The following is a 66,235-nucleotide window of genomic DNA, read 5'->3' on the forward strand; positions in this document are numbered from 1 at the left end:
TTGAATGTTATAATACTTGACGTCTGATTTGTGTCCATTTATTCTTTTATGTAGAGACTGTCCAGTTTAGCCAATGTACATGGCAGAGGGGCATTGCTGGCACATGATGGCATATATCACATTGGTAAATGTGCAGGTGAACGAGCCTCTGATAGTGTGGCTGATGTGATTAGGCCCTATGATGATGTCCCCTGAATAGATATGTGGACACAGTTGGCAACGGGCTTTGTTGCAAGGATAGGATCCTGGGTTAGTGGTTCTGTTGTGTGGTGTGTGGTTGCTGGTGAGTATTTGCTTCAGGTTGGGGGGCTGTCTGTACGCAAGGACTGGCCTGTCTCCAAAGATCTGTGAGAGTGATGGGGCGTCCTTCAGGATAGGTTGTAGATCCTTGATGATGCATTGGAGAAGTTTTAGTTGGGGGCTGAAGGTGATGGCTAGTGGCGTTCTGTTATTTCCTTTGTTGGGCCTGTCCTGTAGTAGGTAACTTCTGGGTACTCTTCTGGCTCTGTCAATCTGTTTCTTCACTTCAGCAGGTGTGTACTGTAGTTGTAAGAATGCTTGATAGAGATCTTGTAGATATTTGTCTCTGCCTGAGGGGTTGGAGCAAATGCGGTTGTATGGTAGAGTTTGGCTGTAGACAATGGATCGTGTGGTGTGTCCTGGTTGGAAGCTGGAGCCATGTAGGTAAGTATAGTGGTCAATAGGTTTCCGGTATAGGGTGGTGTTTATGTGACCATCGCTTATTAGCACCGTAGTGTCCAGGAAGTGGATCTCTTGTGTGGACTGGTCCAGGCTGAGGATGACGGTGGGACGCAAATTGTTGAAATCATGGTGGAATTCCTCAAGGGCTTCTTTTCCATGGGTCCAGATGATGAAGGTGTCATCAATGTAGCCCAAGTAGAGTAGGGGCATTAGGGGACGAGAGCTGAGGAAGCGTTATTCTAAGTCAGCCATAAAAATGCGGGCATACTGTGGGGCCATGTGGGTACCCATAGCAATCCGGCCGACTTGAAGGTATACATTGTCCCCAGATGTGAAATAGTTATGGGTGAGGACAAAGTCACAAAGTTCAGCCACCAGGTTTGCCGTGACATTATCGGGGATACTGTTCTTGACGGCTTGTAGTCCATCTTTGTGTGGAATGTTGGTGTAGAGGGCTTCTACATCCATAGTGGCCAGGATGGTGTTTTCAGGAAGATCACCGATGGATTGTAGTTTCCTCAGGAAGTCAGTGGTGTCTGGAAGATAGCTGGGAGTGCTGGTAGCATAGGGCCTGAGGAGGGAGTCTACATAGCCAGACAATCCTGCTGTCAGGGTGCCAATGCCTGAGATGATGGGGCGTCCAGGATTTCCAGGTTTATGGATCTTGGGTAGCAGATAGAATATCCCAGGTTGGGGTTCTAGGGGTGTGTCTGTGCGGATTTGTTCTTGTGCTTTTTCAGGGAGTTTCTTGAGCAGATGGTGTAGTTTCTTTTGGTAACCCGCAGTGGGATCAGAGGGTAATGGCTTGTAGAAAGTGGCGTTGGAGACCTGCCTAGCAGCCTCTTGTTTATATTCTGACCTATTCATGATGACGACAGCACCTCCTTTGTCAGTCTTTTTGATTATGATGTCTGAGCTGTTTCTGAGGCTGTGGATGGCGTTGTGTTCTGCACGGCTGAGGTTATGGGGCAAGTTATGTTGCTTTCCACAATTTCAGCCCGTGCACGTCTGCGGAAGCACTCTCTGTAGAAGTGCAGTCTGTTGTTTCGACCTTCAGGAGGAGTTCACCCAGAATCCTTCTTTTTGTCGTCTTGGTAGGAAGCTCTCTGTGGGTTAGTATGTTGTTCAGAGGTGTGAGAAATATTCCTTGAGTCGGAGACGTCGAAAATAGGATTCTAGGTCACCACAGAACGGTATCATATTCGTGAGGGTGGAGGGGCAGAAGGAGAGGCCCCGAGATAGGACAGATTCTTCTGCTGGGCTAAGAGTAGAGTTGGAGACATTAACAATATTGCTGGGTGGATTGAGGGAACCACTGTTGTGGCCCCTTGTGGCATGTAGTAGTTTAGATAGTTTAGTGTCCTTTTTCTTTTGTAGAGAAGCAAAGTGTGTGTTGTAAATGGCTTGCCTAGTTTTTGTAAAGCTCTCCAACACCACTTTCTACAAACCATTACCCTCTGATCCCACTGAGGGTTACCAAAAGTTAGTGCCTGTCTCACCTCCCGCAACCTGCAAGGTCTCGTGCCAGCAAAGGGAAGGTGCATTCTGCAGATCTGGAGCTGCATTCGCATGTCCTGAGGGCTGTCCTGCACCATGGTCACCACGGGCAGGTAGGTCATCAACCTCCATCTCTGTCCCAGCTGCAGGATGGTCTCTGGTGCCTGCTTCCTCAGGCACCTAGAGATGCTGAAATAGGGGTGGGGTTGGCAGAGAAGGAGAACACCCCATGAGGTTAAGAAATGGCAGTGAGAGCCTTTTCCCTCCCTGGAAGATTACGGTGTCCCTCTGTGGGGACTCCCTTCCTGGCAGGTGCTGTGCTTTCGTTCCTGGACACTGCCAGGAAGCCCAGCTCCCAACCCTAGCAGCTTGGCTGTTCGATCCCCTGCTGTGTACCAAAACTGACTTGAAAGGACTATCCAAGCCCCTCCCAGGCCTGCTCCCATTGCGGGTCTCTCTCCTGGCTGAGCACAGGCTGTTCTTATATCACCCAACAGGCCTGGATCCTAGTTACATGCTGCTCCTTCCCATGTGACCCCTGCACTTATTCCCTTCACCTGGGGATAGGTTCAGTTGAGCTACTACCCCTTTCATGGCCATCTCACCTTGGGACAGCCTGAAACTGGAAACCTGTGCTCGAACAGGAACCGTTTGCTAGGAAAGGTGCTGAAGACACAATGGAAAAGGAAATCCTTTGGACTGGATTGAAATTATTCCAAAGGAAAGTGAATGAGAGAAAACGTCCAGCGTTATCCTCCTAGCGAAAGAAAAAAATGAAGGTTTTTAAGCATTAGAGCCAGCTGGTCAGAAACAATCTTTCTTCTCCAGTGACGTGAAGTTAAAGGACACGGAGAGGAAGAAAACCTCCACTCGGGTTGTTACTGGAGCTGAAGCAGAGAGGCCAGGACAAACACGGCTAGGGCCCAGGACTGACTATCAGCAGATTGGCCATTTTCTATTCCTGGCTTTTTGACCATGAGCGAATCTCTTTGCTTCTGTGTGCCTCAGTTTCCACGACTATAAAATAAAGCTATGCAAGGTTATGTTTTTTTGTCTTCTGTTTTTCAAGGCGGGACACTTCGATACATTTGGGGCCTGTCTATGCTACCGGTCTAGAGTGTCTTTGTAAGCTGATGACCCCCACATGTTGTTCAGAAGCTATGGATGACACAAGCTCCTACATTTGTTCTGTGCTTAGCCCCTAGGGCACAGCTGGGCTGGGCGGCCTTTTCTCACTGTGCTGTGTGGAGCAGGTTATGGGCACGAGGGATATGAAGAGGCTCTCAAGGACTAATTCTTGAAAATAAATATCAATGAACTGCAACCCAAATATAATATCACTGCTGCTAACGTTGGTGGGTGATAAAATAGTAACAGAGTGGTAATTAATGATGAGGAGAGGGCAGTGACACAGAGCAATCGGATCCCTTGATAAAGTGGAGCCATTCAAAGAAAACAAGTTGGAAAAGAACCAAAGGAAGGGTCCTATAGCTAGCGACAAAGCATGCAGGCCACACCTACAGAGTGGGGAAGTGTATCCAGGAAAGCACTGTGAAGAGGATTTCGGGGCCATGCTAGGCAAGCCATTCAACATGAGCACCCAGGGTGATGCTGTGGTGAAGAGGGCTAAAGCCATCATTAGATGGATGAAAAGAGCAGTGAGGAGCATAGGGAGGTGACACACCATGAGGAAGAAAAGGAGTACTTGTGGCACCTTAGAGACTAATCAATTTATTTGAGCATAAGCTTTTGTGAGCTACAGCTCACTTCATCGGATGCATACTGTGGAAAGTGTAGAAGATATTTTTATATACACACAAAGCATGAAAAAATTTGGATTTGTGCTGGAAATGTCCCAACTTGATTATCATACACATTGTAAGGAGTGTGATCACTTTAGATAAGCTATTAGTAGCAGGAGAGTGGGGTGGGAGGAGGTATTTTTTCATGCTTTGTATGTATATAAAAAGATCTTCTACAGTTTCCACAGTATGCAGCCGATGAAGTGAGCTGTAGCTCACGAAAGCTTATGCTCAAATAAATTGGTTAGTCTCTAAGGTGCCACAAGTACTCCTTTTCTTTTTGCAAATACAGACTAACACGGCTGTTACTCTGAAACCATGAGGAAGACTGATCATGGAATCCTGCATGCAGTTTTGGCAGCCACCAATGAAAAAAGATTTGGAAATATTGGAGATGGGGCAGCAAAAAGCAATGAAACGTTTTGAGGGCTGGAGAAAAATGCCTGTGAATAAGCTATTGAAAGAGCTCAACCTGTTTAGATGATAAAAAAAGATCGGGAGGTGACATCATTGAAGTGTTGAAGTGACTTCATGGAGAGAAAATATTAGGTATGAAAGGGCTCATTAATCTAGCAGAGAAAAGAATAACAAGACCCAGTGGCTGGAAACTCAAAAGAGACCAATTCATATTAGAAAGAGGGCACACATATTCAACCGTGAGGATGAATCACCAAAGGAACAAACTAGAAAGGGAAGTGGTGGGAATTCCCCACCTCTTGATGTCTTCTAATGAAGACTAGATGCCTTTCTGGAACGTGTGTAGTCAAAAACTAGCTCCAACGCTCTACAGAAAGCATGTGATATGCAGGGGGTCAGATGACATGCTCTAATTGTCTCTTCTGTCCATAAAATCTGTTCATTTATGAAAAACTGAGTGTAGCATGGGGAGAAGCCTCTGATGTTTTACTTTGTTCGACTTGAGCCCACAATGAACGCTCATTGCGTGGGGTGATCCAGGGGAAGCGGCTGAAACATCCAATGTAGCTGGACAGGGGCAGAACATCAGCACTGCAAGGGAGGGGTGGGTGTGGCAGTGACATCACAAGGGCCTTTGGCAGGACCTCAGCCTATTGGACAAAGGTGGTGGGGAGGCGATGATCTCACAGAGAGATCTTGACATCAGCCAGGCAGGACAGGGGTGCAGGACAGGGGCAAGCTCGGAGATCCCTGTGGCTTTGCTTCAGCACGTCTCCTTCTCGAGGTCTCTCCTGGAGGACTGAGAGAACATTGACTTTCACATTCGTGAGAGCAAGGAGAACCCTCTTCGGAGTTTTCTCCTTTTCTTGTAGTGGTTTTGCTCAAAAACAGATGTTCCTGTATAGAAGGTAAGAGCCTCGGAGAGGTTTGGAACCTGACCAGTCTGATCAATCAGGTGCCGGTGGTGACCCGGGACATCTGGTGAGGACTCTCAGCTTTCTGCTTCTCAGAGTCTCAATGCTGATTGGGGGAGCTTGGGGCTATTGTGAGGGAGGAGACTCAGGTCCTCCTTACTCTCTTTTAAGACCAAGGAAATAGGCCATAACCAAACATGTATTTGATTGCTCTTGCCGCTTTTCTCCATTCATTGTCTTGGAGTAATTCACGATTCTCTCTCTAATGGGCTAGTTCTTCTAAAATACTTACGAAATAATTAGGTTTTAATCAAGCCAAATGCAACCCCATAGCTTCAGTAACAAAGGAGTCAGGTGGCACCCTACAGAATGGGGGACAATCCGCTGGAAAGCAGCGACCCTGAAAAGGATTTCGGGGCCATAGAAGACGAGCTGCTCAGCACGGTCTGTCAATGTGAAACTGTGTTAAAAAAGGTTAAAGCCATTCTTGGCTGGATAGAGTAGTGAGAATGGAAAGGGAAATGAAAGAGCATTGGTGAGTCTGATGCTGGAATGTTGAATCCAGTTCTTGTGTCCACATTTTGAATATTATGTTAAAACAATTGGAGAGGGTACAGAAAAGATTTGTAATTGAGTGATAGGGATGATGCCTTCTAATGAGACATTGAAAAAGCTCAATCTGTTTAGTATACACAAAAGACAAATGAGAGGTGAGTTGCTTGACTTCATGGAGAGAAAATGTTGAGTATAAAAGGGCTCTTTTATGTAGCAGAGAAAGGCATGACAAGACCCCATGGATGGAAGCAGAAATCAGAAAAAGTATAATGACAATAAGACCCAGATTTGTAAGAGGGTGATTCGTCATTGGCACAAAGTGCCAAGAGAAATGATGGATTCTCCATCTCTTGATCTCTTTGAATAAAGACTCGATGCCTTTCTGGAAAACATTTGAGTAAAAGAAAAGCCCAGCTCTTCTGATATACAGGAGGCCTTAGGATATGCAGGGGATGAGATTAAATGCTCGAAAGGTTGCTTCTGGCCATAAAGTCAACTAACTTGTGAAAACCTAATTGCGGCCTGGGGAAGAAGCTCTGTGTTATACTGTGTGGTCGGTGTCATCCCCACAAGGAAGAGTCATTGCGTGGGGTGATCCAGGGGAAGCGGCTGAAACATCCAGTGTGGCTGGACAGGGGCAGGACATCAGCACTGCAGGGGAGGGGTGGGTGTGGCAGTGACATCACAAGGGCCTTTGGCAGGACCTCAGCCTATTGGACAAAGGTGGTGGGGAGGCGATGATCTCACAGAGAGATCTTGACATCAGCCAGGCAGGACAGGGGTGCAGAACAGGGGCAACCTCGGAGATCCCTGTGGCTTTGCTTCAGCACGTCTCCTTCTCAAGGTCTCTCCTGGAGGACTGAGAGAGCATTCACTTTCACATTCGTGAGCGCAAGGAGGACCCTCTTCGGAGTTTTCTCCTTTTCTTGTAGTGGTTTTGATCGAAAACAGACATCCCTGTATAGAAGGTAAGAGCCTCAGAGAGGTTTGGAACCTCTTCAGTCTGATCCATCAGGTGCTGGTTGATTTTTAGGAAAGGAAAACATTAGATTGTGGGGAAAGTATTTTATTTCCGACCTAGGACTTTGTCCCTTAGAATCACTGGGGACGTTGCTTTTTCTCCTTTTTGTTTTCCCTTTTCCTCTGTCCCTCCTACCTTTCTCTTCTTGCTTCCTTTGTCATTTTCCTCTGCTCACCAGGAGCTCTGTGTGTGGAACGGGGGCCGGGGAGGTTGTGGGAGGCCCTCACAGAGAGGTGAGACTGGAATAGGGCTCCGAGAATGATCGCCTCGGTGGTGACCAGGGCCATTCTTTGGGCTATTTAATGAGAACCCTTAGACTCCCACCCCTCAAAGTCTCAACCTTGATTGGCTGAGGAGGGGGCTATTGACAGGGAGAAAACTCTGGATTTTGTTGTTCTCTTTTATGACCAAGCAAATAAGTCACAACCAGCTATATGTGGATGCTGCTCTCCATTCATTGTCTCCGAGCAGTTCAATATCCTCTCGAACAATCCAATTCTTCTCAAATACTTGCTGCATAATTACTATGAACAATTGCTGGTCTGTAGCTCATTTGAGAGCAATTCTGCTACTGACTGGCTGCATCAGCTAAGACAAGTCCCTGCTCCTTTCTCAGCCTTCGTTTCTCCTTCTGTCAAGTACGAATAACAATGCTCTCGCACCTACCTCGCCATGGGTATGGACGCCATGGATATGAACTCACTATATCAGCTGTAGATTTCTATCAACCTATGTCTTTGGTCCTGTGTCCCATGCTGAGATGAGGAATCAAATTCAGTCAGTGCACTACTGAAGACCTCGTTAAGTGATCCTGTGAGGGTTAGGTGTAAGGTAAGTACTTCTCTGCACAGGATGATTTTCACCCTAAGGCGTACGGAATTTGCCCACTGGCTCTGAACTGGAACAAGTCACAATTTCTGTATTCTAGCCACAAACACATGTGCTCTCATCTTTGCAGCTCATTTACATTTAGGAGCTCTGACCTATCATTTAGAATGGGGTGTCCATGTTGCCAAGCCTAGCGATGTTATCATGAATCTCTCACGGAGTTGAGGGCCATAAAGTCACAGATCCTGATTCTCTTCTCACATGTATTGCACTATTATGGGGAGTAGCTTCTGCTTTAGGGGCCAGTCCTGCCTCAATTAAGTCCATGCCAAAGTGGACTGGTATTTTCAAATGTGCCTAAAGGAATTTAGGTGCCCAAATCTCATTAATTTAAATTGGAGTTGGAAACCTAACTCCCTTAGTCGCCTTTGAAAATCCCAGCCTAAATCTCTGGAAGGGGAAGGGAGATCAGGTGCATAATTTCAGCGATTATTTTACTCCTGACTTAAATTTTATTCAGTCCTGAGCCCAGCAAATTCCCATTGTATTTACCGGGATGATGCCTGATATTGCTCAGTAATTTTCACACCCATGTGGATGGCAAATGCTCTGAGCAGTTCAGGATTTCATGAGCACAATGACAACCCGGTGGAACTGGACAGCTAAGCACTAGGGCTGAGCTCCTCAAAGGTATAAAGGTGCTAAAGAGACAAACAGGTGCCTAGCAGGATCTTCAAAAGCACTTTGGTGTCTAACTTCCATTGAAGTCCCTAGAATTCAAACTATATTACATTCAAGCACACTAGGGAGCCTTAGGGTAAAATTTCCTAAAGCACCTAGGTGACTTAGGAGCTTAGGTCTCATTGGCTCTTTAGTCAATTAGCTGCTCTTGAAAATTTAACTGTCCATCCTATTTTCAAAAGTGACTTAGCACCAGATTAGTTGAGGTATTGTCAAGGTTCCTTACCCAATCTGAACGCTAGGGTACTGATGTGGGGACCTGCATGAAAACCTCTTAAGCTTCTCTTTACCAGCTTAGGTCAAAAACTTCCCCAAGGTACAAAATATTCCACCCTTTGTCCTTGGATTGGCTGCTACCACCACCAAACAAATACTGGTTAGTGGGGAAAAGCTGTTTGGAAACATCTTTCCCCCCAAATACTTCCCAAAACCTTGCACCCCACTTCCCGGACAAGGTTTGGTAAAAAGCCTCACCAATTTGCCTAGGTGACTACAGACCCAGACCCTTGGATCTTAAGAACCATGAACAATCCTCCCAACACTTGCACCCCCACCTTTCCTGGGAAATGTTGGATAAAAAGCCTCACCAATTTGCATAGGTGACCACAGACCCAAACCCTTGGATCTGAGAACAATGAAAAAACATTCAGTTTTCTTCCAAGAAGACTTTTAATAGAAATAGGAGTAAATAGAAGTAAAGAAATCCCCTCTGTAAAATCAGGATGGTAGATACCTTACAGGGTAATTAGATTCAAAACATAGAGAATCCCTCTAGGCAAAACCTTAAGTTACAAAAAAGATACACAGACAGAAATAGTTATTCTATTCAGGACAATTCTTTTCTCAGCCATTTAAAGAAATCATAATCTAACACATACTTAGCTAGATTACTTACTAAAAGTTCTAAGACTCCATTCCTGGTCTATCCCCAGCAAAAACAGCATATAGACAGACACACAGACCCTTTGTTTCTCTCCCTCCTCCCAACTTTTGAAAGTATCTTGTCTCCTCATTGGTCATTTTGGTCAGGTGCCAGCGAGGTTACCTTTAGCTTCTTAACCCTTTACAGGTGAGAGGAGTTTTCCTCTGGCCAGGAGGGATTTTAAAGGGGTTTACCCTTCCCTTTATATTTATGACAGGTATTTAGGCACCTTGGTATCTAAAACATTGATTTCAATGGATGTTAGGCAACTAGAAGGTTTGAAAATTCCACTAGGTGCCTAAATACTTTTAAAAATCTGGCCCTAGGGCTTGTCTATACAGAGAAGACACAGCAACTTAACTTCAATATGTTTATTTAGGCCACTGCCACTTTTGTGCCTTTGTGGACTCTTAGGTTGAAAACTGGTTATATCAGTTCAATTTGCACCTGAAAATTGGTATACATGAGGTTTAAACCAATATAATATCCACACACAAAGTTGCACTCTTTTAGCTAAATTGGTATAAAATCACACCTTTCATTATGTCAGTACAACTTTTTGTGTAGACTAGAGGCAAATATTTTAAAAGCACCAAAGTGTCTTAGAACCAGATTTTCAAAGGTTATTAGGTGTCTAGTGGGATTTTCAAAGGCCTAGGCACCTAAACCCCATTGAATTCAATTGGAGTTATGTGCTTAACCTGCGTAGGTACTTCTGAAATTCCCACTAGGTGCCTATCTGCCTATCTTAAGACGTCTGAATGTCTTCAGCCTATGGTGCTTTATACTTCTGTATCTTAGATCACCTATTAGGTTGTCTAAATGTGGACGTAGTTGCCTAACTTTGGGCAGCCACTTAGGGCCAGATTTTAAAAAGTATTTAGTCACCTAGTGAGATTATTAAAAGGACATAAGCACCTAACATCCACAGAAATCAATGAGTTGTAGGTTCCAAGGTGCTTCTGGAAATTTCAATAGGCATCTAAATACCTTGAGAAATCTGGCCTTTTGTCTTTTACAAACGGAGAAACTGAGGAACAAAGAACTTAAACAATTTCACAGTGGTCCATCAGCAAGTCAATGGAGACACAGAACCAAGGTCTCCTGACTTCCAGTGCTCTTCTTTAAACAAGTACACCGTCCTTACTAAGCCAGGGGTTTGGCACATTCTTGAGAAGACAGTGAAATTCTGTTGAGACCAAATCCCAAGAGCACTTCTGAGGAACATAAATTCGTCTTCTTTCTTGGACCTGTTGAGTTGCCATACATAAACGAAGCAGGTAAGGGAAAAAGACAGCAGGGTGATGACAAAATGGTAATGCAATGAGATTCTAATCAATATAGAAATTTATGCAATAAGTAGGAGGATTTTGTGTATGAAACCTTTAAATGTTTGATTTATAGCTGGAGGAAAAAATATGGCTCGCAATGCATTTTTTTCCTCAGAATCCAAGAACGTCTCATTCTAAGGAGAGAATATAATGTGTGAAGGGAGTCTGTTCTGGCTAGTTCTGTCAGCAAAAGCTAATAAGTTAGGTCCACTAGAGAGAGAGAGAGAGAGAGGGAGAGGATCCCAGAAATATACTTTAAACCACTTGTATTAAGACCTATTTTTTGTATACTTGGTAATGTGACCTAGTGGGCCATATCTGGTTGGAAGGAATAGGTTTCCCAGTGAGTAATTGGTTCATCTGTAACATACTTCCTTCTCTCTCACTTACTTTCTCACTTTCTAAATTTCACTCATCTTTTTCAACTCTTGAATGCAGAAGAGAAAATAACTATATGATAGATCTGTGGAACTCACTGCTGCTGTAATTTATTGAGTCGCATAGATAAGAATGTAAAAATGGATTGGATATTTCTCTTAGAGGTAGACTTTAGGTTTTCATAGCTACAAATGCCACATGGATGCCCACTCCTCATTAATTTTCACGGGTATTTCTTTGTTTAAAAACCAGATTTTTAAAGGTTTTTAGGCACCTAATGAGATTTTTAGAAGCATCCCGGCACCTAAAAATCCTTGATTGCAATGGGTATTAGACACCTAGCTGCTTTGAAAAATCCCACTACGCACCTAAAAGCCTTTAAGAATTTGCCCCATAATCCCTTAGGCAGCTTTTGAACTCTCAGCTGTAGCCTGGTCTGGTAGATGGGAAATAAGGAGTTGGAGTTTGTCCCAGCTCTGTCACTCATTTACTGTGTGAAAGTCAGATTAACTGTCTGTGCCTCAGTTTCCCCATCTGTAAATAAATGAAATAATACTACTCACCCACCTTGGTAAAATGGTTTGAAATCTACAGGTGAAAAAGCACCATGAATTTCTTCCCAAGTCTACTAGAGTGAATGAATAGAATAACTTTGACTTCCTCTGTCATTGGATCAGGACCTCTGTAACTATGAAGTTTAGGATATTAGAAGTCAGGAGATCCTGGTCTCTGTTCCGGGCTTTTCCCCTGACTTCCAATGCATCCCTAAGCAAGATCCTTTACCCCTCTGCCCCAATTTCTCCTCAGATGGCAGAGGATTGATAATGCTTAATTATTTACTACAGAGGGGCATTGGGCCCATTCCAAACAACACTGAAGTTATGGCTACAAAGGCAGTTCTTTTCAACCTGTTCTAGAATAAAATAGCTTATGACTGGACAGTGATTTGAAGATGTAAAGATGTTTATAAGTACAAGGTATTATTATCTTTGCCAGACTAGCTCAGATTAGCATAAGGAGGATAATCATTATGGGTGCGATTTTTAAAAGAGTCTGTGGGAATCAGGCATTTACATTCCACTGAATCACAATGAGATTTGAATTTTTAATTGTTTTGAACTCCTTTGAAAATCCCATTGCACAGTAATAATCAACCGTTTATCCTTCAGGGCAAAGTCTTATTTCCATCTCAGCTGAGCATGGAATGTGCCTCTAAGGTCCAGCACTGCAAAATCAGATACATTTATTTTGGTTTATAATTTCTTCTTTTGTAAAATGGGGACAATGACCCTGACTCCGGTTGTAAAATGTGTTGAGATCTACTGATGAAAAGCATTGCACAAAAGCTAGGGATTATACTTAATGAGCATTGTCAATTAAGCACTGTCTGGTACATAATTCTGTATGAAATTCTTGTTCTGTTCTCACTTGTATGTTAATATGTCATGGATAGGCTTGGCAGCATTTTATTTTTATTATTTATAATTTTGATGGGTACTGTCACTGTTTATTTTTAAGCATTTTCTCCACTTTTTATTTATTTCAGTGTTCATAGTTGTACAAAATTATGGGGGTGGGGCGTGGGAGACTGTCAGACAAATGATAGTTAACACTGAGATTCAAAAAGTGAAAGTTCTATAAACCATTAAAACACAAATTGTCAACATCACGTGTTAAACTATAGAAAGTAAATATCCTTAATTCAACAGATAATACCTGTTTTCACTATTCATTCACTAATCCATTTGTAAGTCAAAATCAGAAGTCTAAATCACTGGATTTTGACTCTAATAAGTTCTCCCGCAGTATTTTTCTTACTTTGCCTATCTGTACATTTTGAGTATTATCGATGAAAATACATTTTCATCAGTTTGCGTGTGTGTGTGTGTGGTGAAATTGACATTTACCAACGTTCACCAATACAAATCTAATCTTTCCAAGCCTAGTCATGATGTCTGTTCCTTGGTTGTTAGAATTTGATCCTGGGCAAAATGTACAATCAGTTTTAATGTTCAATACAAAGGGGGAGATTGTCAAAGGATTTTCAATGGGAGTTGGGCCACAGAATTGCCCACTTTGCCTCTGAAAATCTTCACCAAAGACAAAAATCATGGTCCTGGACACATAAATAACCCCAATGTTCCAAAGGTGTGTATTGGGAAGGGTAGCTGAGTTCTGAAATGAGCTGGAGAATGGAAAATGAGGGAGGATCTAGGAGAAAAGATTAGGAGTTCAAGTTTGGCAATGTTGTGCTGGAACTAGAGATTAGGATTCTCTGCCTTGGAATATACCAATGTAAAATGTTCATCGTAGAGCCTTTGAGGAACAAAGACAAGTCCTGCCTGCCGCAGAGCACAGCAGAGATTCATGAAGGAGAAAATAGTAGAGGACAAGACTGACCCATTTACCTTAATATTAGAAGAAAGGAAATTTTCAGGGAAACTGGGATATTTTTCTTCCTCTTCTTCTTCATGCTAAATTCCGTAGATCTGTTAAAATGGGATTTGCATATCAGTGATTCTCCAGAGTGCAAGTCAAGATCATCCCTTAAATATGGACATCCAGAATCAAGGGAAATTCTACATGCCGTGTGTCCATAACCTAATGGAGTTCAATGGGTATTGGGTACCAAACTCTCTTAAGCCCCTTTGAAAATCCCAGCTAAGAGCATGGAGGGACTTTTGACAAGGAATAGCACTGGCTGAAGATTGAATGAACAATTAGTAGATCAAAAGTGCCATCAACATTTCCAATGTCAATGGGAAAAATGATGAAATGATCAGGATCCCCTTCCTTTCCCTTGCCCTGTTTCTTGACAAACTCTAGTTGCAAGTAGTAGCTGATTGAGGCTTCGGGAGATAGGGGAGGTGGTAATAATTGTTCAGGCATTAGGATCCTGACTTGAACATTCAAGGAACATCCAGTAATGTATTTTAACTGTTTAACTCCATGGGTATCTCTTGTGACCTACAGAAATCAAGACTGGGGTACAGATGGAGAACTGATTCAGTGCGTTGGTTTTCACCCTCTGAGTCAGCAAGGTATGCAGGGACCCTGCCTATGGACAGAACACTGAGGTTTTTCTATGCCATGTGCTGGGCAGCTTGTCTTGAGGACAAAGAAAGCGGAGGCCAAATGACAAGAGACTATAAAAAGCTGCTGCAGCTCCTCCATCTGGTCTTCAATTCTGCTTCTTACGTCTGGAGGAACTTTACTGCACACTGAAGCTCTGAACCAAGGACTGAAAGACCCATCCCAGCTGTGGATGTCCTCCAGAGACTTGATTTGAACCTGCAGTTTATTCTCTCACTGCTGCAAGCCTGAACCAAGAACTTTGCCATCACTGTATGTCATTGATTCCATTGAACCAATTGTAGCTTTCATCTATATCGTTTTCCTTTTATGAATAAACCTTTAGATTTTAGATCTAAAGGATTGGCAACAGCGTGATTTGTGGGTCAGATCTGATTTGTATATTGACCTGGGTCTGGGCCTTGGTCCTTTGGGATGGAGAGAACCTTTTTCCCTTTACTGGGGTCTTGGTTTTCATCACCATTTGTCCTCATAACATGTGGCACTGGTGGTGATACTGGGAAACTGGGGTGTCTAAGGGAATTGCTTGTGTGACTTGTGGTTAGCCAAAGTCTTCTCTGTCTGGCTGGTTTGGTTTCCTTGGTGTGCACAGAAACCCCAGCCTTGGGCTGTAACTGCCCTGCTTGAAGCAATTTGTCCTGAATGGGCACTCTCCGTTGGGTCCCGCCAGAACCAGCATCGTTACACTGATAAGGGACTCAATTAATAAAGAAATAAAGTAATATAATTAATGTCATTTAACGTGGGTTTATGGTAAATAGATCCTGTCAAACTAACTTGGTATCATTTTTGATGACATTACAATTGTGATTGATAAAGGCAATAGTGCTGATATAATAGACTTCTCTATGGCATTTGACTTGGTACTGCATGACATTTTGACTAAACAACTAGAAGGATACAAAAATAACATGGCACACAATACATGGACTAAAAGCTGGCTCACGGTTAGGTCTCAAAATGTAATTGTTAAAGGGAATTGTCTTGGAACAGGTATGTTTCCAGTGGGGTCCAAGAGGGTTCTGTTCATATCCTAACTCTATTTAACATTTTTTCATGACATGGAAGATGACATAAACTCATCACTGATAAAGTTTGCAAATGACACAAAAATGAGGAAGTAGTTAATAATGAAGAGGACAGGGTTACAGAGCAATCTGGATCGCTTGGTAAGCTGGGCGCAAGCAAACAATATGATTTTACTATGGCTAAATGTGAATGTCTACATCCAGGAACAAAGCATGTAGGACATACTTGCAGGATGTGGAACTCTATTGTGGGTAACAGTGATTCTGAAAAAGATTTGGTGGTCATGGTGGATAATCAGCTGAACATGAGCTCCCAGTGTGATGCTGTGCCAAAAGGACTAATGCAATTCTTGGATGCATAAACAGGAAAAAGACTATGTCCAGTTCTCGTGTCAACAATTCAAAAAGGATGTTGATCAATTGGAGAGGGTTCAGAGAAGAGCCATGAGAATGATTAAAAGTTTAGGAAGCACGCCTTATAGTGACAGACCCAAGGAGCTCAATCTATTTAGCTTAACAAAAAGAAGGTTAATGGATGAATAAACCAGTCTATAAATTCCTTCATGGTCTCTTCAGTCTAGCATAGAAAGGGATAACACCATACAATGGCTGGAACTTTAAGCTAGGAAAAATCAGACTGGAAATAAGGCGTACAGTGAGAGTAATTAACTTTTGGAGTAATTTACTAACAGTCATGGTGGATTCTCCATCACTGAGAATTTTTCAATCAAGATTGGATGTTTCTCTAAAAGATCTGCTCTACGAATTATTTTGGAGAAGATCTATGTCCTGTGTTATACAGAAAGTCAGACTAGATGATCACAATGGTCCCTTCTGGCTTTGGAATCTATGAATCAATGAACTCAATCAGTTTAGGTGCCTTGATGTTTTTGAAAATCCCACTACATGCCTAAATACCATTTAAAATCTGGCCCTGGGTGACTTGAGAGACTACATCCAATTTTCAAAAGAGCTTTAATCTTTCAGAGCCAGATTTTCAAAAGTATGAAGATGTCTAAAGCTTCAGATAGATGCTGAGTGGGATTTTCAAAAACCCCTAACCAGATTAGGTGCCTAACCTGCTTAAGCATTTTTGTCAGTCAGCACCATTGACATCTAAACACTTTTGAAACTCTAGCTCTCAGGCTCCTAAGCAACTTACATGATTTTGTAATGGGATTTAGGCTTCTATATCATGTAGGCACTATCATAAATATAAAGGGAAGGGTAACCACCTTTCTGTATACAGTGCTATAAAATCCCTCTTGGACAGAGGCAAAACCCTTTCACCTGTAAAGGGCTAAGAAGTTAAGATAACCTCGCTGGCACCTGACCAAAATGACCAATGAGGAGATAAGATACTTTCAAAGCTGGAGGGGGAGGAACAAAGGGTCTGTCTGTCTGTCTGTGTGATGCTTTTGCTGGGAACAGATCAGGAATGCAGCTCAGAACTCCTGTAAAAAGTTAGTCAGTACTCTAGCTAGAAATGCATCAGATTTCCTTTTGTTTAATGGCTGGTAAAATAGGCTGTGCTGGATGTAATGTATATTCCTGGTTTTGTGTCTTTTTGTAACTTAAGGTTTTCCCTAGAGGGATTCTCTATGTTTTGAATCTGATTACCCTGTAAGGTATTTACCATCCTGCTTTTACAGAGGTGATTCTTTTACCTTTTCTTTCATTAAAATTCTTCTTTTAAGAACCTGATTGCTTTTTCATTGTTCTTAAGTTCCAAGGGTTTGGCTCTGTGTTCACCTGTACAAATTAATGAGGATTTTTATCAAGCCTTCCCCAGGAAAGGGCGTGTAGGGCTTGGGGAGATATTTTGGGGGAAGACGTCTCCAGGTGGGCTCTTTCTCTGTTCTTTGTGTAACACGCTTGGTGGTGGCAGCATAGGGTTCAAGGACAAGGCAAAGTTTGCATGTTGTGGAAGTTTTTAACCTAAGCTGGTAAGAATAAGCTTAGGGGTCTTTCATGCAGGTCCCCACAGCTGTACCCTGGAGTTCAGAGTGAAGAAGGAATCTTGACAGGCACCAATGAAAACTGTACTTGTGATGTCTAACAATCCATGTAACAAAGCTTCTCCTGAATTATGGTCTCTTGTGTCTTGACAGATGGAGCCTGTGACTGGAATAGAGAAGGAAAACCAGTCCAAGATATAAGAATTTATCCTTCTGGGCTTCCCCGGTTGTCAATATTTGCAGATCTCTCTTTTTGTGGTGTTTGCCATGATGTATGTCCTGACAGTTGCAGAAAATGTTGCCATCCTAGTCCTAGTGAGGGCCAGCTATCAACTCCGCACCCGCATGTACTTCTTCCTTTCCCACCTCTCCTTGCTGGAGATATGATACAGCACAGCCTGTGTTCCCAAGATCACTGCGATTTTCCTGGGGAAAAGCAGAACCGTCCCCTTTAGTAGCTGCATCCTGCAGATGGACTTCATTTTCTCCCTGGGCTGCACAGAATATTTCCTCTTCTCTGCCATGGCCTATGACTGCTATCTGGCTATTTGCTACCCATTGCACTATAGCACCATCATGAACAGCACCTTGTCTGCTCAGCTGGCCCTTGGCTCCTGGGTGTGTAGTTTCCTGGCTATTTCTATCCCAGAATCTCTGAGAGTTAGGTTGTCCTTCTGTGGCACTAATGTCGTTACTTGTTTCTTCTGCAGCATAGATTCCTTCATCATTCTCTCCTGCCCAGACACCTACGTGATTGAGATGGCAGCTTTTATCATCTCGATCATCGTCATCCTGGGATTATGTTCAATAACTCTGGTCTCCTACATTTACACCCTCTCCACCATACTGAGAATCCCGTCAGCCCAAGGCTGGCAAATGGCCTTTTCCACTTGCTCTTCCCCTCCCACTCTTGTGATTATATGGTACAGCTCCACCATCTTCCTGTATGTCAGGCCTTCCAGACAGAACGCCTTGGACATGAACAAGACTGTCAACACTTTGAATACTATTGTAACTCCACTGTTCAACCTCTTCTTTGACAGTCTGAGAAACAAAGAGATGAAGGAGGCTTTATGGAAGCTATTCAGTGGGACATGAAGTTGTTTTTGAATGGCTTAGATGTTACTGGGTCTGATTCTCAGCCTGTGCTCATGTTCCCTTTGGTAGTAACTGTCCTTGTTGTTGTTCTTTTAATCCTGGTTCCAGTTTTACATTTACACCTTTTTATTTGGGTAAAATTTTCAGAAGTGCCTAAGGGCCAGATTTGCAAAGGAATTTAGGCACCTAAAGATTCAGATAGGCCCCTAAACACCATGAAAGATGTGGTTTCTAGGAGCCTAATTTTTATTGAAAATCTACTGGACGTGAGCTCCTAAGGGGCATATTTTCAAAGATATTTAGGTGTCTAAAGATGCAGATAGTTGTTTAGTGGGCTTTTCCAAAGCACTTCAGCAGATGAGGCACCAAAATCCCATTGATTTCAGTGGTAGCTACAAATACTTTTGAAAATCTGTCCCTTAAAATCTCTCGAGAGGTCTCATCAACAGCCCATTGGCATCAATGAACATCTTTCAACTGAATTAAATGGCCTTTTGATCGGGCCCTATGTGGACATTACTTTTAGCAATTCACATTTCGGCCCCCATCCTGAGATCCTTACTCAAGTGCTAAATTATATTATTTTGAGTCGTCCAGTTGACTCTAATGGGACTACTCACACTAGGAAAGAAAGCTTGTGCATAAAGCATGTGCAGGATCAAGACCTTAGTGACTCAGAAGTTTGTCCTAAGTTTAAATTTGTAGCAACTCCAGAGTTTTCATTACCTGTGATGTATGACTGGTTGGCCAACTCACACGACATTGTGTCTGTTCCCTGATTCAATAGCTGAAAAATTATTAAACAGCAGACTAAAGAACAACATGCAGGAAATAAAGAATGATGAACAACCACGGTGGATTTTTTTTTTTAATTAGTGAAGAATTTCAAAAAATCAAACTTATTTCCCTTTTTAAGGGTTTTAAGTTTGGGGGTCCTACATGTTGGTGAATGGAAACAATTCAATCATGTTTTTTATAAAGTTTTCCATTTAAATGTTGTCAAAAATTGAAATGAAAAATTTAATTAAAAAAAGAAAAAATTCACTAAATCAACAGTTCTTTACAAAAATTTTCATTTTTGAAAATGGTCATTTTTCAACAAAAAGGAATTACAAGGGACAAGTTCAATTAATGTTGATCAATATGTTTTCACAGAATGTTTTTTATCAGATGAACTTGATTTAACTGTGACATTTCTGATTGATAAAGGCAATGGTGTTTATGTAATAGACTTGCATTTTTCTAAAGGTTTGATTCAGGGTAACATCACACTATTTAAAAAAATAACACAACACAAAAACAATAGTAAATTGATTAAAAACTGGCTAACTGATAGTTCTCAAAACATAACTGTTGATGGGGACTGTTGATTTTAATGGGTGATAGACACCTAGATGCTTTTGACAATGCCACTAGGTTCCTAAATACCTTTACATATCTTGCCCTTGATGCCGGACTTATTTGTATTTTTGTATATTTCTATCTAGACCAGTCTTATCATCAGAGTGTAAATAAACTTTAACTTTTACCTTTGTATCCCCCTACCTTTTGGAAAGTGTTTTACTTATTAAGGCCAGGGATTTCAAAGGAGGTAAAGACATAGGCTGGGTTTACCAAAGGAACCTGAGAGAGTTTCAATAGAATTTTTGCACCTATGTCCCTTTGGCATCTTTGGAAGTCCCAGCCCTAATTAGAGCTGGTTGGAATTTTCATTGTAGAGGAAATTCCAATATTTTGAAATTGGTTTTTATCCCAAATCTGGATGAAAATTTAAAACGTGCTGATACAGACTAATACGGCTACCACTCTGAAACTTGTATTTAGCTGTGACATTCTGAACACCTTCCCCAGACCCGAAGAAGAGCTCTGTGTAAGCTTGGAAATTTGTCTCTCCCAACAACAGAAATTGGGCCAATACAAGATGTTGCTTCACCCATTGCTCGGAAAACCCCGTCAAGGAGATGAGATACGGGCACGCCCAACAAAGGGGAAAACACTGACCACACTGTCTATCCAAACACTCAGCATCTCCCCAGGCAGGGGCACCAGAATGGAGATGGGGGTGGGGGGGAAGGGGGCCATGGCCCCATCACTTTTAAAAGTGGGAGGGCTATGTTCTCCCACTTTTTACTGGCCTTAAAGGTGAGCGATGGGGAGTGGGGAGGGGGCAGAGAGGAGCAAGCATGGTGAAGGGCCTTGGGGGGGAGAGGTGGCACGAGGGTGGGGCCTCGGAGGAAGAGGCCGTGTTGGGGTGAGGCCTTGGTTCAGGTGTCGGTGGCCCCCCCACTTCTAGGGAGCTTCCAGTGCTCCTGTACCCAGGCACTCCCACCTCATAAAGAAACAAATCAATCCACCAGTAAAAAAAAAACGAAAAAAAAACCCCTAAAATAAAATTTAAAAAATCTGAGAAAGAAGCAAGAACCAAACAACTGCACTGATACCACAATCATATTTTTTACCCTGAGGGGAAGAACAAAAAAAGGAATGGAGTCTCTGGCTCCTCACGGTCTACTAGGGGCTTTGCTATGGCTCCTGATTTTATGTGGAAGGTGCTCAGATATCATGGTAATGGGTACAGTGTGGAATCCTACGATAGACAGATAGATTAGATTAGATTAGATTAGATAGAACGAACTCCTGCAAGTCCTTCTTACATGGGATTATGGTTGGCACCTGACACAGGGTAGGATTCTGCACTTAAATAGTTCCCCTGTCTCTTTGTCATGTGCTAAAATTAAGACTTCCAGACCCACCAGCCATGTCCCCCGCCCCTCCCTCCGGCGCATCACTTGCAGACTCCCTATACAGCAAAAGACTTGTTCCATGCTGCAGGGCCTGTAGGTGAAAGGCAACAAAAGTCAGTCTTGATTTCTCTGAGTGATAGTCCTTCAGCAACGTAACAGGCACCTTTCTCAGGTAGGAGAGCTGCCATGAACAAAGAGCGATAGACAGCTATTGAGCAAGCCCAGACTTCTGCAGTCACCATGTCAACATCTACCCAGATAGCAAAACACAGAGTTCATGATCTGATGCTGCCATGTCCCACTCTATCACACCAGCAAACAGAAACCCAAAAGCCATCATACCCCAAGCAAAGTTTTGACCCCAAAAAAGGAGAAGAACCAGAGACTCCATGAAGTCCACTGGGTACTTTCTAATAGCTACTGATTTTATGTGGAAGGTACTCAGATAACATGGTGAGGGGTGGCAGTCTAAAAGCATGAGATAGACAGATTTTCATCTTACTTATACTGGTATAAACCTGGAAGAACTCCACTGACTTAAAAAGAAAAGGAGTACTTGTGGCACCTTAGAGACTAACCAATTTATTTGAGCATAAGCTTTCGTGAGCTACAGCTCACTTCATCGGATGCATACTATGGAAAGTGTAGAAGATCTTTTTATACACACAAAGCATGAAAAAACGGGTGTTTACCACTACAAAAGGTTTTCTCTCCTCCCACCCCACTCTGCTGCTCGTAATAGCTTATCTAAAGTGATCACTCTCCTTACAATGTGTATGATAATCAAGGTGAGCCATTTCCAGCACAAATCCAGGGTTTAACAAGAAGTCTGGGGGGGGGTGTAGGAAAAAACAAGGGGAAATAGTTTACCTTGCATAATGACTTAGCCACTCCCAGTCTCTATTCAAGCCTAAGTTAATTGTATCCAATTTGCAAATGAATTCCAAATCAACAGTTTCTCGTTGGAGTCTGGTTTTGAAGTTTTTTTGCTGTAATATCGCAACTTTCATGTCTGTAATCGCGTGACCAGAGAGATTGAAGTGTTCTCCGACTGGTTTATGAATGTTATAATTCATGACATCTGATTTGTGTCCATTTATTCTTTTATGTAGAGACTGTCCAGTTTGACCAATGTACATGGCAGAGGGTCATTGCTGGCACATGATGGCATATATCACATTGGTGGATGTGCAGGTGAATGAGCCTCTGATAGTGTGGCTGATGTTATTAGGACCTATGGTGGTGTACCCTGAATAGATATGTGGACACAGTTGGCAACGGGCTTTGTTGCAAGGATAGGTTCCTGGGTTAATGGTTCTGTTGTGTGGTATGTGGTTGCTGGTGAGTATTTGCTTCAGGTTGGGGGGCTGTCTGTAGGCAAGGACTGGCCTGTCTCCCAAGATTTGTGAGAGTGTTGAGTCATCCTTCAGGATAGGTTGTAGATCCTTAATAATGCGTTGGAGGGGTTTTAGTTGGGGGCTGAAGGTGATGGCTAGTGGCGTTCTGTTATTTTCTTTGTTAGGCCTGTCCTGTAATAGGTGACTTCTGGGAACTCTTCTGGCTTAGTGGAGTTAGTGTGGATTTACCACTATACATACAGCATTTTGCATAAATAAATCACACACCATATTACGGGGACAGTAATGTCATCAGTTGATTGTATTTGCTAAAACAACACAGATAAAATCACATTCATCAGAGAAACGCAGACATTTTATTCTTGTTGAATAACCTCCACCCAGTCAGTTTCCTCAGGGAAGCTTTGATTTCCTTGTTCTTTATGCTGTAGATGATCGGATTCATCACTGGCGGCAGCACGGAATAGAGAACAGCCACCACGAGATCCAGAGCTGACGGAGAGCTGGAGATGGGTTTCATGTAGGCAAAGACAACAGTGGAAAAAAACATGGAAATTACAATGAGATGAGGAAGGCATGTGGAGAAGGTTTTATGTCGGCCCTGCTCAGAGGGGATTCTCAATACCATGGTCAAGATCTGAACATATGTCACAATTATAAAAACAAAGCAACTTATGGTTAAACACACACCAAATTCAATAACCCCAACTTCACTGATGTACGAGTTAGAGCAGGCGAGTTTGAGTAGCTGGGGGATTTCACAGAAGAACTGATCCACCATGTTGCCTCCACAGAAGGTTATCGAAAACGTGTTCCCGGTATGCAATGAAGCAGAGAGAATTACACTGATCCAGGCACTGGCTGCCATTTGGACACAAGCTTTCCTGTTCATTATAGTCTCATAGTGCAGTGGTTTGCAGATGGCAACGTATCGATCGTACGCCATGATGGTGAGTAAGGCGAAGTCGGCTACAGCAAAGAAGATGAGGAAAAAGACTTGGGCGACACATCCAGCATAGGAAATGGACCTGGTATTCATAAGGGAATTGGCCATAGATTTGGGGATGGTGACAGAGATGGAGCTGAGGTCTAGGATGGACAAACTCATCAGGAAGAAGTACATGGGGGTGTGAAGGTGGTGGTCAAGAGCTATGGCTATGATGCTGAGAAGATTCCCTGTCAGGGCTGCCAGGTAAAGCACTAGAAACACCATGAAGTGCAAAATCTGCAGCTCTCGAACATCAGAGAATCCCAGGAGAAGGAACTCGGTCACGGTGGTTTGGTTGGACATTTTCTTTCTTAGTTCATCGTGTGATGGCTGTGGAGGGAAGGAGAAGAGCAATGGTCAGGGTTATAGTGAGAGAGGGAATGACTCTGATTCCCCTCTCCATGATATCTCATGGTGTGAATGTCAAAGGTGCACAGCACTTGTCACGTCCATTGACTGGAGTAGTGAGGGCTCCTCACCGCTCACAACCAGAGCACTACTCTGGTGCGTTATGACAGGAGTGTAAATTGGCATTGCTCCCTTAAAGTCACTGGAGCTGGGTCAGTTTACACCATCTGAGGATCTGGCCCAAGATGTGGCTTGATCAAATGCAGGATGAAAGATGGAACAAAGTACAACCCAAATCCAACAATCTGAGCCAAAATTATGCCCCTATTGCTATAGACAGCAGGCTCACAACTTGGCCAACTAAAATACTAAAATGCCAGCACAGTCTGATTCCCACTTAACTGAGAAACACAGCACAGAATCACCCAGCTTCCCGCATGGCAGCTTTTCTGTGATGATTCCACCCCAACATCCCACATACCGCCTGATTCCTTACTTATACAATGATTTATGGCACCAGATCCCAGCTGCACTCCCATTGCTGGGTGATGATGGGCTGGTCGCATCGCTCAGTTGCTGCTAGGTTGTGTGGTTCCCCGCTGTGACTTTATTTCTGTGCTGTGTGAGTCAGGAGACTTCGGTTCTAGTCTTTCCTCTGTCACTTTGTGACCATGGAGCAGTCACTGCTGCCTCTCTTTCCTCCCCTTCCCTTTGTCTGTCTTGTGTACTTTGAATGTGAACTCTTTTGGGGATGGATTGTGTCTTCCTATGTACATGTTCTGTGCACATGTTGACAGTATTTTTGTTTAGCAGGCAGCAGTGTGGGACAGAGGCTATGATGGTAGAAGTGGAGATTTGGGTTCTAGTTCCATCAACCTCCTGCCTGTCCTTGGGTAGGATAAAGAGAGACAGGCTTTGTCTGGGAGCTTCGACTCTCAGGGCTTTAGTTTAGAGAGGTTAGTATGTTTAAAACACATTCTCTGGGCGACCAACTTTGCTACTTACTCAGTTTTACCATCCTGCAGCTACCCCTTTGAAACAGACAAACACGGTTGCAATAGAGGGAATGGGGTTGTAAATTATGGTGTTATTGGACAATATTCATGTTCCCCACCCTGGTGAAAAGCTAAGTTTCCAGGTAGGAGTAGTCAGACAATTTCTACTTTATTTCAAAGGAAAATTCAGTTTTCAGTTAATATATTTTCATGGAAAGTTTCTGAAATCCATAAAAATGAAAACATTTTTTGGTTATGCCTAAAAATTTTCAGGTTCCAACAGTTTTCGGCTGAAACTGTTTGGTTCTCACAACCTCAATGAAAAGTCAATTTTTTCTGGTGGAAAAAAAAATCTGATCATCTCTATATATCTGCATAATTTGATAGTAAATGTCTTAAAGAGTTCTAATTGCAATTCATATTTCTGATATTAAATTTGCCCCATATATGAATACTCTAACATATTTAATTGAAATAGAAAACTTACTTTGTTGGTCTTTATTCCAATTTGTGATGCATTTGATCCGACTGTGTTAGAAATCATTGGTCATTATCTATCTATCTATCTGTTCACCCGCTGCCAGGATTCTTTGGTTCTCTCTCTCTCTCTCATGCCCCCATCACTGTAGTATCCACCAGCTGTGTCGCATCCCTTTGTTGGATGTCCTAGTTGTGGGGGTCTCTCTGCAGTTCCTAGCACAGATGGGCGCTCCCTGCTTCCCTCCTAGGGCAGGCTTGGGTGAAAGGTGATGGACTAAATGGGATCAGGGACTGAAAGACAATCCCAGCTCTCGAGCTGATCCTGGTTTGTGCCGGCTTCAAACAAGGTCACAGCCCAAGATATCCCTGCTCTGGGGCTAAATAGCTGAATCTGGTCTCCAGGGCTGTGAGCCCAGCTCTGCTCTCACCTCAGGAGCAAACCATCCTGACAACCTGCCCTAGTTGACCCTAACCCCCCAGAGGGGGAACAGCACCTGCCCTGCATCTCACATGATGACAGCGCCTCTTGAAGGACCTTTAGCTAAAAACAAGGCAGGGCTGGATCACAAAGGGGGTCCCCACAGGATGGCAAAATAAAACATATATTTGTAGCACAGACATGGGCTCTACAATAGCTAAGAGCCTCTTGGCACCAGAGTCTCAGTTGGCCTGGAATAGCCTGTTCCTTCATTAACTCCACATAGTCACCTCTAGGGGAGCAGAGATGTTTTTCTCCTGCATTGCACCAGCAGCTCTTGGGGTGCAGCCACCAGAGGAACCCACAGCTCAGGCTGCCCTGGCTGCTTCAAGTTCCTCACTAAGAGACAAACACTAAAAACTAAGGACCAGGTCCTGAGCTGGTGTAAATTGATACACTTCCATTGACTTCAGAGTAGCGCGGGCTATTTACACCACTTGGGGATCTTACTCATTGACTTCCAGGGAGCTACATCCATTTACACCAGCTGGGGATCTGGCCCATGACGCAGTTTCCAACCCATATCCTTTGCCTGTGAAACTGAACCAAAGAAGAGTCAAACATTCGTAACCAGTCTCCTCTTTCCTAGCTCTTTGTCCACTGGGATGAATTACAAGTGTAACTTGTAAGGGTGACAGAGCGATTCATTCCCACTTGGGACAGAACTGGGGACAGTGTTGTGGAGATTTTCTGCATCTGATCTTCAACTTTTATTGGGATGAATAGCCCAGGTCTTTTCCTTTCTTTCTTTCTTTCTTTCTTTCTTTCTTTCTTTCTTTCTCAGTCGTAACATTGTTTTCCTTCCGGCAGACAACATTAAAATAAAAGGCTCCTTTGGCTGCAGATGCACTGTTTAAAAATGTGTAATTTACACGAGACATTCATGTCAGAGAAACTGATGAAATACAAAGAGCCAAAGAGTAGAAATCAGCCCGAGACCTGTTGGAATCAATGGTTCCGATCCTCAGCAAGTTCAAATCAGGGTAGCTCCACTGAAGTGGATGGGTCAGTGTCCCAGTTTCTGTAAATCACCTCTAGCTGCCTTGGACTCAAAGAGTCCAGATCCCCAAACAGCTGTTGTGTAAATCAGCCCTAGCCCCACTGAAGTCAATTAGACCAGTTCCTCAGCGAATGTAAATTGGCAGAGTGCTATGGAACTCGGCCAGGTTACATGAGCTAAATATCAGTGCCGTGATGTCGAGTTTTTTTGCTTGTTCCTGTCTCTGAGATTCTCGTTGCTGAACATCACAATCCCATCTCAATGCTCCTGGAATATTCCAATAGCAGGGTTCATAGAAACGTGCAAGATGGATACCCAACCAGTGAATGAACTGGTGAATATTATTACCATCACAGCAACGCCCTTCTAGTTAAGGTTGCATCATGACTTCTGTTTAAAGGTCCTCCTTTCTTAAAAAAAAAAAGAAAAGGAAAAAACAGAAGACATGCTTAGTCAGATTCTTTTGAAATTTAATGTGCCTTAGGAGGGTGCAGGGTAGGATTAGTGACCTAAATGTGGGGTCATCTGAGAGAGGGTTGTGGAGATATGAGCCCAGTTACAAGTTTCTAGGTTTTGTTTATTTTGCTCAAAGCTAGAGATCGAACTATTGATATGAGGCAGGTCAAAATGGTCTCAATCTGTCTCATTTTACCCAAGGTAGTGCACGGCCCCCACTAAATCTTGGGGGACCCGAAATGAGAATGGAATTTAAGAAAGTCTGCGTGTTGGATTGTGCGCTTGTGCCAATGCAGAAGGAGGGCTAGCGGATTTCCATTCCCACCATTTTGTATGGTTTAAAGCTCAGTTTCTGAAAGTGCACTAGAAGCTGAATGGTTACTCGGAAAGCTTTGAAATTTGGGTACCTCAGGCAGGCCCGGGGTAGATTCGCGTTCCAAATTTGTTGTCATTTGACCAAGGGCTTCCGGAGTTATAAGCCCCTCCATAACTTCCAGTTTCCTTCTGCTGCCTTGTATTGTTAAACTGCGAGGTACGAATGATGGGATCAATCACAGACCTCATTGAGATTGATGGCTGTGAATTCATCCTTCAATTAACATAACTAACAATAAGTTAACCAAAAGCCCCCACCTTAAGCTTTGTCTACACTACCAATTTTGTTGGTCGGGATGTGAAAAAACCACCCCGACCAACAAAAGTTTGACCATCACAAGCGGTAAAGGTAGTAAGGTCCGAAGGGTAGACAAGGCGGTAAAGGTAAAAGCTGTAAGGTCCATAGTGTCGACATGGCCTAACTCTGTTGAGTTACTCACTGGGTGAGTAAGAGGAGAAACAGCTCCATTTACTCGACTAGAGTTACTCTTTATTTACACCAGGCTGAGGGAGAGAAGAATGAGTCTCACTGATCAGGACTAGGCCTTCCCTGCTATGTAAGAGCTGAGGGTTGTGTGGCTGACAGAAGAAGACTATTTCCATCAGGAAATTGCAAATTAATTTGAGATGGGCCCAGCTCAGACACTGGGCTCTTTCTTGGGATCCTCACTTCCCCAAAGCTCAGGTGAGGGGGCTTAGGATCTGAGGTTCTGGTTCCACACTAAAGCCCATCCCTGCAGAACCCACCTTTACTTTGACTGGCAACAATTGGCTCCTTTGATGGCTATCGCAATTTCCATGGAGCGACCATGTAGTGAAGGGGACTGGGAGCCCGATCTACCCTCTCCCATTTTGAGATGATCTCTTCAGGTCCGGGCTGGTCCGTGGTCTCTGCTGAGGCTGCTCACAGGGGATTAACGCGTTCTAGTTTGGATGGATGAGATGTTTGGTGGGTGCTTTCATGTCGTGTCCAAGGAGATGAGGCACAAAACCAATTTTTCACAGCACTCGGAAGGGGAGGACACTGGGGCACTGCTCACTGGGGCTGGGTTGAATAGGTGACCTAGACATGAAAGCAGCTGCTTCATCTGTTATCTCCCAAGCCAGCATTTCCCATCCTGCGCCGAGATGGCTATAGCATTCATGTGGACATGGGGTGTGAACGGAGACCTCCTCTCCTTTCATGTGTCCAGTGCTGGAAGCGAAGACCAGGGACTGTCCTGCTCTCTAAAGATGGCTTTTCCGGGAACAGAGAGACAAGGTGGGCGAGGTAATATCTAGTGAGTAGAAAACAGCTCAACAGAATGGTCACCATGTATCCTGGGTACTAATTGCTGATTTCCATGGAGAGGCCCCAGGAATGGGCTTGGCCCTCTGGGGGGACCTGTAACCAACTCTGCAGCATCCTGCACAATTAGAGCAGAAGCAAGGGGGTGTGGGTACTGCAGAATCTGGAACAATACATGGACACTTGCTCCAGGATGTGAGCTATGACAGGGATTTTCAGAGTGGTTTCAGGGAAACAGGTGCCCAATGCCCATTGTCTGCACAATGGGAGTTAGATGCTTAACTCTCTTAGGGTATGTCTACACTACGAAATAAGGTCGATTTTATAGAAGTCCATTTTTAGAAACTGATTTTATTCAGTCGATCGCGTATATCCCCACTAAGCGCATTAAGTCGGCGGAGTGTGTCGTCAATATCGTGGCTTGCATTGATTTACAGAGCAGTGCACTGTGAGTAGCTATCCCACAGTTCCTGCAGTCTCCGCTGCCCATTGGAATTCTGGGTTAAGCTCCCAATGTCTGATGGGGCACAAACATTGTCGCACATGATTCTGGGTACATGTCGTTAGGACCACCCCCCCTTCCCTCCTTCTGTGATAGCAACGGCAGAGAATCGTTTTGCGCCTTTTTTCCTGGGTTATCCATGCAGACGCCATACCACGGCAAGCCTGGAGCCCGCTCAGCTCACCGTATGTCTCCTGGGTGCTGCTGGCAGACGCGGTACTGCATTGCTACACAGCAGCAGCTCCTTGCCTTCACGGCAGACGGTGCAGTAGGATTGGTAGCCGGCGTACATCTCCTGGGTGCTCCTGGCAGACCTCGGTGAGATCGATTGGGGCGCCTGGACAGACATGGCGCTTCTCCTCTTAGAGCACCGAATGGGAGCCAGAGACTCCAGGTCATTCTCTTCTTTAGGTTTTGTCTCATGGAGATTCAGTCCTGCCTGGAATATCATGCGAGCTGGAGGCTTCTGCCTCAGGCAGCTCTCCCAGCCCGCAGCACCGCACGGTCACATCTACCCAGCTATAATGATTTAGACCAACTGAGAACCTCTCCCTTCACTTTTAAGAAACCTGTGTAACCCTTCTGCCAGTTGGAGTCGGCAGCAACAAGGGCCGGGTTCAATATCTTGGGGGTCTTTTTCAACAATGCAACATAACACCGACTTGAGCTCCCAACTAGTAACTTGGCACAATTACACATCCCCCGTTGGGCACCTCTAGAGATAACACTTCCCCTCTCACAAGCACAGAGTCCGAGTGTAGAAAAGAAACTTTTAATAAAAAGGGGGAAAGTAAGCTGGTATTAACTTGGGAAAACACTGCAAGCAGGATTCATAACATAAACCATGAGCAAAACACCCACCCCAGAGTATGTTGGGCTTTGTCCTTTTGCCTCAGGTTCTTAAGTCCAGCAACCAAAAGTTCCTGTAACGTGCCCTTCCCTTCACCGCACCACACTCACAGCTGTTGTCCTTGGTCAGCGAAGACCCAGAGTTCAGAGGTGCATCTGTGGCATTCACAGCCCACCCTGGTGGACGGAGAGAAAGGCACCTTGCTCTCTCCACTGTCCAGACATTTGCTCTGGCCTCTACCAGCCATCCTGCACACATCCACCCACCCACCTCCACTGGCCTTTGGCACCCATGTCCCCTGCTTAGCAAGTGCAGTTTACTTGACGGTGAGTTCCTCAGTCAGGGCATGTCAAGCACAGTTCTGCTGCCCTTGATTCACACAAGAAGGATACACAAACCCTTTATTACCCCTGCCCCAATAACAAAGTGTCTTGTGATCCAACACCAGCCAAAAGTCATCATTTGGGCAAAGCATTCCCATCATGCTATGTGCCTAGGCAGAGTGGGAGTGTGTGATGGTGTTCCCCGGGCTGCAACCTGGGACTGTGGGATGGCTGTGGCTCCTGAATTCACTAGCCTGGTGTGTCTCTCACAATGCTCTGCTAGCGACTAACAGCAAACCCCTCCAGGTGCTATCACTCAGTCCAGAAGCATGTGAAGCCCCACACCCAGCTAGATTGCATGAATGCTCCCAGATCCACTCGTGAATCACACAAAGAAAGGCACCAGCCAGATGCCTCCAGCTCCCAGCCTTGTACCTCAGAAATATACCATCTTGCATTGCTCAAGGCATTTAGGCACCTACCAATGGAGACAGGCACCTAGGGAGATTAATCAAAGCTCCTAAGTAAGCCAGGTGGCTAGATCCCATGGACGTTCAATGGGAGTTAGGCACCTAACCTGCTTAGGTGCTCTTGTAAATCCCACTGGGCACCTATTAGAATAGGTAGGTGCCTAAACCCCTTTATAATCTGTGCCCTGTATCTATCTTCTCAAGTTCTAAGGCCTGGGCTTCACCTGAACTTCAGAAACATTACACCTATCATTTGCAAAAGAGCCTATTGGAGCAAACCTTGGGTTTCTACAACTGATACACCACCATCTGCATCCCTCTGCAATAGCAACCACAGTGGACTTTATCCAGGGACATGTAGGTGCTTACAGGGTTAGGCAGCAGCTGAGCAGAGCTTTTGAGGGTGTAAATTTTGGACTTAGGCACCTAAATGCTTTTGCGGATTTAGCCCTTGGCTCCTGCTCAGTGGGGCTGGGTTTGGACAGGTGACTTAGAGGTGAAAGCAGCAACTTCATCTCTTATCTCCCAAGCCAGCCTGTCCCATCCTGCTCGACAATGTTTGTAGCTTCCACATGGAAATGGGGTGTGAACTGAGACCTCAGCTCCTCTCAAATGTTCAGGGGCCGAATGCTCTCTATAGTTGCCTTATTGGGGCACAATCTATTCCCAGGCCCTGCCGCAGCGTGGTGCACCAAGCATGGTGTGCCAGGGACATAACATCAGCCCAGGGATTCAGTTACTGAGAGCAACCAAAGCAATCAGACCAAGTGGGGCATCCCTAGGAAACCCCTGTGAGGAGCACAGAGCTGTGATTATCCCCAGGGGGCACTAGCAGGGGAGAGAGTAGAAAACAGCTCAGCAGAAGGGACCCAATGTATCCTGGGTGCAAAATCACCGATTTCCCTGGAGAGACCCCTGGAGGAATGGGCTTGGCCCTCTGGAGGAACCAGTGACTGACTCTCCAGCATCCTGTGCAATTAGAGCAGACACAAGGGGCTGTGGGTGCTGCAGAATCTGGAACCGTACAGTGAACTTTCACTGAGGGCCATGAGCTGTGACAGGGCTTTTCAGAGTGGCTTCAGGGAATTACGTGCCCAGCTCCCATTGACTGCACAATGGGAGTTAGGCAACTAATGTCCTTAGACCCCTTTGAATATCCCAGACTTAATATACAGAGATTTCTGTCTTGTCCCTTTGTATCCTAATTTTCTTTGCACCACACTAACCCTCAGTGGCCAGATGATTAGCCAAGGTTCTGAAGTCTGACATTTTTCAGTAGTACGTATAGAAGCCCAGGTGGCAGCTGTGCGATCTTCCCTCGCTCCCCATTCCCCGGACGTGTGCTTCTCCCCTGCCGTGGAGGGACCCTTGCTATATAGGACAGAGGATTCCTTTCTGCATACTTCTGGACCTCTCTATAGTAATGGAGCACAAGGATGCAAATCTATTTCCAGTAATGATGATGTTTGTGTGTTGGGGACACGTCTTCTAGGAACCGCACAAAGACCCCCAGTCCATTTCTTAAGGCCACCATGAAGCCATCACAAGGCACAAACTTTGATGCTTATGCCAATATAGTCACTCGCGGCCTAGCGGGGGAATGGTCCCTGTGCACCCCTAGGAAGTGATGAAGGCAAGGCTGGATGTTGAACACTGCAAAGCTCAGGGATGGATGTTTCTGTTTGGCCAATGATGAAGAGAGGGGCCATTTGTAAAATCTGACAATAGATCATTTTCCACTTGACAAAGCCCTCAGCTGGCATTTTCAAAGAGGCCTCATTTTCAAAGCTACCCAGCTACCACTGACTGTCAGCTATCCAATGAATATCAGCCTTTCTCGTGTACCCTGCTGGGACCAGATTGTTCTGCATGATCTAGAGGTGCGGTGGTCCCTATCTCAGCTGAGATGGGAGCAGCCTTATATTTTAAAACCTCAAACTCATGAGTCTTTGGTCCTGGGGTCTGTGTCTGGCTCATTTTAAAGGGACAGGGCCATTTGTAGAACCCATGTCTGGATATGGCTGCAGTTTACAAAGCCCTTCAGTGTTAGGAAGGGCTCAAAAATATGGTTTTTGGATCTGTCTTCAGTCTTCTGGGATGATATTGTTAAAGCCTCTTCGGGGATATCAGACACTCAGGGCTAGATTCACAGAAGGAATTAGGGCCTGATTTTTTAAGGTATTTAAGCATCTAGTAGGACTTTCAAAACACCCTTTGATTTCAATTGGATTTAGGTACCTAAATGCTTTTGAAAATCCCACCAGGCACCTAAATACCTTTAAAAATCTTACCTTTAGGTATTCTAACGATGAGCATTGCAGCACCTAACATTTAGGCACTTAGAAAATCCCCATGATTCCTAAAGCTTGTGTTCGGAGCCCAGGCTCCCTGTTCAATGACAGGAGAGGTAAACACCTAAATGGGATCCACAGTTGCCAGCAGGCAGTGGGGAGGTGCCTAACCTGACCACTGGGAGATGATGACTAGACGCGGGTGTGCCAAGCTCCACCCCCTCACAGAGATAGTTGCCTATGTCGAACTGTTGGGTGGCGCCTATCCCTGCTTGTGATGCATACCTAGGAACCCTCTCCTTGGGTCAGGCACCTCTGGTGTTTTGTGTGAGAAGGAGAAGGCCCTCCTGTTTAACTTTTAGCCCAGTGGTTAGGGTACTTACCTGGCCATGGGGAAACCCCCAGTTCAAGTCCCCCCTCTGCCTGAGGAGGAGAAGGGATTTGAAGGGGGATCTGCCACCTTTTGGGTGAGTGTCCTAATCACTGGGCTGTGGGATATTCCGATGTGGGGCTCCCTCAACCTCTCCTGTTCAAGCTGTTCCACTTTGGATTAAATCATTAAAGAATCATTGGGTCAGAGAGGGAGAGAGAGCACATGAGAATTACCCTGTAGCCTGGTGGCCAAAGCACTCACCTGGGAGACCCCGTGTCCACACCCCCTGCTCCAATAACTCTTTAATTATTTTTCCAGACTGGAACAGCTTCAACTGGAGTGACTGTGGGAGCCTCACATCAGAATACCCCTAACACTGATGACATGGACAGTGGCACAGCATCCTTTCTCTGTGCAAGTCCTTGTCAATGTTGATCTCTCTCTCTCTACTCCATTCATCGGTGTGGTGCCGAAAGTCACTGACACGTCAGGTCCCAGAATCCTAATTTTTGAAAGAAGCCAGACGGGGAGAGTAATTCCAATGCACCAATTGCAGGGCTTTATTTGACTGGGAAAGGAGAGAAATGGAAAGAGTGTCAGGGTCTGACATCAGTTTGGGGTTATCCTTGAGCCCTATCCATATCCCTAACCCATATTTAACGGGGACTTAAACATGAGTTTACCTTTAAACCTTCAATGGGGCCACTCATATGGTTAAAGTTAAGAACGTGCTGAAGTGGCTGCGGAATCAGGACCATTGTACAGAATATTCAAAGGAAATGAGTTTTAAATTCATAATCATGAGTGTTTGGACCAGATCCTCAGCTGGTGTAAATTCTCAGAGATCTATTGACTTCAATAGAGCTATGCCAATTTAAATCAGCTGAGCATTGGCCTGAGGCCCGGCATGACTAAGCCTTGTCTGGGATGATTTAGTTGGTGTTGATCCTGCTTTGAGCAGGGGATTGGACTAGATGGCCTCCTGAGGTCTCTTCCAACCCGTCTGTGATACTTCCAAGCAAACCAGAGTATGTTAAAAATATATCCAGTCAAAACAGCTCAAAGTTCAAACACTAAGTGCATTAGGATGAGCTGTTTGTAAATGAGCGATGGAGTAAGATATAGTCATACAAAATCTTTGCGAAATAATGTGTAATAAGGAGTACTTATAAGAAAATCATGATCTGGACATAGACAATCATTAACAGGAAAAGAAGCACAATAATTTGCACAAAAATTTCCATAGATTATTCATTATCTAGTGTGACAGGGTCGAGCCAGATGGCTACAGGAGAGTAGTAGAAGGCAGATATATTAGCCCCAGGTTAAGTAGGTCCCTTTCCCCTGGGTAAGGTAACAGGGAAGGGTTTTTTTTTTTTTTTTTTTTTTGAAACAGAAAAGAAGTTTATTGGTAACACTTACAAAATTACCAAAGGAAACAAAACAACTATGCAACAAAACAACGCAAACAGAAGGTATAACACAGCAGCTTTCAGGAGGGAGAAGTGTTCAGGCTAGCCTGGGCCCAGAGCAGGAGGGCTTCCTCGACACTTGTGGTCTTCCACCCCCTCGAGTTACCTAGTGCCGCGCCCAGTGTCACCGATCCTCCCTCTTCTGAGAGTGCCCGGTAAGATGGGCACGGCTGCGGGGTGGGTGGTTTAGGGATAGGGGTGGGGTAGACACCCATGTATTAGTGGACCCCTCCTAGATGACAGGAATGATGGTATCCACAGTGGCAACGGCTGGGGCTGGCATCTCTCGCTCTTCCCCTCAATCAAAGGGTCAGACGGAGGGAACCGGATGGGGTCACCGAGCAGAGAACCCCGGACAGCGTCCACCGCTCCTCGAAAGCATCAAGGGAGTCGGTGGACGCCGCCCAGAGGAACTCCGCCCGGATACGTGAATGTACTGAGGATCGGAAGAAGGTCCCACAATCGCAGGACGTTTCATGGGCCAACCTCCTCTCTCTGGTTTTATAAATGGCTGTTTTAGCCAAGGCTAGGAGGAGGTTGACCAGAAGATCCCGCGACTTTGTGGGGCCATGGATGGGAAGTGTATAGATAAAAAGGTGAGGGGAGAAATGAAGCCAGAAGCGTAATAAAATATTTGTGAGGAGCCGGAAAAGGGGCTGCAATCTGGCACACTCTAAATATACGTGCGCCAGGGTTTCCCTCACATTACAGAAAGGACAAGTGTCCGGGATGGGGGTAAACCGTGTCAGAAACACGCCCGTACTCACAGCTCCATGAAGGAGCCGCCAACTGATGTCCCCGATGGGCCTCGGGACCAAGGTGGAATACAGGCTGGCCCACCGAGGTTGCTCACCCTCCAAAGGTGGCAGGAGGTCCCGCCACTTTGTATCGGGGTGGGACACCAGGGTGTGGGAGTGAAGGGTGTGAAGCGTAAGTGTATATAAATATTTCCGTGGTGCAATTTGAAAACTAACCGGCTGCAGTTCGTGCAGCCGGCTTGCAGTGAAAGGGTGAGGGGTTTGTTGGGATCTACGAGGTAGGGGCCCGATGGAAAGGTCCGGCGGGCCTGGGGTAAAAGATGGGCGGGGTATGCCCTCGCACAAGGCTCGGCTAACATAAGCCGGGGGTCAAGGCAGCCTTCACCTCCTGAAGTACGCGCCGGGGGGTACGGGGGCTGGAGAGCCCCATGCGCCGAGCGAGCGTCAGGGGATCCGGCCAGTCTCTCCGGTCGTAGTCCAGGAGGTCTCCGACCCTCGTGACTTCAGCCAGGACCAAGCTCTGGCGCACCGAGCGGGACTCCGCCACCTGCACACGGAGCTGGGGGTTGTGTAGCAGGGGCTCCGTGAGGAGATCTGCTCCCACGGTGGCCGCCACGGACCTGGTCGTTAGAAACAGTTTCCAGGTCCGGAGGAGGTCCTGGTAGAAGACCGGCAGCCCGGAGAGGTCTCGCGGAAAACCCCTCGGAGAAAGGTAAAAGAGCTGCCGGTCGTAGCGAAGCCCTTGAAAACGGCGCAGGAAGGCGTGCGCCAGTGTGCTCCACGCCGAACTACGTGCACTATAAAGGAGCCTCTGCAGGGCCTGGAGGCGGAAAACGCGGACCTGAGTGTGCAGACACTTCAGGCCCTGCCCTCCTTCCTTCAGGGGTAGATGAAGAACCCCCACAGGGGCCCAGTGCATTCCTGACCAGAAGAACTCTAGAATCAATCTCCGGAGGTGGGTCAGGGAACCCGGGGCCGGGGCCAGGGTGTTGAGCCGGTACCAGAGCGTGGACAGGACTAGTTGGTTAAGCATCAGTGCTCTCCCTCGGAGGGAGAGACATCGGAGTAGCCCCGTCCATTTCCGGATCCGCTTTATCACCCCGCCCTCTAAATTTTGCCAGTTCTCCGGCGGGGAAGGGTGCATGGCGGAAAGGTAAACGCCGAGATAGAGCAGTGGACCCGCACTCCACCGGATGGTCTGAAGTGCGGATGGGAGGGAGCCCACCTGCCGCCAGTCCCCCACCGCCAAGCCAGAGCTCTTGACCCAGTTGACTCGGGCGGAGGAGGCTGCCGAATAGATGGCTTGGCATGCCTCCACTCGCGCCAAGTCGCCCGGGTCCTGGACCACGAGGAGTACGTCATCGGCGTACGCCGACAGGACCAGCCGCAGCTCCGGCTCCCGCAGCACCAACCCTGTCATCCTCCTGCGGAGGAGACAGAGGAAAGGCTCGATCGCCAGAGCGTACAACTGGCCCGAGAGGGGGCACCCCTGCCGCACTCCTCGCCCGAAGCTGACCAGTTCAGTCAGGGTCCAGTTGAGCCTAACCAAACACTCCGCGGAGGCATACAGCACCTGGAGAAAACTCACAAACTGAGGTCCAAATCCAAACGCCTGCAGAGTGCTCAGGAGGTACCCATGGTCTACTCTATCGAACTCTTTCTCCTGGTCAAGAGACAGGAGGGCGAACGACAGACCATCTCTCCGCCCGAGTTCCAAAAGGTCTCGGACTAGAAAGAGGTTGTCAAAAATGCTGCGACCCGGGACAGTATAGGTCTTGTCTGGGTGGATCACATCCGCCATCACGGACCCTAGCCGCAGCGAGATTGCTTTCGCTACGATTTTGTAATCCGTGCTAAGGAGTGAGACGGGACGCCAGTTTCGTAGATTGAGGAGGTTCCCCCTCTTCGGCAGCAAGGAGAGCACTGCTCGCCTGCACGACAGAGGGAGGACCTTGCTCTGCAAGGACTCAGCCCAGACGGTGACTAGGTCTGGGCCAAGAATGTCCCAGAACGCGCGGTAAAACTCCACGGTCAGCCCGTCCATGCCCGGAGATTTATTGGTGGGCATGCGACGGAGGGCTTCCGAGAACTCGGCCAGGGTGAGAGGTAGCTCTAGTCGGTCTCGGTCGCCCACGCAGACCGTGGGGAGTTCCTCCCAGAGCACCCCGCAAGCGCCAGGATCGGTCAGGTCCGGGGAGAAAAGGCTTGTGTAGAAGTCAAGGGCCCTCCCACACATCTCCTCCGGATCCGTGAGGGGGGTGCCGTCTTCCTCAAGAAGGCAGGTGACGTGTTTCTTGGCCCCCCTCATTTTCTCCAAGGCATAGAAGAAGCGGGAGCCGCGGTCCATCTCCCGAAGGAGGCGGATGCGGGACCGAATGAAGGCACCTCGGGCCCAGTGGTCCTCGAGGGCCCGGAGCTCCTCCCGCTTCTCCCAGCACGCTCCGCAGAGGGACAGGTCCTCGGGATTGGCGGCCAGGCGCCTCTCCATCTCTAAGACCTCCCGTTCCAACTGCTCTATCGCCGCATTTCTCCATCGGCTGGTGCCCCGAGTGTAGTCACGGCAGAAGAGCTTGGCGCGCACCTTCCCGAGATCCCACCATCGCCGCACCGAGGGAAAGGCACGCCACTGCTCTCGCCAGGCCAGCCAAAACTCCCGGAAGGACATCACGAAGCTCTCATCCTCCAACAGGCTGTTATTAAACTGCCAATAGGCCGGCCCCGGTCTCTCTGCACGGAGGGAGATCATTACGGTGACTAAATGATGATCGGAAAATGGGGCCGGCCGAATGGCGGAGGAGTGGGCCTGTGAAAGATGGAAACGGGATAAGTAAATACGGTCCAACCGAGAGTGGTGTGACCGATGGGCCTCCACCTGGACAAAGGTGAACGTGGAGGTGTCATCTGGGTGATGGTCACGCCAGACGTCCACTAGGGAGTGATGTTCAACTATCCCTTGGAGAATATTCGCGGCGGCCGGGCTCGGTTCGGCCCCTGAGTGGTCCCGTTCCTCAAGGGTGGTGTTAAAGTCCCCTCCCAGGACCAGGCACTCGTGCGAATCCAGGGTGCCGAGAAAGTCGGACACCCGCTGATAAAATTGTGGCCGCCTGGAGCTCGTTTGCGGGGCATAGATGTTAACAAGATTGACCACGAGCCCCTCCATACAGACTTGAAGGTGCAGCAGGTGGCCCGGCACGGCCTCATTGACCCCTAGCACCTCAGGCCGTAGGTTGGGGGAGAACAGGGTCGCCACTCCAGCTTGCCAGGTCGCGAAGTGGCTAAAGTATACCCCGTCCCCCCACTCCAGCCGCCACCTGTCCTCGGCGGCCGGGTCCGTATGGGTCTCCTGCAGGAAAACTACAGAGTACCCCCCTTCCCGAAGGTAAGAGAGCACCTGGGACCTGCAGAGAGCCATCCTACAGCCCCTGGTATTCAGGGTCGCAATAATAAGAGGCGTCATGCGGAGGGCTGGGGGGGTGGGGGTTTCGTGTTGGCGGGGGTGTTCAGGGCCCCTGGTGGGTTGCGCAGCAACCCGTGACCCATCCCGTGGGTGAGTAGATCACGTCGGAAGCTGCGGGCTCACTCGTAGGCCGCAGCACCGCGCCTTCCTTGCCCCCTGCCCTCCTTTATAAGGGCCCTTGTGGCCTGGAGGATTTGATCAAAGTCCCCCCATAGCTGAAGAGCCAGCTGTGCCCTATCGCGGGCACCACGGGTGTGCTCTAGGAACTTCCATAGTGCATGCCGCAGCTCATGGGGGGGTGGGGTTACAATTCCCGAGGTGTTCCTTGGTGGGACTCTTAATACAGCCTCGTGGTCAGCTAAGACGGGTAAACAGGGTGCGGACCACCGACGGGGCGTCTGACAGGCTGGGGTTATTAAATTCATTTCACGCCTTGGGGTGGAGGGGGATGGCAGGGGAAAAATTACCACTCCTAATGGGTCGCGGCTAGAAAGTGCAAAGACTGCTCCCTGGGGGGAATCTGCGAAAGGCGGAAAGGAAATAACCCCAGGGCGGCATTAGCATTGCAGGAGGAGGGGACTTGGGCAGGGACAGGGGTGGGGGCAAGGGCAGGGGTAAGGCTCTGGGGTTCAGGAGGCAAGCAGCTAAAGGAAAGTGCCTCCTGAGCAGAGTCAAGGGTTAAGGGGTAAGGGAGGGGGCTCCCAATAATGCTAGGCACTGGCTCCATGGTGGTCTTAGTGGCCATGGCATCAGGTGGTGGACCACCTTCTGCAGGGTGCTCACCCGGGAAGGCAATTAGGGGGAGGGAGCATGGGGAAAGGGAGGCTGGGGTAAGGTTGCCCAGCTCGAGGCCAGCCAGCAGCAGATCATCCCCTCCCTGGGTGACCGGGGTCAAATCTAGGGCCTCAATCTCCGCATACACGGGGGAGAGGCCAGCTCCTGCCACCCCGGGGGCCTCTCCTCCAGGGCCCGCCTCAACGGTCGCCTCGGGGTCCGCGGGGGGTTCAGGTGGTATCCAGGCGGAAGGGGCATCCTCAGAAGTCTCGGAGGGGAGAGTCTCCCGTGGAGGGGGGATTCTGCCCTCCAATGCCAGTCCGTCTTCCCCTCTCGACACCAGCGGATGGATCTCACTCGTGGCCGTGGCGGGAGGCTCGATGTCAGTGCCTCCTTTCCTGGTCTTCCGGAGGGCTTCCGCGTCGAATGGATGCAGCGGAGCTCGAGCCTTCCGCTTGCCTCGCTTCCCCTGGACTAGGGTCCAGCCCTCCATAGCGTCATCTGGGGGCTGGTTAGCAGGGGTCGTGTCGGGGGGCGGAGGTGATGGTTCAGGGGTTCGGGGGGGTAGCGGTGAGGCAGCATGAGGGGCAGGGGTTTCTCCTTGGGGCGGGCCCTCTCCTATACCCGATAATATCCTTGCCACACCCTCCTCCATAGGCTTTGCTGGATTGGTACTAGCAAGGGTGGAACTCCCTTGCTCGCCCGGGCGTTGTAGGAAAGGTATCTCTTGGGCCCGGACGGGAGCAGCGATGGGTCAAGTAGGAGGAGGGTTGGTTTCAGGTGCCGGGCAGCCAGGGGCGTCGGCAGCAACGGGGCCGATGTCCTGCCGGGTCTCGGTGGTTTCGGGTGCCCCTCCCCCCCGGGCCAAAGGGCAGTCTCTGCGGACATGCCCCACTGAGCGGCAGAGGTAGCACCGGGCCTCTCTGGTAGAGTAAAAGACCCGATAGCGGGCTCCCTGGTAGGGGACTAGAAAAGATCCCTCGAGCGCCTCTTCGTCACGCACTCCTGCCGGCGGTAGAAGCTGCACTTGCCGGCGGAACGAAAAAATGTGACGGAGGGTGGGGTCCTTGCAGCCCAACGGGAGAGGGCTGATGACAGAGACAAGTTTCCCCAGAGTGGAGAGAGCAGGTAACAGGGCAGCATTGGGTAAGAAGGGAGGAACGGAGGTGAGGACGAGGCGAACGCCCAGGTCTTCTAACGGTTCTAGGGGGACAAACACCCCCCCACCGTCAGGCCCCTCTCCACTGCCTCCTGGGCGGCATCCTCCGAAGCTAAGAAAAAAACGAACTTCCCATACATCTTGGAGGCCGTCACAATAGCCGTGAGTCCTACCACCTTCGCCAACGCCTGCACGTATGTCTCCACGTGGGGCGAGGCGGGCACCGGGAGGCAATGGACACCGTGCCTCCTGGTCACGGTGGGGAAAGGGCCCCGGCCGCTGGTGATGGTGGCGGAGGCGGGGAGGGGCGAGATGACGAGGCGGCAGGCAGGGGGGAGCACGTTGCCGCCCGGGCATATGTCCTGGGGGCCGGGGAGGGACAATCGCAGAGCTGGTGGAGGGAAACAAGGGAGGGGCACCACGGTTGATGACGAGGCCACAGCGGTGGGGGCAGCCTCTGCCATGGAGGGCTTAGTGGTTTTAGCGGGGCCCTTTCCTTTCATCCCGCCCTGGCCCTTCCGGCCAACCCAGGGGGGTTTCCTAGAATCTGGGTGGGCGGTGGGTGCAGCAGCAGCAGCAATCATCCTGGTGCCTCCTGCTACCGGTGCCCCAGCAGGGGGGGTGGCAAGTATCTTGACAATAGTGGGGGGGGGACCTTGGGGGTCGGGCAGGGGTGGTGGTGGGGGAGGGACAACTAATTTTGTTGAAGCAGTCTCGCCCCTCTCGTTCCCCACCATTGTGAGCAGGGAGAGACAGGAAGAGACCGGAAGGAGGAGGGGGGAGGGGAAAAAGCGAAGTAGCCCCTCCTTCCGCTAGGCTGCGGGCAGGGAGGGGGGGAATGCCGAGGGGGTTAGACTGGGAGGGGGGGGAAACAAAATCGGGGTCCAGTAATAGGGGCAAGCTGTGGGATAAGCAATCCGGGGCGGGGGGGTGCAGAACCCACACACGTTTGTCCAAAGAGTCTCGGTTGGTCGGCTGTTATGTTCGGTCCGGAAGGCAAAGTTCAAAGCGAACAGCTGGATCAGAAGGGAGATGGCAGGTTGCCAGCAGGGACAGACGGCGGGGGGGCCGTGACAGTTGTAATAACGATGGGGGGTAGGGGCACCGATGGGTCGGGGGTGGGGGTCTCCACGCCACACCCCCTGTGCCGCCACAAACGCAAGTAACCACAGTCAAACTCCCCCCCACGAGAGTATAATTCAGAAAATTACTCAGTCTTACGGCCCCCTTCACAATGATTTATAGCTCTCCTGGATTATTTCTCCTGTCTGCTGAAACCTTCTTCTCCGGCTGTATTGGCTGTGTTCCAAGGCTTCCGGCATGCTAAGAATGTTGTAAAGTCCGATCTGCTGGCAAAACGGCTGGGTCTGGGGGTTTCCACTCCCCCCTCCGGACAGCAAAATCAGCAATCTTCCCCCCCCTCCTCCGGGGGCTCAGCTGAGGCAAATAGCTGCGCCCGAAAGCAGGCGTGGAGGGGGGGCGGGTGCTGGCAAACTAAGGGCTGAAGCACGTAGACGGAAAAAAACCAAAAAATCAAAAGAAAACAAAAAAAAGCGTCTGGCCCATTTGGGGGGGACTAAGGCAGGTGCAAAAAGTAAGAAAAATCCAGGCCAGGGGGCTTTAGGAAAGAATAGAAAGCAGATAGCTGAGGAGCAAGCAAAGGACGTTCCGTTTCCTAACAGGAAAGGTTCAGAACAATCAGGAACCTTCTGGAGACAATTAAGACAGACAGGCTGATCTAATCAAGAAGCTGCTAGAATCAATTAAGGCAGGCTAATCAGAGCACCTGGGTTTAAAAAGGAGCTCACTTCAGTTTGTGGTGCACGTGTAAGGAGCTGAGAGCAAGAGGCGCTAAGAGTGAGAATGTGGACTGTGGGAGGACTGAGGAATAGAAGCATTATCAGACACCAGGAGGAAGGTCCTGTGGTGAGGATAAAGAAGGTGTTGGGAGGAGGCCATGGGGAAGTAGCCCAGGGAGTTGTAGCTGTCGCACAGCTGTTCCAGGAGGCACTCTAGACAGCTGCATTCCGCAGGGCCCTGGAGTCGAGGACGAGCCCGGGTTCCCCCCAAACCTCCCAACTCCTGGTCAGACACAGGAGGAGTTGACCTGGACTGTGGGTTCACGAAAACGGCCAAACTGAGGGCTGCCGTGAAGCTCAAAGGCGAACAAATCTGCCAATAAGCGCAAGACCCACCAAGGTAGAGGAGAAACTTTGTCACACTAGCTAGCTAGCTCATGTAATTCACAATCAAATAGAAATCTATCATTATCACTAAATGAGGTTGTGGGTTAGGACAAGGAATGGTCCTGTCTGTCTGTCTCTCTAGCTAATCACATACTCTGCTTTTGTCTGTCATATATGAAGTGTACACAACCATGCACAAAGATGATATTCTAATACTACTAACAGGCCAACTTCTGAGATCCTTTCTCAGCTTGGGTGTGAGTACATCTACATGGGAAGGCGTATGGAACACCAGATCAGTGCACATGATGGCACTTGTCCACTTACACCAGGGCTAGAACAAAATGACCCCAGACAAGAAGACAAGAAGACCCGAGACACTAGTGTTCATGTCACTTACTTTACAATAGTCTTTCCACCATAGCAAGAATGACACTGTTTTTACATCCCCACAACAGAACAGATGTGGACAAATTGGAGAGAGTCCAGTGGAGAGCAACGAAAATGATTAGTGGGCTGGGGCACATGACTTATGAGGAGAGACTGAGGCAACTGGGGTTATTTAGTCTGCAGAAGAGAAGAGAGAGGGGGGATTTGATAGCAGCCTTCAACGACCTGAAGGGGGGTTCCAAAGAGAATGGAGCTAGGCTGTTCTCAGGGGTGGCAGATGACAGAACAAGGAGCAGTGGTCTCAAGTTACAGTGGGGGAGGTCTAGGTGGGATATTAGGAAACACTATTTCACTAGGAGGGTTACCTAGGGAGGTGGTGGAATCTCCATCCTCAGAGGTTTTTAAGGCCTGGCTTGACAAAGCCTTGACTGGGGTGATATAGTCGGCGTTGGTCCTGCTTTGAGCAGGGGATTGGACTAGATGACCTCCTGAGGTCTCTTCCAACCCTAATATTCTATGATGCTATACTCATTTAGGTTAAAATAATAAAAAGATGCCTTACATATTGTCAAGGTTCCTTCCCCACTCTGAACTCTAGGGTACAGATGTGGGGACCTGCATGAAAGACCCCCTAAGCTTATTCTTACCAGCTTAGGTTAAAAACTTCCTCATGGTACAAACTTTGCCTTGTCCTTGAACCCTATGCTGCCACCACCAAGTGTGTTACACAAAGAACAGGGAAAGAGCCCACTTGGAGACATCTTCCCCCAAAACATCCCCCCAAGACCTACACCCCCTTTCCTGGGAAAGGCTTGATCAAAATCCTCACCAATTTGTACAGGTGAACACAGACCCAAACCCTTGGATCTTAAGAACAAAGAAAAAGAAATCAGGTTCTTAAAAGAAGAATTTTAATGAAAGAAAAGGTAAAAGAATGACCTCTCTAAAAATCAGGATGGTAAATACCTTACAGGGTAATCAGATTCAAAACATAGAGCATCCCTCTAGGCAAAACCTTAAGTTACAAAAAGACACAAAACCAGGAATATACATTCCATTCAGCACAGCTATTTTTTACCAGCCATTAAACAAAAGAAATCTAATGCATTTCTAGCTAGATTACTTACTAACTTTTTACAGGAGTTCTGAGCTGCATTCCTGATCTCTTCCTGGCAAAAGCATCACACAGACAGACATACCCTTTGTTCCCCCCACCCTCCAGCTTTGAAAGTATCTTGTCTCCTCATTGGTCATTTTGATCAGGTGCCAGCGAGGTTATCTTAGCTTCTTAACCCTTTACAGGTGAAAGGGTTTTGCCTCTGGCCAAGAGGGATTCTATAGCACTGTGCAGAGAAAGGTGGTTACCCTTCCCTTTATATTTATGACACATATCTTTAATAATACAATAATATCCCAACAATCTACACATAATCATGTCAGTAGGAACTAAGCCATGCATAATCCTCTTTTGCACTCTTTTGTCATTGTGGGGAGCAAACCTTCAGTTCGCTCAGAAAACCCATCAAAGAGATGACATATGGATACTCCCAAGAAGGGACAAACATTGAAAATCCCATCTCATCAAACACTCACCATCTTCTCAGGCCTTTCCACCTCCGAAACCTCCTAAAACAAACAAACAAACCAAACCACCAATCAACCAGTTAAGCAAAAATAAGCTAAAAATCTGACAAACAAACAAACAAACAAAAAACACAAAGAACAAATGCATCGATACCTCCATCTGAGTTTTTATCCCAAAATATAAGAAGAGCCAAAGACCTCACCAGGGACTCTGCTATGGCTACTGATTTTATAGGCAAGGGTCTCAGGTAGTATGGTGATCGGTAGCAGTATATGATATATTCCAATCTTATTTACATTGGTGTAAACCTATAGAAACTCCTTTTTTTCCTGAGTCATGTTTGTCTCTATCTTTACTAGTGCAAATACCCAATTCCGCATAAACAGAGTGCACAGTATTTTCTCATGGAGGCAATAATGTCATCAGATTTTATTTATAAAGAAATACAGAATGAAATTGCTACCAAAGGAGACATATGGACATTTTGTTCTTAGTGAATAACCTCCAACCTATCTGTTTACTCAGTGCACCTTTGATCTCTTTGTTTCTCATGCTGTAGATGATCGGATTCATCATTGGTGGCAACACAGAATAGAGAACAGCCACTATGAGATTCAGACCTGAGGTTGAGCTGGAGGTGGGTTTCAGGTAGGCAAAGGCAGCAGTACTAAAAAACAAAGACACCACGGTGAGGTGAGGGAGGCAGGTGGAGAAGACTTTATGCTCACCCTGCTTAGAGGGGATTCTCAGGACTGCTTTGAAGATCTGAACATATGACACAATGATGAAAAGAAAGCAGCTTAAGCCTAAGAATGAACTAAAGATGAGAAACCCAACTTCAATGAGGTACAAGTCAGAGCAGGCGAGATTGAGGAGCTGGGCGATTTCACAGAAGAACTGATCCACCACGTTGCCTCCACAGAAGGAGATTTCAAAGGTGATCCCAGTGTGCAGTGCAGAGTAGAGAATTCCAGTGATCCAGGCACTGGCTGCCATTTGGACACAAGCTCTCCTGTTCATTATAGTCTCATAGTGCAGTGGTTTGCAGATGGCGACGTATCAATCGTATGCCATGATGGTGAGTAAGACAAAGTCGGTTTCAGCAAAGAAGATGAAGAAAAGGACTTGGGTGACACATCCAGAATAAGAAATCGATCTGGTGTTCGTGAGGGAACTGGCCATGGATTTGGGGATGGTGACAGAGATGGAGCCGAGGTCTAGGATGGACAGATTCATCAGGAAGAAGTACATGGGGGTGTAAAGGTGGCGGTCAAGGGCTATGGCTGTGAGGATGAGAAGGTTCCCCAGCAGGGATATCAGGTAAAGCAGTAGAAACACCACAAAGTGTAAAATCTGCAGCTCCTGAATGTCAGAGAATCCCAGGAGAAGGAACTCGGTCACGACAGTTTGGCTGGACATTTTCTTCCGCAGTACACTGTGCGATGTCTGTGGAGGGAACGAGAAAGACAATGGTCAGGATTAGAGCGACAAAGGGAATGGCTCTGATTCCCCTTTCCCTAATATCTCATTCTATGAATGTCAAAGGTGCACAGAACTCATCACTTACAATGAGTAGGTGTTGTTAGTGTTCCTCGCCTCTGACAATCAAGGAGTCACGTTACCACACTAGTGTAAATTAGGTCAGCTCCTTTAAAGTCAATGGAGCTTCGTCACTTTATCTCATCTGAGGATTTGGCCCAAGGTGTGGCTTGATAAAATGCAATATGAAGGATGGAACAAAGCACACTCCAAACCCAACAATTCTCACAACTTGGATATGAAACTGATCAACTAAAATTCTAACACAGCCTGATTCTCACTTTGCAGGGCAATATGATGTTGACTCACCCAGCAACGTAAATAGCAGCTCATCTGTCATTTTTCCACCCCAAACTCTGTGCATAGAGGCTGGTTGGAAATTTTCAGCTGTGTTCTTTTTAATGGAGATTGGTTTTTAAGATAAATAACAACACATCTCACAATCTGTCTGCTTTTCTCAAACATTTTGGGATTGTTTTGTAAAAAAAATGAAAACTTAAAAAAACAAACTATATTGGTTTTGGAATAAAAAAAATCAGTTTTCAGCAGAAAGTTTTCATTTGCCAAAAACTGGGGGGGGGAGGGGGGAGCGGGGAATGGATTTAGGGTGTTCAGTGAAAAGTAAACATTTTCCTGATGGGAGGAAAAATTCCAGTCAGCAGTAGGTATTTGATTAAACTGATGGGAAAGGTCTTAACCAGTTCATATTGTAATTCATATTTATCATCTTAATTCTTCCCTGTATGTTGATCCCCCAACACATTTAATTGAAACAGCAAACTTCCTGTGCTAACCTTTGTGCCTTTTTCCCAACGGAAGACACATTCAGTCATCCAGCACTAGGATTTTTTGGTCACTATCTATATAGCAGAATCTAGAAGCTAAGGGCACAGGTATCTGAGAATCCTTTCAGCCTCATTCAGCGATTGAACTAGACTCAAACCGATTTCTCTCTGCAGACGAGCTGTGAGTAGCTGGCATTGAGCTGCACTGACATTAAAGGACTGATGCTGCGGGAAGGTGATTTATCCACGTCTATTTCCTGAGGGCTAGCAAGACTCACGCCCTGGAGCCCTGCAGAGCTCAGAAGCAGAGATTCAGAGGCAAGGGCACAGAAACAAAGGTGATAACACCAAAAGGGCCATTCAGACCCTGTAGTCTGACCCCAGCATAACACAGGGAGTACAATCGCCACCGGGGTTCCCTGATTCCAGCCAAGCTTCTGTGTTATCTGTGGGCCACGATTAAAAGATAAAAAGAAAAGGAGTACTTGTGGCACCTTAGAGACTAACCAATTTATTTGAGCATAAGCTTTTGTGAGCTACAGCTCACTTCATCGGATCTGTAGCTCACGAAAGCTCATGCTCAAATAAATTGGTTAGTCTCTAAGGTGCCACAAGTCCTCCTTTTCTTTTTGCGAATACAGACTAACACGGCTGTTACTATGAAACCTGTGATTAAAAGATAGCACCTAACCTGCTCAGATGCTATTGTAAATCCCCAAAGGCACCTTTCTCCTTCTTTAGGTGCTTAAACCCTTTGAAATCCTGGGCCTGTGTCTATCTTGTTAACTTCCAAGGAAATCCTGGAAATATGGGTTCTAGTCCCATTTACCTCCTGTATGTCCTTTGGAAACATTGAGATAGACTGGCTTTAACTGGTGGTTCAACTCTGAGTCTAAAGATGCTAGTGTGCATAACATATCAACTGTGGCTATCAGCTCTGCTGCTTATTCAATTTTGACCTTCCAGTAATTATCCCTTTGACACAGAAACAAACCCAGTTTCAAGAGAAAAAATGGTTTTGAAATTATGCTATTATTGAACAGTATTAGTGTTCCCCTCCCTTGTTTAAAGCTCCATTCCAAATTAGAGATGTTTGGAAATTTAGATTTTTTTTGTAGTAGTAGGAAAATGAGGTTTTTTTGTAGGAAAACGAGTTTTTGAACTAAACAAAAATGTTCAGGGAAAGTATCTCCTATACTCAGATATTTGGTTTCGTTTTTTTTGAAATCTGCAAATCCCAATATTCTTTGGTTTGCAATGTGCAATTTCCAGTTTACAGTAGTTTTTAGCTGAAAAGAAATTAGTTGTTGCTTGCTAAACCCTGCAAACATTTCTGATTTCTGTTGCAAAGTCATTGTCCCCCTTCTTTTTCTCTGACTGGATCTAGATGTCTGACTAGACTGAGAGTTAATTCCTTAAAGAGTTCAAATTCTAACTTAAATTTCAGTTCTTACATTCTGCTGAAAAGAAATCTGACAGGCTCTAGCTGTTTGATAATAAAAGTCTTTAAAAGTTCCAATTACAATTCATATCTCTATTATTAAATTTGTCTGTATATTAATACCTTCACGTGTAGAATTGAAAGCAAAAATGTAGTCTGTTGGTCTTTGTGGATTTTTTCCCAACATGCGATGCTTTTGATCCTCCAGCACCAGGATTCTTTGGTCATCTCTCTCTCATGCCCCCATCACTGTATTATTCAGCAGCAGTTTTCATGTCCCTTCACTGGATTTCCTGAGTCTCTCTGCAGTTCCTGGTAGACAGGGATCCACTCCACAGAGGGGCGCTCCCTGCTCCCCTCCTTGGACAGGCTTGGCTGGGAGACGAAGGACTAAATGGGATCAGAGACTGAAAACTCCTCCCAGCTCTGGAGCTGATCCTGTCTTGTGCAGGGTTCAGATATTGCCACAGCCCAGGATGTCCCTACTCTGGGGCTAAACAGTTGAATCCGGTCTCCAAGGCTTTACGCCCAGCTCTGATCTCACCTCTGGAGCAAACCACCCTGACAACCTGCCCAACACTAACCCCACAGAGGGAGAACAGTACCTGCCCTTTATCTCACTTGATGGCAGCATCCCTGGAAGGACCCTTGGCTAAAAACAAGGCAGGGCAGAGGCCCAAAGCATGTCCCAAGTTGTTTGTAGAATGAATCATAGAATGAATGAATCATAGAATCTCAGGGTTGGAAGGGACTAAAACAGCGATTTCTAACAGAGACACATGATCCACAATAGCGAAGAGCCTTGTCGCACCAGAATCTCAGCTGGCCTGGAATAGCCTGTTCCTTCATTAACATCACGTAATCACTTCTGGGGGAGCAGAGACTTTTTTTTCCTCCTGCATTGTATCAGCAGCTCTTGGGATGCCTCTGCTACAGGAACCCACAGCTCAGGCTGCCTTGTCTGACTGAAGTCATTCACCAAGAGGTACCCAAAGGTGAAGACTAAAAACTAAGGACCAGGTCATGGGCTTGTGTAAATTGTTACACTTCCATTGAGTTCATGGTAGTTTGGCCTATTTACGCCAACTGGGAATCTGGGCCTTGGATTTCCGTCGAGCAATGTCAATTTACATCAGCTGGGGATCTAGCCCATTACACAGTTATAAATCCATATTTTTTGCCTGCCAATGTGATCCGAAGCTGATTTGAAAGTTCTGAACCTGTCTGCACTTTCTTAGCTCTTTGCCCCATGGGTTTAATTACAAATGTAACTTTTATTGGTGGCGGAGAATGGTTCAGTCCCTCTAGGGATAGAACTTTGGAGAAATTCAGTGTTGCACAGTTTTCAAGTATCTCATCTTCAACTTCTGTTGGGATGAATGGCCCAAATCTTTCTTTCTTTCTTTCTTTCTTTCTTTCTTTCTTTCTTTCTTTCTTTCTTTCTTTCTCAGCCATTACATTAATTTTTCTCTTGCTACAGACAGCACTAAACTAAAAAGCTCAATGGGCTACAGATGCAACGCTGCAAGCGTTTTAAAAAATATTGAATTCACATTGGTCGCCCAGCAGGTGTAAATTGGCTGTAGCTCCTTTGGAGCCAATGGGCCCTGCTGCCTATTCTGCAGAGTGTTAATCGCCCACTTCATGTTAATTGCCCACTTCATTTTAAGTGGTCTCCTACAATATGTGTGATCCCCTTATGCATAACAATCTGTCCCACCTTGTACTGATCATGGACACTATGCTTCTCTTCTCCAGACCAGAGGAAGAGCTCTGTGAAGCACAAAAGCTTGTCCCATCCACCAACAGAAGTTGGTCCAATAAAAAATGATACCTCACCTTCTTTGTCTCTCTCAAAATCTTGAAAGGTCTTGCAGGATGGGAAACCCATTTCCCACCCAGCTGCATTCTTCAGGTATTCTTCCCTGCTCTGTGCCTGGTTACCCTGTAGATCTAGATAACAATACAACTTAGCTGTAGATCTCAAAGTGATTTATCAAGCCGGGTCAGGATCATCATCCTCATTTTACAGAGTGTACAGAGAGGGGAAGTGACTGGCTAGAGGTCACACAGCAGCTCTGAGGAATATAACCCGGGTGTCATGAGTCCCAGTCCCTTCAGGTATGTCTACACGGGGATAAAAGCCCTGTGGCATGGCTTCGGCAGGCCTGGGTCATCTGACTCAGGGTTGCAGAGCTTAGACTGTGGGGCTAAAAATTGCTGTGTAGGATCCTAGAGCTCGGGCTCCAGCCTGGGTCCGAATGTCTACACAGCAATATATCAGCCCCGGAGCCCAAGCCCCATGAGCTCGAGTCGGCAGATCCAGGCCAGCCATGGGTTTATTAATCCCTGTGAAGGCATACCTGAGTAATGTCGCTCCCTCTGGTCACGTAGCAATTGTGACACTGACAGGACAGCTCAGGTCAGAGCAATAGGCCGATTCACTTGTGTGTTGTTAGGGCTTCCCCTACCCTCCCTTGGTTCTTGTCATGCAGACAGAAAGCAGGTAGCCAGTGTCCAAACTGCCGGCAATGCATAACCCCAGCTCTTTACACCAACAGAGCTTCCTCTCCCTCCTCCTTTGTAGTGGGCTTAGTTATACCTGAGGTGTACGCCCCGGTACCCTGAACCCTGGTACCACCCTTGCAATTTATGGTCATATTCCGTTTTGGAGGGTCTTGAGTCTGGGGGCTTCGGTACCACCTCTTTTGTACCCTGTGGGAGGGGTAGGGAGTGAAGTTATGCACTGGTCAGGGTTACCTTTTTCATTGTTTTTTAGTGTTCCTTATAGCTTCCCCCATCTCCCTGGCCCCCCCAAACTGGTTACTTGACCTTGTCTTGGGAGAGGAGTCAGGCAGCCATCAATTATACACTGTATATCAAACTCCCGCCATATCCGGCAACACTGGAACCCTATTTCTTATCTTTTCTCTTTGTATTGAAAAACCCCCATCTGTAGGCAGAAGCAACACACAGTGGTGTCCCCCCCCACCCCTTGTTCACATATGTTAATAAGGGTATAAGACACAAACAATTCTATTTTAAAAACCTCAAAATTCAAGTGGGCAAACAAAACCCAAAATTCTATCTCAGGCAAATAAACAGGACTACATACTATATTACCATCACTAACGTATGACTATCAAAGAAATGTTAAGTGTACTAATTCACTCAAGTGTTTAGTTCAAAGGAAATGGGAATGATATTGCCTTCACTTATCTGTAACCTGTTGAATGCTATCCCTTTACATTATGTATATCCCTCTACTTAATTAACCCTAGATCAAAAGTGTGAATTTACTTGATGTGTGAACTTCATGAAAACTAAGGAAGGATTGTTGTCTGCTGTTACATTGTAATTTACATCGCATGTATCCCGGTAATTACGTTTGCTCATCAAATGCGATTGGAGCCTTGGAAATGTAAATGAAGAACATGCTACCTTCAAAGCACGGGTCATTGTGTTGCACAAATGGAAATCCACAGACCCAGTCTGCGTTTAGTCATCAGAGGAAAAACCCATGCTGTGATGGAAACACTTGCCAGATTGCTTTCCGGGGAATACAGCTGTGAGAATGGATCCAGGGAATGGTTCTGTCTCTCTGAGATGTTTGGACACTTTCAGGGAACATTCCAGATGCAAGCAATATGCCAGCAATGCCCCTCTGCCATGTACATTGGTCAATCTGGACAGTCTCTACGTAAAAGAATAAATGGACACTAATCAGATGTCAAGAATTATAACATTCATAAACCAGTTGGAGAACACTTCAATCTCTCTGGTCATGCGATTACAGACATGAAAGTCGCTATATTACAACAAAAAAACTTCAAAAACAGACTCCAACGAGAGACTGCCGAATTGGAATTAATTTGCAAACTGGATACAATTAATTTAGGCTTGAATAGAGACTTAGAATGGATGGGTCATTACACAAAGTAAAACTATTTCCCCATGTTTGTTTATTTCTTCCCTCCCCCCCACCACCCCACACTGTTCCTCAGTTGTTCCTGTTAACTGCTTGAAATGGCCCACCTAGATTATCACTACAAAAAGTTTCCCCCTCCTTCCCCCCACCCCGCTCTCCTGCTGGTAATAGCTCATCTTAATTGATCACTCTCCTTACAGGTTTGGTTTTTTGGTTTGTTTTTTTTCTCATGTTCTCTGTGTGTATATATATGTCCTCACTGTGTTTTCCACTAAATGCATCCGATGAAGTGAGCTGTAGCTCACGAAAGTTTATTCAAATAAACTGGTTAGTCTCTAAGGTGCCACCAGTACTCCTCTTCTTTTTGTGAATACAGACTAACACGGCTGCTACTCTGAAACCTGAAAAGATGCAAGACAGAGATCCCCAAAGTTATCTTGCGTAACCCTGAGAGACTTATGGAAAACTAGCAGATACCACATCTCTGCTGTCACTTTGGACTGACAAACTTGGACTGTTCAAACCTGTTAATGTATTTTACCTGCTTTAAACTCTCAATAACTTTCATTTCTTTTCTTAGCTAATAAAACTTTAGTTAGTTTACTAGAGAAATTTGCTGCCAGCATTGCCTTTGATGTGAGATCAAGAGTATCCATTGACCTGGGATAAGTGACTGACCCACTGGGGTTGAGAGTAACCCAATATAATGTGATTCTTTGTTTTAATAACCTTTTATCACAAAGTCCAGTTTATCTGGTTGGTAAAAGTGGCTCGAGATCCTAGGGGACTGTCTGTGACTCCATGGTAATACTAATATAGTGATCCAGGAGTTCACATTTATTACTGGCTTGGTGAAATCTAATTACCAAATATACCACCAGTTTGGGGTGTCTGCCCTGTGTTCTGACCGTCTGACCTGCGATTGGCACTCATGGTTGTGAGCCGTTCCAGACAGCGTGACAGCAATGACTGAGGAAGAATGGTCCAGGTGGTCTGGACGCTAACATGGAACCTGAGAGACCCAGCTCAGCTACCTGCTTTGCCATGGGTTTCCTGTGTGATCTTGGGCACGTCATTCTGTCTGGACAACAGTTCCCATCTATAACATGGATATAATAGTACTGCCCTGCCTTGTAGGGTTGCGGGGAGGATAAATATATTAAAGAGTTAGTGGTTAAAACAGAGGTGGTTGGAAACTTTGTTTCCTCATGAATATTTTGTGGGTTTTTTTTGTTAAAGAAAATCCCCAACATTTCTCAAAACTGAACTTTTTTGTCTGAAAACTGTCAAAAAACATTAAATTAAACTAAATTAAATTAAATTAAATGAAAAATACAATTTTCAGGCAAAACTATTTGTTTTTCCAGTTTTCATTTCTTTAAATGAAAAACAAAAAATGTTCAAGGAAAGTGAAGACTTTCTGTGAAAATTTTGTTTGGTGAAACCTGCAATTTATACATTGGAAAACATCATGATGGAATGCAGTCATGGCAGCCATATAGACACTTTAGATAGACAGAGCAGTGAATAATGGGACTTTTTTTCCTGATCATTGTCAAAGTCAGATTCAAGACTCAGAAGGTTTGTCAGACTACTCTGTTTATTAGCAAAGCGCTTTGCCAATGCACCCAGATATGTGTGCCTCTTGCAAAAGCTCAAGCTAACTTGTTTAAACAGATAAGCAAAGCCAATTTAACATAAGAGACAAAAGGAAGCAGAAACTGACAAATATACATACCTATCTTATTTGCATACTAACATTTACCAATCTCCTACCTCAGTAGGAGCTCTGAGTTAATTAGTTTGAGGACCCATTGTCTCACACTCTTTAATGTTTCTCTTCCTGACAACTATATTTCAACAAACCCTTCAAGCAGCATTTCTTTAATGAATTATAATTTCAATATAATTCATTCTACTTTCACATCATCTATAGAGTTGAATTATAACAGTTCCGTCCATTCGAAGCTATCATGAGGCTGATGTCATTCTCAGATTAAATTCATCCATGGGTACCATTTAATTTGATGCCTGAATGGGACCTGAGTTCTTCTGAGCTGGCCTCTGGGCATAAGAAATAAGTTACATTTCATGTTCAGCACTGGATGAGTTGATTTTTCACCTGCTGTGAAGCACCAAGTATTGGCTATTGCCCAGAGCCACCAAGTATGTCAGTGGCAAAACCAAAAACCAAGTCCCATGAGAGCTGGGTGCATAATACTTTGGAGGACCTGGGCCTGGAACAAGTTCTGAACTCCTATCTACTGCACTTGTTGAATCATATTAAAGAAGTTCTGTATTAAAATCACAAATGAGTTTGATTCTCCATAGTTTAAATTCCAGGGTATTAGTAATTAAGAAGTCTCTCGGTTTTTAGTACTGTTTCTCTCCCTCTATATGTGAAACTTGCAAGCTGCTAATTGTGTTAGTACATTCTAAGACAGAGTCTGTTCTCAAAGCAATTCTTTGTAACAACTACTCACACAGAGAGAGACTTAAAACAATACTCTGTAACAACAGAAACAGCACCCAGAGACTCCCCACCCTTTTGTTATATTCCTCTTGCTTTGTTAACAGTTGTGATTAAAATGGATGGATGTGGATGGATGCTTGGTGTGGATAATAAATGAATGATTAGGGAGGTGCCAGCCTAAGAATCCAGTGTCCATCGGCTGAAGAAGGCGTCAAGTGGAAATAACCAGAGGGCCCCCAGAGGGCAGACTGGAATCCACCCAACAGCCTCAAGGATGGGAGAACCAAAGAACAAGATAACATCTAGCAGCACAGAGCCCTCAGGAATGTGCCATCTGCATGATGAAGCAATTCCCATAGACTGGCAAAGGAAGAAATTCCTATAAAAATAGACTCTAGAAAGTGAGAACTTTGGGGGTCTGATTCTGCAAACCAACTTCCAGGAGCATCAGATGAGTATCTGACAAGGCCCTGCTCCCTCCTCATGTCCAAGCCACCTGGCCAGTGGCTTGGCATGAGCAACTCTAAGGCTGATAACTATGATAACAACCTTGCAGAACCTGTGTGTGTGTGTGTATGAATGAATGTGTGAATAAATATGAGACTGAATGGAATGTTATAGCTATAACTAACTGCTTACTATGATTCTTTCTGTATTCACAATAAATGTGGTATTTTGCCTTTTCCCCTTTAATAAGATCCTGCTGGTTTTTATTTTATTGGTGTAACATACTAACTTCTTTAGACTCCCTTGAAAATAAAAGCCCAAATATGGAATTTTTTGCACCATTCTGGAGTCCTTTCAGGATGCAGAATAAAAGTGACATTTGAAAATGTGGCTCAAAATAATTCTTGCAAATTTTGTTTTAAAATTAACAAGATAGCAAATACAAAGGTTGAAGGACTCCTGAAATGAGCTGCACTTGGCATGGGAGGAAATGATGCATTGGAGACATCACCTTTGAAAGGACTCAAATCTCACTATCTGAGGAGCTGCAGGAAGACAGCAGCTTTTGATGTTTATCCCAGGCTCAGCGGTAAGTCCTTATTAATGTTCACTTCCAAACACACACATGCAGCAAAATCATATTTTCCCATAAATATGCAATCATGTACCCGTACAAACACAAGCACAATAATCCACAGTCATAACACTCATGTATTCACACAATATTTTTCACTAATAAACACACAATATTGTGTGTTCACAAACACAACAATAATGCAAACTTGCACGCCAGAAGAAGCACTGACAACACACACAAAAGTTCCGCAATATTTTTTGTAATAAACACATGTTATTGTACATTCTCATGGACGCACACGAACAGAAAACTCACATGGACATTGATTTCAACTCAGGTATACACTCACAATAATGTACATTGACAACACCACACATGTGAGCAGTGTACTTGACTAGCAAACACACACTGAAAGCAATGTCTCAGTACATTGCACTTATCATGTAATCTCACAAAAAGAAACACATAAGACAGATTGACACGAGAAACCTTCACCATCATAGCAATGTCAGCTTGGAAGTGTGATTTTTTGGGCAACATTTCTATACCGGTAAAACCCCTTGTGTAAACATGGTTAAACCAGCTTACAAATGCTTCTGTGGTGTGGCTTGTTTCTCTCAGAGAACCAGTGTAAGTAATACCAGCAAAACTACTAGTCCATTTACAGTAGGAGAGTTTGTTTGTATTGCTATATCAGCAAAACTTTTCCAGTGTAGACCTGGCTCTACCTTGTCTCACTAGACATTCTCCCTCTTCTTCTCATATAAACACACACACACTTACACGCACAGAGATTTTCCTCCATTTACAGCCACTGGGTAAAATTATCATCCCTCACCCAGTTATTTAGGTACCAAAGTCTTATTTTCAAACGTGACTTTGGCACTTCTACCTATAATACTGGCCATATTTTTAAAGGTATTTAGGTGCCTATGGAGGATTACCTAAAGAACCTAGATGCTTAATACCTATAGAAATCCATGGGTGTTAAGTGATAAGATGTTTCTGAAGATCTCACAACGCACCTAAATACCTTTAAAAATCTGGCCTGAGTGACTAAGGCATGTTGCACTTGTCACAGAAGTGTTTCTGCAAATGTTACCCCTTGCCATGAGGCAGCCACCAGGCAGAGGCAGATCCGATTGCTCACGATAGTGAGGTATTGCAGCAGGTATGAGATGCCATTTCGAAGTCTGAGGACCTGATATCAAAGAAGAAGAACTCCATGCAGTCCATCAGGCAGTGGAAGTAGGCCTGGGCATGGTAGCTAGGGAAGGAACTCGTCTCCTGATTGCTCACCATGGGGATGACCATGCTGGTGAGCAGGACGTCCAGGAGGGAGAGGTTGGTTAGGAAGCGGCACACTGTACTGGTGAGTTTGGAGAAGAAGACCCAGAGATTCTGGCTTTGGGATAAACTGTTATTTCATGTTAATCATCCAGAACCCAGAAAGGGAGAATAATTCCAGTGCACCAATTGCAGGGCTTTATTTGATTGGGAAAGGAGAGTACCTTGCACAGTGTCAGGGTCTGACACCAGTTTGGGGTTCTCCTTAAGCCCTATTCATAGCCCTAACCCATTACCAACAGGGACTTAAGTATAAGTTTTTCTTTAAGCCTTCAATGGGGCCACTCATGTGTTTGGACCAGATCCTCAGCTGGTGTAAATTCTCAGAGATCTATTGACTTCAACAGAGCGATGACAATTTAAACCAGCTGAGAATTAGCCCCTTGGTTTTTCAGGAACCCATGTGTGATATGTTCATTTATTCAGAGAAACAAAACACAGCATGTTTAAAATGTATCCAGTCAAAACATCTGGAAGTCTAAACACCGAGTACTTTTGATGAGCTCTTTGTAAATGAGCGATGGAGTAAGACAGAGTCATAAACCATCTTTGCTAAATAATGTTTAATAATGAGTACTTATAAGAGAATCATGAAGTGGACAAAGACAATCATTAACAGGAAGAAGCACAATAATTTACATCCGTGATTTGTTATCTAGCTAGCTAACGTAATTCACAATTAAACAGAAATCTGTCATTATGACTAAATGAGGTTGTGTGTTAGGAGAATAAATGATCCTATCTGTCTGTCTCTCTATCTAATCACATGATCTGTTTTTGTCCGTCATATATGTAATGTACAGAACCATGCACAAAGATGGTATTCTAATAGTAACAACTTCTGAGATCCTTTCTCAGCTTGGAAATGAGTAGATCTACATGGGATAGCGTATGGAACACCAGATCAGTGCATGTGACGGCACTTTTCCACTTACATCAAGGCTAGAACAAAATGATCCCAACCAAGTAACTTACACCAGTGTTCATGTCACTGCTGAGTGTAGCCCAGAGACTTTGGGCCAGAAACCTCAGAAGTATTAAATTGGTGATGTGAATGTGTTTACTGTACATTGGTGCTGGTTCAGATGAGTTGGGATATCAGACCCTTACATTTCGGTCACACTCACTTTCTCCAGGAGTCTGTCAGCCAATTCTGGATCCTTGTGTAGACAGGCTCTTGGCCAAATCCTAATTTCTTTGAAGTGAGGGGCTAAACCTCAGTGACTTCAATGGGATCCAAACCTGGCCTCATTATCTCAAGTTGGATTCTCTTTAGAAAACATTGGAAAAAGTTTCTCTTCCAAACAGTCTTTGCACCATAGCAAGAATGACACAGCTCTTACACAGAGAAGATGGGAGAGGTAATAACTTTAATTGGACAATCTTCTGTTGGTGAGAGGGACAAGCTTTTGAGTTACACAGAGCTCTTCTTCAGGTTAAAATAATAAAAGACAGCTACCTGAGGCTCTTTCTCCCCTAAGACGTCATTCATAATACAATAATATCCCAACAGTATATACATAATCGAGTCAGGAGGAACTTAGCCACGCAGAAACTATTTTTGTACCCTTTTATCATGGTGGGGAGCAAACCTTCAGCTCACTCAGAAAATCCCATCAAAGAGATGACATATGAACACTCTCAAGAGAAGGCAAACATTGAAAATCCTGTCAAACTAAACTCTCACCATCTCAACAGGCCTTTCCACCTGCAAACCCACCTGGAACAAAGAAACAAATAAAAGCAACAAACAACTCAGCAAAATTAAACTAAAAAACTGACAAACAAAAACCAAAGAACAAATGTGTTGATACCTCCGTCAGAGTTATTATCCTGACAAAGAAGAGCCAGAGAACCCACTAGGAACATTGCTATGGCTAGTGACTATCACATTGAATGGTGGTGTCTAGCAGTAGATAGATAGATAGATAGATAGATAGATTCCGATCTTAATTACATTGATGTAAACCTAGAGTAACTCCAATTTTCTTGGGTTAAATTTGTCTGGATTTTTATGAATGCAAATACCCAATTCTGCATAAAAAGATTGCAAAGTATGTTCTCATGAAGGCAATAATGTCATCAGATGATTCTATTCATAAAGAAACACAGAATGAACTCGCAATCAGTGGAGAAATATAGACATTATATTCTTGCTGAATAACCTCCAACCTATCAGTTTACTCAGTGCACCTTTCATTTCCTTGTTTCTCATGCTGTAGATGATCGGATTCATCATTGGGGGCAACACAGAACAGAGAACAGCCACCAAGAGATTCAGATCTGAGGTCAAGTTGGAGGTTGGTTTCAGGAAGGCAAAGGTGCCCGTGAAAAGGAACAAAGAGACCACAGTGAGGTGAGGGAGGCAGGTGGAGCGGGATTTATGCTGGCCCTGCTCCGAAGGAATTTTCAGCACTGTTTTGCAGATCTGAACATATGACACAATTATAAATGCAAAGCAGATTAAACCTAAAAGCACATGAAAAGAAATAACAACAATTTCCCTGAGATACGAGTCAGAGCAGGTGAGGTGGAGGAGCTGGGGGATTTCACAGAAGAACTGGTCCACCACGTTGCCTCCACAGAAGGGTATTGCAAATGTGTTCCTGGTGTGCACTGCAGAGTAGAGAATAACACTGATCCAGGCACTGGTTGCCATTTGGACGAAAGCTCTCCTGTTCATTACTGTCTCCAAGTGCAATGGTTGGCAGATGGCGATGTATCGATCGTACGGCATGATGGTCAGTAAGGGAAAATTTGCTGAAGCAAAGAATAAGAAAAGAATGATTTGGGTATCTCATCCAGAATAAAAAATTGATTTTGTGTTCATGAGGGAATTGGCCATAGATTTGGGAATGGTGACACAGATGGAACCACAGTCTAGGATGGACAGATTCATCAGGAAGAAGTACACGGGGTTGTGAAGGTGGTGGTTGCAGGCTCTGGCTGTGATGATGAGAAGGTTCCCCAACAGGGATATCAGGTAAAGCAGTAGAAACACCACTGCTTTGTAAAATCTGCAGCTCCCGAACATCAGAGAATCCCAAGAGAAAGAATTCGATCATGGAGGTTTGGTTGGACATTTTCTTCCTCAGTACACTGTGTGATGTCTGTGGAGGGAATGAGAAGGACAATGATCAGGACTAGAGTGACAAAGGGAATGGCCCTGTTTCTCCTTTCCCTAATATCTCATTCTAGGAATGTCAAAGATACATAGAACTCATCACTTACAATGAGTAGGTGTTGTTAGTGCTCCTCACCTCTGACAATCAATCAGTAATATTATCACACTTGTGTAACCTCCTTCATCACTTTACCCAATCTGAGGATTCGGCACAAGGTGTGGCTTGATAAAATGCAGTATGAAGGATGGAACAAAGCACGCTCCAAATCCAACAGTTCTTGCAAAGAAGGTCCCTCCATTGCGACCATCACCAAGCTTACCACTTGGGCATGAATCTAATAGAATAAAATGCCAACACAGCTCCGTGTCTTCTGTGTCTTCTGTGTAAGTTCTGTACACCCATTTACACCATTTATACTCAGCCAGCAGCAGTGTGGAGCTAGGCCAGGAACTCTGGGTTCCACTCCCAGTCAGCTCCCGTGTGTCCTTGAACGGGGTCAGGATAGACAGGCTTTGGCTGCTTGGTTCAACTCTAAGCCAGGGTTTAAAGGGGCTCTTCTGTAAAAAACATTCTGTGTGCTGCCAACTTTACTGCTTATTCAATTGTTACCTCCATGCAACTATCCCCTTGAAAGAGAAATCAGAGATGAGATCGAATCAATGAGTTTGAAATCAGGCTCTTATCAGGCAATATTAATGTTCCCCAATTTATTTAACATTTACTGCTGGTTGGAAATTTTCAGCTGGGTTCTTTTTAATGGAGATTGTTTTTTCAGCTAAACAATACCGCCAACAACAACATCTTAGAACCTGTCTGCTTCCCTCAAACATTTCGGGATTCTTTTTTAAAGAAACTGAAAACTCGGTGCAAAAGTTCCAACGAGCGCGCAGGAAGCCGCTCAGCCCCGCTGCGCTGTGGGTGGCGGCGGGAGGCGCCGGGCTGTTTTAAATTGCCCGGGGACAGCAGGTGGGGCTGGGGGAAGTGCGGGGGGAGTGTGTGTGTGTGTGTGAGGTTGGAAACTTTGGTGGAGCCGGGCCCCTGGGACAGGAATATTCCTGGTGCCCGGGCTCCACAGGCCCATAGAACTCGCTGCCCATGTCAGGGAGGGACCTTCAGGCAGTTGCTGAGGGACAGAGCCAGCCTTCCCTCAGGATCTGCCAGATAAAGGACCTTCCTCTGCCAGGTCTGCCCACAAGTGAGCTGTTCTGCTCCCTTTTAAATCCTCCCTCCGGTCTGTGGCTACCCTGCAGATGTGTTGGGGTGGGTCTGGCTGAAGCCAGAGCAGCTCCTTAACCCCTTCTTGCCCAGCGTGGGATTTGTATTCCTCATCACAAATCCAAACAGAGGGGGGAAACCCTTGAAGGTACAGCATTCCATACTATTAACGGCTAACAAGCCTAGCAGGCCTGAGGGGCTATTTTTGCAAGCTTTCGAGCTTTTTGTTCTATTGGTACTTTTATCTAATTCTTCAGGTGTATTCTTTAGGTAGCAAATTATTACCCCACCTAGCAGTAACAATAGGAATTTTGAATCCTTGATTTTATCCTGGTTTCTCTTGAACTCTTTGGAAGGTGACTTTAGATGATGCTTCATGCAGCAGACATTCTTTTGCCCTGTGTCATCCTGGCATCTCCATTACCGGGCTCGGAAGGAGGGTAAGAGAGAATCCACTCTGCAGCCTGCAGAAGACTGCATTCTAATTCAAAAGTTTGTTACTTTTTGTCCTGATTTCCTTCCGCTCCTGGAAGGTGATAGTCGGAATTTTTTTTTGAAGCATGAATTCTGGATGACTTTTTCAAATGTTTGGATAGAGAGAGCTTTTGTAGGTCACCCTCCCCTTGTCCCCAGCATCTCATGAAACCATTGCACTCATTGATGTGCTGTTCACACGCCATTGCCCTCAATAGCTCCTCCACGTACTCTGATGCGATCCTATCACATGCCTGGAAAATTACTTGGTTTTCTGATAGTTCTAAAATATTAAGGGATTCCCCAAAGTCAGAGCCAGGATTGGTAAAGGTCCCCAAAACACAACTGCAGCCTACCCTGCGTCAGTCAGATCCAGCGTCTTAATTATCTGTAATTAATTTAAAGTAAAACAAGAGGTTGATGCTCAGTCAACCCGTGAAACTCTTTGCCAGGGGATGTTGTGAATGCCAAGACTATAACAGGGTTCAAAAAATAACTCTAGAAATTGATGAATGAAAGGTCCATCAATGGCTATTAACCAGTATGGGTGGGAATGGTGTCCTTAGTCTCTGTTTGCCAGAAGCTGGAAATGGTCAACGGGAGATGGATCACTTGATGAATACCTGTTCCGTTCATTCCCTCTGGAGAACCTGGCATAGGCCACTGTCAGCAGACAGGTTGCTTGTGCCTCTGTGAATCTTCCAGGGACGGAAGTGAGATGGAGAGTACACGAGAATTTATGAAAGAGTGATCTAGAAGCATTCCACAGTGTGTACAGACAGAAAGCAAAGTGGGGATTCTTCCCCCCACCCCAGGCAGTACAATGAATATAGTCTCTGTTTCCTTCCACTGGAAGACACTTGCACGCCTGCTGGGCCAAGACTGCTGCGTGGGACTGTGGGTGCTACAAGTGGCCAGCAGTGGGCCAAAAGGACGAGGACCGTGCAGGAGGTTTGCCAATAGAGGCAAAGAGAAGCCAAAAGCACCTGGCTTCCAAAAGAGCCAAAGAGGAGAAGGACACAATCCATCAAGAGAGACTGCTCTAGAGGTTCCTGGATGAAGAGAGGTGGAGCAGACAGTGGGACGGATTGCTCAGGGAGAGAATGCTGGGTATGTGGGCCAGCAGGGTGATTCATCCAGCTCCGTGACAGAGCCTGCACCAATGCATGTGCCAGCTGCAATGTCTGCAGGTTCACAGGTACCCGTAGACAGGAGAGGGGAATGGTGTCCCTGGTCCTGGTTCACAACGGTTGGAGGGTGGAGTTTCTAGCAGGGCCAGTGAACAACATTATAAGTAGGGTTTGTTTTCCAAACTATTCACAGTTGTGTGTCTGAGAGAAAGATTTTTTAACCCCTGTCCAAGGGATGGATCCCTGTCTCCGAGACCAGGGACGTGGCAGAGCGCAGACTGGTTTATGACATATACGACATCTTTGCTGGTCAGCCCTGAACTCTGAATTCCATGATTCATCTTCTTCTGACACTTAATAGCTTTTCTATTTTAGCTGTAGCGATTCTTCAGACGCTCGGCCAAATGGCAATCCAGCTTCCATGTGGCATCTCAATTTCCCACTCTCTAAAGTGGGGATAATCCTTACCCACATTCAGAAAGTGGTTGATCTTCCCTCTTTCTTCCCAGGTCCCTGCCCTCCTTGCCCAGCCCCGGCCTCTGTCCTGTTCCCCAAACTTCCATGCCCATGTTAGTGCCTGTCTCACCCCGCCTCAACCTGCAAGGTCTCCTGCCAGCAAAGGGAAGCTGCTCCTGGATCTGGAGCTGCCTTCGTATGTCCTGAGGGCTGTCCTGTACCATGATCACCACGGGCAGGTAGTTCTAACAAGGCCAATAGCATAGTGGTCAATAGGTTTCCAGTATAGGGTGGTGTTTATGTGACCATCGCTTATTAGCACCATAGTGTCCAGGAAGTGGATCTCTTGTGTGGACTGGTCCAGGCTGAGGTTGATGGTGGGATGGAAATTGTTGAAATATGGTGGAATTCCTCAAGGGCTTCTTTTCCATGGGTCCAGATGATGAAGATGTCATCATTGTAGCACAAGTAGAGTAGGGGCATTAGGGGACGAGAGCTGAGGAAGTGTTGTTCTAAGTCAGCCATAAAAATGTTGGCATATTGTGGAGCCATGCGGGTACCCATAGCAGTGCCACTGATTTGAAGGTATACATTGTCCCCAAATGTGAAATAGTTATGGGTGAGGACAAAGTCACAAAGTTCAGTCACCAGGTTTGCCGTGACATTATCGGGGATACTGTTTCTGATGGTTTGTAGTCCATCTTTGTGTGGAATGTTGGTGTAGAGGGCTTCTACATCCATAGTGGCCAGGATGGTGTTATCAGGAAGATCACCGATGGATTGTAGTTTCCTCAGGAAGTCAGTGGTGTCTCAAAGATAGCTGGCAGTGCTGGTAGCATAGGGCCTGAGGAGGGAGTCTACATAGCCAGACAATCCTGCTGTCAGGGTGCCAATGCCTGAGATGATGGGGCGTCCAGGATTTCCAGGTTTATGGATCTTGGGTAGCAGATAGAAGACCCCTGGTCGGGGTTCGAGGAGTGTGTCTGTGCAGATTTGTTTTTGTGCTTTTTTCAGGGAGTTTCTTGAGCAGATGGTGTAGTTTCTTTTGGTAACCCACAGTGGGATCAGAGGGTAATGGCTTGTAGAAAGTGGTGTTGGAGAGCTGCCGAGCAGCCTCTTGTTCATATTCTGACCTATTCATGATGACGACAGCACCTCCTTTGTCAGCCTTCTTGATTATGATGTCTGAGCTGTTTCTGAGTCTGTGGATGGCATTGTGTTCTGCATGGCTGAGGTTATGGGGCAAGTGATGCTGCTTTTCCACAATTTCAGGTCGTTCACGTCGGCGGAAGCACTCTCTGTAGAAGTCCAGTCTGTTGTTTCAACCTTCAGGAGGAGTCCACCCAGAATCCTTCTTTTTGTCGTCTTGGTAGGAAGCTCTCTGTGGGTTTATATGTTGTTCAGAGGTGTGTTGGAAATATTCCTTGAGTTGGAGACGTCGAAAATAGGATTCTAGGTCACCAGAGAACTGTATCATGTTCCTGGGGGTGGAGGGGCAGAAGGAGAGGCCCCGAGATAGGACAGATTCTTCTGCTGGGCTAAGAGTATAGTTGGATAGATTAACAATATTGCTGGGTGGGTTGAGGGAACCACTGTTGTGGCCCCTTGTGGCATGTAGTAGTTTAGAGAGTTTAGTGTCCTTTTTCTTTTGTAGAGAAACAAAGTGTGTGTTGTAAATGGCTTGCCTAGTTTTTGTAAAGCTCTCCAACACCACTTTCTACAAACCATTACCCTCTGATCCCACTGAGGGTTACCAAATGTTAGTGCCTGTCTCACTCCCCGCAACCTGCAAGGTCTCGTGCCAGCAAAGGGAAGCTTCATTCTGCAGATCTGGAGCTGCATTCGCATGTCCTGAGGGCTGTCCTGCACCATGGTCACCACGGGCAGGTAGGTCATCAACCTCCATCTCTGCC

At 45.9% G+C, this 66,235-nt stretch overlaps 2 protein-coding genes and 1 pseudogene across 2 annotated transcripts; all 3 read right to left on the minus strand.

The window, feature by feature from the left end:
• Window positions 1–22,724: 22,724 nt before the first annotated feature.
• On the minus strand, window positions 22,725–23,678 carry LOC144276723 (olfactory receptor 14A16-like). The gene has a single exon (XM_077836997.1). The coding sequence runs from the start codon at window positions 23,676–23,678 to the stop codon at window positions 22,725–22,727; it is 954 nt and encodes a 317-aa protein (XP_077693123.1).
• Window positions 23,679–45,844: 22,166 nt separating this feature from the next.
• LOC144276702 (olfactory receptor 14A16-like) lies at window positions 45,845–46,804 on the minus strand (annotated as a pseudogene).
• Window positions 46,805–60,047: 13,243 nt separating this feature from the next.
• LOC144276703 (olfactory receptor 14A16-like) lies at window positions 60,048–60,659 on the minus strand. The gene has a single exon (XM_077836963.1). It carries the CDS (start codon window positions 60,657–60,659, stop codon window positions 60,048–60,050), a length of 612 nt encoding a protein of 203 aa, XP_077693089.1.
• Between the last annotated feature and the right edge of the window lie 5,576 nt (window positions 60,660–66,235).

This window comes from Eretmochelys imbricata, chromosome 17 (genome assembly GCF_965152235.1).
Source record: "Eretmochelys imbricata isolate rEreImb1 chromosome 17, rEreImb1.hap1, whole genome shotgun sequence".
Lineage (NCBI taxonomy): Eukaryota > Metazoa > Chordata > Testudines > Cheloniidae > Eretmochelys > Eretmochelys imbricata.

What these genes read in the sequence shown, in the direction of transcription:
- LOC144276723 (XM_077836997.1), bottom strand. Translation starts at nt 23,678, where the DNA reads ATGTCCAACCAAACCACCGTGACCGAGTTCCTTCTCCTGGGATTCTCT.
- LOC144276703 (XM_077836963.1), bottom strand. Translation starts at nt 60,659, where the DNA reads ATGCCGTACGATCGATACATCGCCATCTGCCAACCATTGCACTTGGAG.